The sequence below is a fragment of the Mytilus californianus genome, unplaced genomic scaffold (assembly GCF_021869535.1).
Source record: "Mytilus californianus isolate M0D057914Y unplaced genomic scaffold, xbMytCali1.0.p SCAF_14, whole genome shotgun sequence".
NCBI lineage: Eukaryota > Metazoa > Mollusca > Bivalvia > Mytilida > Mytilidae > Mytilus > Mytilus californianus.
Window position 1 is genome coordinate 24,336,699 of NW_026262626.1, and position 72,089 is coordinate 24,408,787.

A 72,089-nucleotide genomic window follows, 5' to 3' on the forward strand; every position below is an offset into this window, starting at 1 on the left:
AATCAGAACCTTTTTAAAATTATTCCATTGCTGTAGTTCTCTGGTAGCTAAAATTTTATCATAATTATATGTTTTGCATATGGTCCTTGTTGCAAACCTTCTTTTCACTATAATAGAACTTTTTAAATTTAATATATTATTTAAGCGCAGTATCTTCATCTATCCGTTTTGAAATTTCTAAAATGTTAACAAACACGTAACGAAAGTATACCGATACAGATTTATATTAGCAATGCGGTAACGGTGTGTCAAGTGAAGTTTCTGTAGTTATCCTTTGCAGGACTTGTTTGTCAAAAAAAAATTTGAAAGTTAAAAAAAATAATAGACGAAAGTTACCAGAGGGACATTCAAACTTATAAGTAGAAAATAAACTGATAACGCCATGGCTAAAAAAGAAAAATACCAACCGACAAACAAAAGTACAAAAAACACAACATCGGAAACTAAATCCTGAGCAACACCAACCCCAACAAAAACTGGGGTTGATCTCAGGTGATCCAGAAGGGTAAGCAGATCCTGTTCAATATATGGCACCCGTAGTGTTGCTTATGTTAGCACACACCTGGTAACAAGTCTAATTCGTAAGGTCATACTCGTGAATAACGAAGACGGGATTGTAGTTAATACACTATAATTCATATCCGTTATCATCTATGAAACGGATATACAATAATAATGGGCAACCAAATCGTGATGGCGTCCGTAAAATTTACGAAGGGATGATTGCAACGTCATCATTTGGAACTCTTAGTTTATTAGCTTTCTTGTGAGCAGTAATTCTCTGTCAAGGAAATTATGATAGAAAATACAAGCCCTTGAATTTCGTATCAATTGAGAGATATAAACTCCGTATGCATAGAAAAGAAAAAGTTCAAAATTGGGAAGCAGAAATAATCTCTTTTATTGTAAAGTTTTGTGTTCAACCGATCCTCATCACCAATTTCTAGATGTAAGTCAAGATTTAAGGCAGACTTAACTGTTTCTGTTTCATCCTTTATTTCATGTTTGATGGGATAGATGCGTTCAACATAGTCAATTAATTTTGAATAATTTAGTGAACATCATCTATATAGCGTAAAGTAAAGTAAAAGAATACTGCTTATTTCTTTTCTTTCTTCCTTAGAAGTCCCTGTATGAAGTCAGCCTTATAAGAACAAACGAACAAATATTACTAAAGTACATCTGTATGGGAAGATTAATATCACAGAAGTAACCTCAAATAGCCTATATGAACAACAATTTGATCTAGATCTTTTGTGGAGGGTTGTCTCATAGGCAATCTTACCAAACATTTTTTATATTCATACATGAAGTTGAATTCTTTTTTATAATAAATCTTATCTTTGATGTTTAGTTTTATTCAATTAAAACATGTACATCTGGTTAACGCCAGCTTCACGTGTAAAGACGTTAAAGGTAAGAAAAATTACTAATTACCGAATATTTGTCAAAATGTAAAGTTGTTCTTAGATTGATTTGAATTATTGTTTTTGCTTGCCCCTCTCTTGTAAGGCAAATTATTGGAGTATTTACTATATTTATAATATCATGAACCTGACGTGCTTCTTTTCCTTTGAAAATAACAGCATGATAACATGCTGGATATATCTATATTTAGCAAAAACCCTCAGAGGTGAACATATAAATGGCTGTTACAATTTACATCCTATGTAAATCCACATGTATCGTAACCTTTATGCAAACACGTGTTTTGAAATTTAAAAATCAATAACAGAACAATAGTATTTTAACTTATGTTTAGATTTACTGTTTCATGACTTCACAAATTCAATAGATGGTCTTCTAAATATCAATGAATAAGTATTCACATTAAGATTGGACAAGAAGTATAAAAATTGTAAACGTAAGTATTTAAAACTCCGCTAGTAGAATGGTGGTCATGATAACGTGTACCTTTTACACAAAAGTACATTATACCTATTTATAAGTTGACGATAATAAAGATGTATATGTAATATGATTTGGCCCTTTTTAGAAAGAAACGACAATAAAGGAACCTTATCCAGATACGAAAATAAAAACAATACATTGTTTATTGCTTTATCTGACTCACTCGCGACTACGATACACATATGAAAAGATGCATAGGAATTCGAATTATATGTGCTGGTTTGTTTTAAATACTCCTCATGTGGTTTTGTGTCGGCATTGTTGATCCTAAAATGTATAGCATTTTTTCAATATATAAGTAAACGTCTTAGATACACCCATGATGGTGTTATATCGATTAGGTATCATTAGTTACATAGTGTGCTAGTGACCTAATACAATATAAATGGGGTCAGTAAATTCCATATGGGATGAGAGCGAAGCTTAAATCCCCATATGGAATTTACTGACCCCATATATATCGTATTAGGTTACTAGCACACTGTATAATGAATTTATATTACCGACTATCTTAACATGTGGCATTTAGACTAATTGCCTATAAAAGAGGGACGAAAGATACCAAAGGGACAGTCAAACTCATAGATCGAAAACAAACGCCATGGCCAAAAATAAAAAGACAAACAGACAAATAATAGTTTGTCTTTCTATGTTGTGATGTTACACTATTGTTTCAGAAAAAGGGTAAAGGTTTGGTACCATTAATACGTTTAAACCCGCTGCATTTGTTTGCACCTGTCCTAAGTCAGGAATCTGATGTTCAGTAGTTGTCGTTTGTTGATGTGGTTCATAAGTGTTTCTCGTTTCTCGTTTTTTATATAGATTAGACCGTTGGTTTTCCTGTTTGAATGGTTTTACACTAGTAATTTTTGGGGGCCCTTTATAGCTTACTGTTCGGTGTGAGCCAAGGCTCCGTGTTGAAGACCGTACTGTGACCTATAATGGTTTACCTTTATAACTTTTGACCTGGATGGAGAGTTGTCTCATTGGCACTCATACCACATCTTCTTATATCTAAATAATAGTACAGATGACACAACATAGAAAACTAAAGACTAAGCAACACGACTACTACCAAAACTGGGGGTGATCTCAGGTGCTCCGGAAGGGTAAGCAGATCCTGCTTCACATGTGGCACCCGTCGTGTTATAAAAGTTATAAAAGTGATCAAGACTTCAATACCGTTTGTATTAGGAACCTATTTCCATTGGTCTAAACAAAAACAAATACCAACAAAAACAGCTTGTTAACTTTAAATTTGTTTTATGAATTTATTTCAATCGTTCATTATCAATTTCATCGTCTGTTGAAACCTTTCAGATTTTCCCTCAACACCATGTTGTTTGGATAAAGGGACATAACACCACTACTAACCATGTATTGAAATAAGCCCCGCCTACTAACCTAATATGGAATATACACGGTATCCACGAGGTTGCTTTTAACCAATCATATTCCTAGAAATGTTTAAGAGGTAAGATAAATCTAATATAAACTAATATATTATGTTAAATGCATCATTATTATCTTACTTCATATCCTCCTATAGGAGATTGGCATAAGAAAAAAAGTATATGGTATGTACAATTACAAAGATTTGAAGTCACATAATTAGAATTGTCACTTAATATTTTGGATGGTAAAGTATTTAAAGTCTACAATATTTTAGAAAAAAGATCCCTCGTTAAGGACTTCCAAACGATGCTCTGGTGTTTAAAAAAATTGTCACATAGATCTTCCTGATTGACAAGCAAAAGTTATAAAAAAACTCTCGTCCGATTTTAAAGACACGAAATCATCACTAGTCAATTCTGTTAATCAGTTATATAGAAAAAGTCTCTGTGTTTGAAGTTCTGTGCACAGACGTATTTGGTGGTTCGGTGTGTTTTGAACAAAGTGGCCACACAATTTGCCATTTCTGCTATTCGGGGGAGTAGTCCAGAGTTTAGCTACATGTTTCTCAGTTCAAAGTCTGCCAGTATTTTTTGCATATTTCAACAGGAAATCATAATGATTGTTCTCAAACAATCTTAGATTTTGACAAAATTGTTGTTCCTTCGCATTTGCTCTCTCTTTTGAAGTTTCTCATTTAGGTTAATATCACTATTGGCAATGTTTTCCCATTAAAACTTGGCCGGAATTCCTTGATAATCATAGGTCTGTTCTATGTTCCTTTGGAATTTTAACCAAAGATGCAGAACTGGATCTTTCATTACTGTATTGGATACATAAACTTCAAAAGTGTCCCTATAAACAACAGTATATTGCTGGGTTAACCAAGTGCTCCATGAAACCTCTTTTTAAATTATCCACATCAATTTTATCACCAATCAAAGCCAGTCTTCAATGTTACTGTGAAACTACATATTCTAGCTAAAGAGGTGGCGTGAATCAGATGTGGATTAAATTTCCAAAGATCTTTTAGAGTATATACAATCTAAGACTCTTCCCTTTTGCAATAGTATTAAAAAATGACTCTTCAATACCTTACATAAGTATTCCTCATTCCAGACTGAAAGACAAATTGAAAGAGTTTGTCCTCCTTTGCTTCATAACAAAAATAACAAACGTTTCTTGTCTTAGGGAGTGAAGAAAGAAAGAAAGTCAGCAGTATCCTTATATTTTACTTTCCGCTATAAATATGATATTCTGTCACTCAATAATTTAGAATTTGATAACTATGTTGAACACATCTATCCCATCAAAAATGATTTTTCTTTTTTAGCAATGGCATTGTCAGTTTTTTTTTATGACTTATGAGTTTGAGCGTCCATCTACTATCTTTCTTCTCTCTTTTATGATAATTTAGGAGGCTTCTTCAGCAAGTTGGTCTTAGTTTATTGCTAAAGGGACACTAGTTGTCAAATTCATGTTCACCGAATTGACTCAAATTCTCATATTTGACTTATAACATACTCAAACGAATATCCAAATAAAAAAAAATATAACATAAACAATTTACGATGCATCAACTCAAAATTATGTATCAGCATTTTGTGTGTAGTCTAGACGCCATCTAATTAACCATCCAGGTGATCTTCCATTGACTACCGATGGTTATATGACCCGTTGTAAATATCAACATAGATATAAATAGATAGCGAAATCGTGCAAATGAGTATTTCTAGTTCTGTTTGATTTCATATTATTGGTTAAAACAATATGATAGAAATCGTTTTTACCGGTTTAAGAATGAGTTATTGTAGATCAAGTCAGTCAATCAAATGGTTTATTCTTGTATCACTTTCAATAATGACATTCATTTTCCTGTAACTAGCTGAACACGCTATGTTCATAGGCAACCCATCTCTTGCTTAGAGGTTTAATTGAAGTTCACATGTTACGAATTTAATGAGGTCGAATTATTCACTTCCAAGTGAATGATTCATAAGCGATTTTTCTTTGCTTATTTTTTTAAAACTGAACCAAAACAACTGCTAAAAACGAATTTTTATGTCACTTTTTCACTCTCATTAATGATCGATATCTCTTTGCTAGTGTTCCTTTAGGTATACAACCAAATTGCATTTAATGCCATTTTATTGTAAAATATTAAATATCTAAGTTTCATCGTGGTATAATATAGCTATTTTTACAGACAATAATTTTCTAAATTGGTCTGAATATTCAAATAGTAACACATGTTTTGTCGATCCGATATTTGCTCAATCACAAGTGGATTGCAATATTTGATCACCTTGAGAAAAGTAATACACCTGTTATGCATTTTCATGAACATGTTAATACCTTGTTCCAAAAGAAACATGACTCGTGCAATGACCACGAACGTAAGTATATATATGTAATATGCATATGGTTGACTTTATACAAATTGAAAGTAACAAAATAATTAGTGAGTTCAAAGTAAATAGTCATTTAATCAACTGTAATGCCAGTCTTATGAGAAAAACAATTGCAAACTTGTTTATCGCTTATTAAGTATATTTAAAAAGTATTTTCTTATAGTATAGATAAAGGGAAATCCCTTACTCTAAAAATAGCTTAAGGATTCAATGAAAAATGCCAAAACGAAACATTTTTGTTTAAAGGTCAAACACGGAGAAATTATACTTTAATAGTATTCAGATAATACTATTTTAGAATATTAAACATAAAGACTTTGAAATTCAAATAAAACAAAATTGTCACTTATGCATAATTTAGTCAAACTTTGATTTCTTTCCTAACAAGAACGAACATTATAACCATTCATATGTGTGTGTAGTTCAGTGTTAACATATAATTATGATAAAAGTTGAACACAAATATGTCAGAAAATTTAGATGATGTTGTAGATAAAAATGTCATTCAAGACTAAAATGCATTGCTTACTATAAACCAAGTTTTACCCACCGTTTTCGTCGGAAAATGCCTATACGAAGTCAGGAATATGACAGTTGATATTTACTTGTTCCGTTGATCGACAGTGTTTAATTTTGTCATTTTTATGAACTTCCCATTTTAGCCTTTGCCTTTGGGCTTTGCATTTTTGTTGTAATGTTTTACTTGTATAATGATATGTGTTAACAAAATATATGTTAAGATTTTCAATTTGCCGATTACATGCAGTAATTTCTTTATGTCATTAAAGTTAAATAGCTATACGACAAATAACAGTGTTATCTACAGAATGTGTATTTTTAAATCGATAATTCTTGTTAAAATCTGATCAACTTTTGAAACGAATAGTGTATGTTTACCAAATCAGTGGGTCATTTTCCGAAATGCTGCAGGAGACCTTAGTGTCGATGTTGGAATAACGGGTTCCAATTGAAAAGGTAAATAGATTATAATAATGAGAAAAGTGAATATAACACCAAAACATTACGTAGAGAGAGAGAGAGAGAGAGAGAGAGAGAGAGAGAGAGAGAGAGAGAGAGAGAGAGAGCACTTTCTGTCTCAGTTGAGAATTCAATATGGAATAAATGACTACTGCTTGTAATATTTTTTTGGCTAAATCTACAATTGCCCTTTTTCTAAAATCCATATTTTAACTATGTCCCAAATGGAACTGATAGAACAGCAAAAGATAGATAAAAATGTAAATCGAAAACTGTCGTCACGAACAACAATATGTATTTTTTCAGAGATAAAAAACACATAAATTAAATTGGTACAAATATACTAAAAATCTTCAATTTTGCCTCAAAGGGGGTATGTAATTACAGCAATGTAGCTGATTAATGTCTTTGTAGAACAAAAGATCAAAAATAAAAAAAGTACGTTGCATAGTTTAAAGTTGTCTCATTTACAAATAAACCACGTCTCCTTATTTTTCTCACTGACAATCATATCACACATCATCATTTGTCTCATAAACAATCATACAACATCTCCTTATTTGTTTCATAAATAATCATACAGCATCTCCTCATTTGTCTCATAAACAATCAAACCACATCTCCTCATTTGTCTCATAAACAATCATACAACATCTCCTTATTTGTCTCATAAACAATCATACAGTATCTCCTCATTTGTCTCATAAACAATCACACAGCATCTCCTTATTTTTCTCATTGACAGCCATACCATGTATACCACACATCCTTATTTTCTCATAACAATCATACCACATCTACTTATTTGTCTCATTGACAATCATACAGCACATTCTTGTTTTCTCATGACAATCATACCACATCTACCTATTTGTCTCATTGACAATCATACCACATTGCCATTTTATATTTTCAACCATTTTCGTTGAAATATCAATCAGCATATACTATCATGTTTAAGAATGGTATAAACAGATTGAACTGTGATTTTTTTTCTCACTAATGATACTTCAGCTATTAGGATTCGGGAAACAGAAATATAAAGAGCAGTGGAAAATTACACGCTTCAAAAATTTAAGCATTAAAACATCTAAAAATGCTAATTTGAACTTTCACATGTTTCATGATACTCTGATGAGTAATTTCTGCGGAAAATGTGACCGATTGTCATTATATGTAAGCCTGTATAAATAAACGTTTAACAGAAAGTTGATGAGAGACCAATGTGAATGTTCACATGAACTCTGATAACAAATACCAGGCCGCTATATATATATCAGTAGTTATTGATGAAAATGACCAATATGCCATAATGTGCAAGAACATTTACGTAATCAGTTGAAGTGCAGGGAATCTGGTACCATGTTACACAGTCAAATATTCTCACATATAGCTTGGTAATAAAATTTCACATAGCTCTGATTTTTTTATCCTAAATGTGACAAAAATGTCTTTAACAGAAGAGAAGATATAGACGTGCGAATAGACGCATGAACGGAGAGACGGGGAGTAAAACAATGTATCTTCTGCTTCGGAATGAGGAGAGTATAACCAGCAAACAAATAACTAGAATACACCCGTTTTCAGCTTTCGTAAATTCATGATGTCCTTTTGCTTCAGAATGTTCATCGTTTATGCTTGTTTTATTTTGATATTTTCTAGAATAATGTTCAAACCTAAATGGATTCTGAACTAGTCCAAATTTTTGTATTAGGGGCCAACTGAAGTTCACATCTATTTTATTGCCTGTATACTGCTTTCAAACTATCTAGCTACCTATCAAGAACTATTAAATTATATGATTTCAAAATCACCAAAGGAACACTTTTGACAAAATCCTTTTTGTAATCGTAATTTTTGCTACAGACATTTTGTATTAGACTTGGCTAAAAATAGAATTGAAAAGTATTTCTTATCAAATGTTTACCTGTTCAAATGAATTAAGACATGCATAGATATTGTAATGAATGAGATTTAAAAATATTGATTTCTTCTCCTTGCAAACGACCTGCAAATCTTTATCATTCATTTATATATCTTTAACAAAATGACATCATATAGGAGAAGGTTTGCAAGTATATCAAATACATGATATGTAAAGTGTATTTGCAGTTCAAAGAGGTACGTTCAAGTTTCTACATCAGAAATCTAATATATATTCTTTGCATCCTGTTAACATAACTTGGTCTAGTTGGCAAGAATAAAGATATACAAGAAGGCCTGTGCAGGCAATGAATATTATTATTACATAATTAGAAATAATCTTCTGAAATTTGTATTATAGAAAGATGATCAAGATACAAAAGGCATAGATGTACAAACAAAATAACCATAGACATTAGTTTCAACAGTTATTTAACTATGAGTATTATTTTAAAAGAGGGGCGAAAGATACCAGAGGGACAGTCAAACTCATAAATCGATAATAAACTGAAAATGCCATTAAAAAATAGAAAAAACAAACAAACAATAGTACACATAATACAACATAGAAAAAAAAAAAGACTTACCAACACGAACCCCACCATAAACTGGGGTTGATCTCAGGTGCTCCAGAAAGGTAAGCAGATCCTGCTTAACATGTATGATAAATAACAGAAATAATGGAATAGAGAGATATTATTAAGGTTTCAAAGAAAACCTAGGAGAGAAAGAGGAAAGACGGGAACGACTTCATTTTATTAATGCTGCTTTTAAGTTATTTTATATTCAACAACATAGCTAGATTTATATATTTTTTTTAAAATTTGCATGCATGGTATTTTTGTATTTTTTTTACAATACCTCTATTATTTGCACTTTTAGCAGTTTAAATTGGACATTCAATTATAGAAAGATCTTTCACATTCGCCTGCGCGGGGATCGTGCGATGTGTTACTGCTCAACAACCTGTGTAATCCTCAATGTTAGACAAAGGAGTTTAAATCTCAATATATTCCAATCATTAACACTTCGACGTATTTATTGAATCTGGTCAAGACAATACGAAATTTTGATAGCGAGCACACCTGGTCTGGTAATATGTATAGACAAACAATTGTATTTCTTAATAATTACCAGACCAACACGAGTGATAATATAAATATATTCCGTTAAAAGGTAATGACATTACCCAAATGAATTGAATGTTCAGCTAGTTGTATAATATTCTCTTTATTTCTAATCTTTTTAGAAAATGAAAAGAAGAATTCTTCAGTAATGAATGTCATATTTATCTTCCTTGTTTTCGTTCAGGTATGAATACTTAAGATTTGATCCTTAAATTTGAGTTTGTGTTTTCCAATTCTAAATCTCAATATTTCGAAATATTTGGACCTTACAGAATTGTTTGGTACTTAAAGATATTATGTTTCTTTTTCGATTTGTACATTGCATTCGCTTATTCTATGAGTTTTCAGCTTTCTCAATTCAAAATGAGGTCTAGGTCAAAATTTCACAGATGCCAAATGCAGGTTTATGCTAGAAGAAAAAATGACCTCATAGCTCGTGTAGTTACAATTTAGTACTTAAAATTTGTGTAATTATAAGATGTTTAACAACAAAAAAGGGATCTGCTCTCATAAACGATATATAAATAATTTCATAGTACCATGGGGAAGATTTATCAGGTACAGATTTCAAACATATGCATGTTTCTAAACATCAGAAAAATTACATTTTTTAGATATTCCTAATTTGAATGGGCAATTGCTTACATGTAAAATTATTTTAACATTACGCTGTGTTCTTACAAATACTATATATACTACACACTGGTGCAGTAAAATTGGTACCGTTAATGTTATAACTATTACTTGGATCGATATATCGAGTATCGCTGAAGAGAACTATATGTCATATGTCGCAATGCACATCTGGTGCAGTAAAATGGTATCGTTGATGTTAATACTACCAATTGATCCATAAGTTTGTTGATGTTAATACTACTTAAAGATCGATACGTTTGATGATGCTTATAATACCAAAAGATCGATACGTTTGTTGATGTTAATACTACCAAAAGATCGATACGTTTGTTGATGTTAATAGTACCAAATGATCGACACCTTTGTTGATGTATTGTTTGTCCCCAAAGGGAATAAACAGTCCTTTGGTACAGCCATGAATATACGAAATTGGGTTGTGTTTTTAATTTTTATGTTATAAAGTTATCTGAATCAATTCAAATTATAGAATAAATCTCCCTCACACTTCTTGTTCCGTCTCTCGATTTTGCTCTACATTATATCGGCATTAGGTTTCATCATTATAATCTAGATTAAACTATTAATATATTTTAATTTATTTTTTTATAGGTATTGTCCTTGAATGGAGCATTCGAATTCTCTTGTCCAACGAAGGCACACTGGTGGTTCCGGGCCAAATCGATGTGCAAGTCTCCAAGTTCCTATATATGCTTATATGACGTGACTTTTCGAGTAAATGTATACAAAGATAAATGTTATAGACCTAGAATTCTAGCTCCTGGTATGTCATTTAAAACTTATCTATATTTGAACATTGTTAAACTTTCAGTAGAAACCTTTATATTCAGTGTTTTTCATCTACAACGGACTCGTTTCTTTCACCCCTCTTTTGAAACACTCTATAAAGAATAGTTAACAAATACAATCTTCTGTTTTCAGATAACAGCATTCTTATCAAAGATTAAAGAAAATAGTTTTTGGTTCAAAATATAGCAGTCATTCGTTACTATTACGCGTATTCATTATCTCTGGGATAAGTTAAATTTAATATACCCGATTTTTATAATGACAGATAAATTCAAATGATATTTTCCAATTTTCAATCATAGAGTCATGTATACTGATCACTAATTAAGTATTATTTGTAGGATATAAATACGTTTATCAGCCAAACTTGAATAGGGCATCATGCAATGTTACTCGATATCAGCCTTTTATTTTTGATACGATTGGGAGCAGCGATTGCACGTTTCTGAAATCTGTTTGCAACAGTGAAGGCCAATCGACGTATGACAACGGCACCACAAAATCCGACAGAACATGCAAGTGTAATACCGATAGAGGATATACATATGTGAAGGAGCCTAAAAACCATAACTACTGTAATCCCTCAAATGAAGATTGCTCTTGTCATATGGGCACTAATCCAAAGAAAAACACAATTGGCTCGATAGGTAAAATAAAACGTTTGTTTTCGAAATTTATTAATTTCAAAAGTGTAAAATACTGCAAAGCAATAGAAATCTCAATTATGGAAGGTAAACAGGATATTTTGGATTGTTTCCATATGTGGCAATGATGGGGCTTCTTTCTTAGATTTTAACTTATTTTCAAAATATTACCATGTGCATATTTCATTTTAAAAATTTTTTTAATCGATACATTGCAATATTTAAAAAAAGGTATATTACACGTTCACTTCATAGAAAAACGTCAAAGATATCATTGGCCAAGACTTGCTTCCTTTCATTTTTACAAAAGCCTTTCCGTGACTTGTGTGGAGCTATGAATTTCATTTGAGAAAAGAATGAGAAAATATGCATTTTGGCATAGTTTTTTTCATGTTGACCATGTGTTTAATTCTGTTTATTCAACGAGATGATATTGCTATTTTCATGAAATCTTAAATATAATCAATCGTGCAAAGATAACTCATTAATAAACATAATTTGGTAAATAAAGTGTTCGATAGTTTATCGGTGTCTTTTTGATAATCAATTCTGAATAATTCACAGCGTATGATTATGTTGATTGTATTTATCCAATTGAACTTTAAGTAACGAGTTCTTATCTAAAAACAATTACGACTGCCTCATACCATGAAATAAAAAAATACATCTTATGAAGGGGTTTTGTTGATATTTCAATTTTACCATCAAAGAGATAAATACACTCTTCCCGTTTTGAAGTTTCAACAATTATTAAGCAAAATCGATAATAAAAATCATATGGAGCTTTTAATATCTTTTAAGTGATTCGACATTCTAGATCTGGCATTTTTGTCAGTATTGCCCTAATAGAGGGTTTCTGTTTACAAGCTAGCTACCAAAAGGTAGATCTGAAATTACCCTTAAGATAATTTCTGCGATTTTGTAAAGATGACTTTGTTGACGTAACGAAATTCTTTTTCGCAGATTTTAAATACTATGAAGAAATAAACATAACACCAAGCCAGTCACGTGGAAATACGTAAGTTCAATTTTATTCAATCCTTAAATCATATCAATTTTCAGGTGTCGTCTATTTATGCTTATTCAATATTCGATATGTCTACTTCAGTTCACAAGTTAGACTACATGGCATTTCAAAAACATAGAAATACATACATGTCGTCATTATGCTCAAATGAACAAGTCCTTCTGTATCATTGGTATTCATATTTTATAAGTAAACCTATCTATAATAGTTATAGGGTGGTCGGAATTAAGGATTACTGGTTATAAACAGTCAAAAATAGTTAAAATATTAGCGTTCTTCTTGATTATCTTTCCTTCCACTTTGAATAACCACCATATGGAAAATGTAATACGAAGTATTGAATAAAATAACTTCCATCATGTATAGACATTGTCTTTTAAGAACACTATATCAACATATGATCTACAAGGTTGCCATAACATGACCGGCAATTTGAGTCCTCGATGCTCTTCAACTTTGTACTTTATTTGGCTTTTAAATTTTTTTTTTGATTCGAACGTCACGTCACGACACTGATGAGTCATTTGAAGACGAAATGTATGTCTGGCGTGCAAAATTTCAATCTTGGTATCTATGATGAGTTTATTTCACTACAAAATACTGAAACAAAACAAACGATAAACACCCTCGAAGTATATCGAGTAAAATAGTGTCTACAAATTGCAAGTAATTCGGTAGGTATGCATAGCAATTTAGACAAACAAACTAGCCGAAAGAGAAAAATGAAGAAGTATGTTTACTTTTTGTTCTAATATTGTAATTTACATATTTGACATACTGGGGAAAGTCGAACGCTTACAAATACATGAAATTAGATAACCTCTGCTAGATTCGTCACGTGTTTATCCCAAACCAGAAGCCTGTTATACAGTTGTTGTCATTGGTTCGTGTCTGTCAAATTTTTTTCTCGTTAAATGTAATGTTATAAATCTATATAAAAGAAGAATGTGGTATGATTGTCTTTGGGACAACTCTCAACAATAGACCAAATGATACAGAAATTTAAAACTATAGGCCACCGTAGGCCTTCTACAAAGAGCAACAACGAACGTTTGTATGCCATGTCGGGGTACTCTGTGACTGCCTTTACGTATAAGGTAGGCATTGATTATGCTCATTGTAAAAGGCCGTATGGAGAACAAAAGTTGTTTATATATATGTCATTTTAAATTAATTAGATATTACATGTGGCAACTATACCACATCACCTCTTATAAGTGCCATCTTAAAGTAATACATCATAACTGTGAAAATGTATAAGTAGCTGAAGCCTATATATGTAAACATATAATAATAATATCAGTCCGCAATTCACGAGAGTGAAAAAATACCCAGTGCGCTTGAGTTTAAGAATTTGAGAGTTTGAGACACCAAAGTCCGAAATAGATAATCTGCCGCCCTCTATTAATCGAAGTTTGAGTGGACGTAAATAAAAAATATATAGAACTTAAAGTCAAGTTTCTTATTTTTTTTCAACAAATTTAGCAAGTAACCTTATTAATATGTCTTTTTAGGTTTAATATGTCCAAAGAAATAAAGATTTTTGACTTCGACAATTACAAATACAATATAGCTTGTCCTACACGTAAGTTTAAACTTGATAAGGCAAACAAGCATATATAGTGGTGCAAAAAATATAAGCAGTATTAAAGCAGGATAAATACTGATAAGATCTTATATGGGTGTAAAGTGTACTTTGAGAATACAAATCACTTTTGGTTAGTCTACAAACATGACAAACATATAAACAAAGTCATATACGACTTTTTCCATTAATTTTCGATTTCTCAAATTTTCAAAAAACTTACATGTGTATAACAATTTCGATACTGTCAGGCCATTACAGATGGCATTTTGTGGAATTAACATTAATGCGCCCATAGGGTCTACGCATTGGAAATAAACACATTTTTTCTACAACAAATTGTGGACATGATACGGGTTATGTTCTTTTCGTAAATTTTGTAATGGTACGATATTAAACCCATAGCGGGAGGGATTGTGCTTGATTTTCAAACGATGAATACATAACCTTTCATTAAGGTTAATTGAGGTCTGGAGCTGGCATGTCAGTAACTGCTAATTGTCCTTTATTAACTTATGTTGATCATTATCAATTTGCCTAGGTTTTTCTTTTACCTATTTTAACATCGGACTCTAACTTCTTTTAAACTGAGTTTTACTGTGCGTATTGCTGTTTATTTGTTTATTCTACATTGGCTAGAAGTATATGCGGAGGGTTGAGATTTCATAAAACATGTTTAATCTCGCCACATGTTGGCGACTTTCAGTAACATCTGGCCTTTGTTAGTCTTGTGTGTTTTCTTTTAATTTTGGTTTATTTATATGTTTCGTGTGTTCATTTTCCCTGAACTAGTACACATTTTTTTCGGGAGTCAGCTGACGCCCGCCTGCGGTTGTAGAATGTTCTTTCTGTGTTGGTGGCCTAGGGCTGTTTTCTGCTCTTTGGTTGGGTTGTTGTCATATTGATACATTCCCCGATTTCATTCTCAATTAGATGCTTTGCTAGATTTTGAAATTCAGTAATCATGTTATAAATTTTATCGAAGTCCATTTATTGATAGCATGGAAAGGTTGACATGAATTCAAGAATTATGATAGATTTTTCAAAGAATGTAACAGTTTCAGCTATTCTGAAATATTTCCTTACATAGCCGTAGATGATTTGGATGGTCGTATGACTTTGCTGAGCCATGCCATAGAATGTTAAACAAACCTGATTTTTTTAAGTATTTTTCTAGAATCAATCTAATATCATATAATGCAAATTAATGAATTTTTACATCTATTTTCAATCTTACGAAAAATAAACCGAAACACCAATATACAACACTACAATAATTGATCACTCTGCTTGAAAATGTTGGTGGTCCTAAACATATTTTTTTTTCAGTTTATATGAAATAACTTATCAACTACTTATAGTTAGCAGCAATTATGCAAAATGGTTTTGGAAGAACATATCTTGCTTAATATTTCGATCTGCGGAAAATTTTAACGGTAAAAAAGGATATATTTCTATCATTTATTAGGAATGTTTTTTGATTTGTTAATTTCTGCCGTTAGTGTTGATTCATTGGTTATTATTGACAATATCGTCTTATACAACTGATTTTGATGCATTCTGGTAACTTTATATGCGCCAGATGAAGTGTGAAATACTATCTTTAGAACCCCTTCAGGTTGCTAATAAATCGGTAAGATGGCTGTATCATTTGCCATATTTGAATACATGCATATTTGAATATTTGAAAACATACATATTTGAATATTTGAACACATTCTTATTTGAATATTTGAACACATACATATTTGATTGACTAATTGAAAACATACATATTTGATTGACTAATTGAAAACATACATATATACATATTTGAATACATACACATATACATATATTTGAATACATACATATATTCATGTATTTGAATACATGCATATTTGAATATTTGAAAACATACATATTTGAATATTTGAACACATTCTTATTTGAATATTTGAACACATAAATATTTGATTGAATAATACATATTTGAATACATACATATCTACATATTTGAATACAAATATGGTGTGCACTAAACTATGTAAAATATATCAATTATAACATTGAATCTTTAAAAGTAGACCAATGCACTCAATTTCTATGTATTTTGTATTATTGCAGAACAATATCGTACCAAAGCAATCGTATGTGTTTTAATATCAGTTGCATTGTCCCTCGGTAAGTTAATTGAAATAAATATATATCAATTATGATTTTGAATCACTTATACGTTTTTTCTTTCACCTAAAAGAAAAGTTTCATCGAATGATCTCAACGTAACGTATATTTTCAATTCAACCCTAAAATTTGATTCAGATAAATTTTTAAATACAGTGTAAGTGTAAACCGATCTGTTAGATTGATTGATCTATAACAAAATATGTGTATTATCGGTGGAAAAAACACCTCACTAAAATAAATATTTTTTTCTTTAACAATGAACTCAAGGTTCCATAAAAACTGTAATATTTCTGTTCTTGCAGTGTATTGTTTATTGTATGCCTTTATATTGTTATTTTTATTAAAAAAGTACTACATTCTTAACCATTTCAACATCATATGAATTTTTCTCAACATATGTATTTTTCTCAACATATGAATAACATTCTTTATGCATTATTCACAGTCGAAACCTAATTACCATGGTCTTTACCAAATATAGAAATATTACGATCATCCTTTTGATTCGAATTCAAGAATTGAATGACAATTTAATTGTTGTTTTAATTCTGTAAATTATGATTATATAGCATAAGCTAGTATATAAACAAATAAGGAACATAAATGTCAATCTTACCCGGTTGTGAATCTTTAGCTCTTCATGTAATGAAATTATTATACATTCTTGGCTTTTAAAAATTCCAGTTTGAGCTTTCCCGATAGAGGTAAATACAGAAAAGCGCTTCGGATGCATGAAATTTATAACTTGTTGTTTTAATTTTTTTAGCCGTTAAAATCCAATTCTTTCTTTTATTGTTTAAGCTTTTAACCTTCTGATATAATGTGTTTTGATTTTTAAGCTTCATTTCTTGATGAATGTAATGAATAAAAAACCATGTTTTTTTTTCTGTCTCGTTTCCTCATTCCAGTAAACTAAATATCTACATTTGTCTATATCAATTATAATATTAAATCTTTTTATCACTTACATATGAATAAGAAGATGTGGCACGAATGCCAATGAGACAATTATCCATCCAAGTCACAATATATAAAAAGTAAGCAATTATTGATCAAAGTATGGCCTTCAACACAGAGCCATGACTCACAAAGAACAGCCAGCTATAAAGGGCCACAAAAGAACTAATGTGAACAATTCAAACAGGAAAAACCAACAGTCTAACCTATATAAAAACGAGAAACACGTATGAACCACACCAAAAAAAAAAAAACGACAACCACTGAACAACAGGCTCCTAATCTATTTTATGTTTATGATCTTTAACTATGTTTATCACTCATAGTCTAAACTATGATTATTATCTAATCATTGATAACATCCTGCTTATAACCTATTCCAATTGCATATCCGCATAACTCTCATGTTCATATAATAAATCATATCGTCTGTCCCTTTGCCTTTATCATCCTGTTGTGTTGCTCAAAACTTTTCGTATCAAGACTTTCAGAAGTGAGCTCAACGTATCAGCGATGTCGTATCGTTTGAGGAGGCCTTATCAACAACGTCACAGTGTGTTGGATAGCACGATAAACAGAGAATCGGTAGATACATGTTTTGAAAAATATCAGCCGCTCGACATAATATGACGCTTTTTTGTTCGTTCGTTGTGCCCAGTTTAAAAAGTTTCATTTTGTGCTTGTGGCTGATATTTAACGATATCAATGTGTAGAACACCTGATAACATGTATAACATTTAAATTTTACACACATATATTGTATTACAAAAACACAATAAAGATATGAACCAATATTTTATAAGCAATTTTTTTTATCAATTGCTTTTTAAATTAATTGAAAAAAAAAATAATAGTTTTTTGGGTTGCTTTTATTTCCATATGTAGCAATCTAATGTTAAATACCACGTTAACATGTTTAATAAAAGATTTTATTTTCCAGTCGGTGTTGTTGGAACTTATATTCTAGAGAGAAATATACGACAACATTTTCCAATCCATAGTAAGTGCATAATATATTGATACTCTTATTAGTATATTTCTTTTAATGGTTTAAAGTCATACTTTTCGGGGGTTTTCTGGATCATGAATGACTATACGCTAGTCTTTTGTCATAGTGTTCATCATGTAATATACCTTAACATATAACTAGTGCAAAGATATCCAGCAATTCTCTTTATGAAAAGCTATCCTGCAATTCATTATACTGCAAATGCGTTCGAAAAACTACTTGAGCGACACTTTTATTTTTTTTTCAAAATCATGTTTTTTGACGTTTTTGGTTCAAAAAAAAATTTCTATAGAAAATCAAAATCGTGTTGAGGATTTCAATAAATTGCAATATATTTAATCCCAGACATTATTCATATTTCCGTCTATTCATTCCAGATTTGCGAGTTTCCTACTCATATTAACAACTGAAAAATGTAAAATTTTGGTTTAAATTAATTTTCACGTGCAATACAGACTAATTAGCTTTAGAACCCTTTTTGCAAATGTTTTACTTTTCTTTTGCCTTACTTTGATAACAAAAAATGCACCCATCATCTAATGAAAATAAAGCGAAAGCCACTGATACAAACAGGGCGTATTACAATCATACAACTTTGTTTTACAAAACATTTGTTAAAATATAGATAACAGCATTTACTCACTTAACATAGACATATTGTAATTTTAAGAAACTACTTCAAAGAATGCTGAGAGTATGGAAAGTCATTTCACAGTATGATTGGGACAATTATTTCTAGTGAAAAATAATGTTAGAAACTACTACATAAGATATAATTTGGATTTCAGGCGTAAACATTACTAAGGTTCGAACAATGGAATCTTTGAAAATATAAGATGAGTCTGCTGTTTTCGGCCTTTAGAATGCATATCCCAGAAATTCTTTGCTATCACGTTGTAAAACTATCCAATAGCTATTCATTAAAGTAGTCTATTATCCCTAGCCATTAAGAACTCCCGGGACAACGAGTTAGAAAGTGGGTACACCCAATATGTATTTTATAGAATTTTGGCCTTTTTTAATGTTTCGGACGCATTTCTACACCTTTAAGAATGCTTACCCTAGAAATTCTTTACAATCCTATTTAAAAACTACTTTCCAACAGCTGTTCATTAAGAAAGAGTCTTTATTTACCTAGCCATAAAGAAATTCCGAGACAATGAGTTTGAAAATGGGTACACCCCATGCATCTTTTATAGAATTTTGGCTTTTTCTGTGTTTCGGACGATTTTTTTCGGCCTTTAAGAATGTTTACCACAGACATTCTTTGGTATCCCGTTGTAGGACTATGCTAATGGACTTTCATTAAAGCAGATTCTATAATCCCTAGAAATAAATGACACCGGGGACAATGATGTTGAAAGTGGGTACACTCAATGCGTATTTTATAGAATTACGACGGGTGCCACATGTGGAGCAGGATCTGCTTACCCTTCCGGAGCACCTGAGATAACCCCTCTAGTTTTTGGTAGGGTTCGTGTTGCTTAGTCTTTAGTTTTCTATGTTGTGTCATCTGTGCTATTGTTTGTCTGTTTGTCTTTTTGTTTTTGGCAATGGCGTTGTCAGTTTGTTTTCGATCTATGAGTTTGACTGGTATCTTTCGTCTCTCTTGTATGGCTTTTTCAATGTTTCGAACGAAATTTTTACCCCTTTAAGAATGCTTAACCCGGAAATTCTTTACTATCCCAATTTAGTAAAATTCAACAGCTATTCATTAAAGCAGAGTCTATAATCCTTAGCCATAAAGAACTGCCGAGAAAAGTAGTTGGAGAGTACGTATTTCATGGAATTTTGACTTTTTTTCTATGATCCGGACGAAATTTTTCGGCCTTTAAGAATTAGTGCCCGAGAAATTTTTTGCTATCCCGTTGCAGTACTATCCAAGAGCTATTGATCAAAGCAGGGTTTATAACAAATAGTCATACAGAACTCCCTAGACAATGAGTTGGAAAGCTGATACACCCAACGCGTATTTTATGGAATTTTGGCTTTTTTACTATGTTTTGAACGAAAAATTTTGGCTTTTGGCTTTTAAAAATGCTTACCACAGAAACTCTTTGCTATCTTGTTGTAGAACTATCCAATAGCTATTCATTTTACGCAAATTCTTAATCCCTAGCCAGAAAGAACTCCCGCGACAAGCAGTTTGAATGTTCGTAATTTATGGAATTTAGGCTTTTTTTAATGTTTCGGACGAAATTTTTCGGCCTTTAAGAATACTTACACCTGAAATTCTATGCTCTCCCATTTTAGTACCATTCAAAAGCTATTCATTAAAGCAGAGTCCCTAGCCATGCATAAAAGAACGGCAAAGTTAACGAGTTGGAAATTGGGTACCTCTAATTCGTTTTTTAAAGAATTTTGTATTTTGAAATTTTACAGACATTTTAAATGTATGAAATTGTCTTCTGTCAGTTTCATTAGAATGGAGATAACGCGTCGCCAGTAAACTTAATTAGCGACCATCAAATCAGCATTTGGTGCCGTCGGCGCTTAAAATACAATACATTTATCTCATAATTGCATTTCTTGGTAATAAACGCAAAACGGAATAGAATAATTCAGTTGGCCGCTAAACGCACTGTAACACTCGTTCAAAAGACGTCAAAGTACGATGACAGAATTAATTATTGCTAACCTCTAGTTGTTTTTCCTTACTTTTATTCTATGGTTGTTGTTGTAATTACATTTACCTCAGCAGTTCTTAATTTATGAGAAAAATATATCATATGATGATTCAATTGATTTCATACTTTTATCATGTTTTATTGAACTTTCAAAAAAACAGTTGACGGATTTGTGTGAAATTGTTATAACATTTCAACTAAATTTGATATTTACTACTTGGTAACTTTTATTTCCATTTCTATTTTTCGACGACAGCTTCCCCATGATGACTAAACTGTAATTCGGTTAAATCATATAAAAGCAATTAGATAATTCAAAACGGTTCCTTATTCTTTCAAGGCTCTTGACACATGTGGCTTGTATGTTATTTATAAATCATTTGTTTACAAAACTTTGAATTGTTCGAAATACTAAGGATGTTCTATACTAGAAATAGATAAAACGGAAATATAACCTGTTTTTTGACAAAACCTTTCGAATTGTTGATACCTGAAGGCTATTACGTTTATACATGTTTTGGCCTTTCAACCTTTAAGACTTAGCGTCCCGAACGACTCTTTTCATTTGTAGGCAAATGTTCGATTTGCGTTCATCATAATACGCCTGATATCTTTGATAAATATTTTTGGCGCTCGATTTTCTACCACCAAATTACATTTAGTTTGGTTGCTTTCATTCTGCAGAGTTATTCGAATTCATATTTATGAATACAATGTGTCATATCAATAAAGTTACGGTTAGAATAAAAAAATGTTTATTACTATCTCTTTTCGGTGTTACATTTTTGTACATTGAGATAGTCCTAGAGTGAAATTGACATGAAATTAATTTTGAAGTACGTTATTTGTATATCATGTATATTGTAATTATCTTGTTTTAATTGTAGAAAACCCGAAGACAGATATAGACATACAAACACAAGATGACCAGCTAATTCCAAATGATATTCGAGGTACAAATATTTTAAGTTGAAGATGAATTTCAATGAAGACTTTATTTTTTTTTTAATTTTTCCATTAATATAACTATGAAGCAACACTTTACAATTGTGATATAGTAAATATAATTAGAATTTGGCTAGTAGATTTTTGATATGATAATAGTTGTTAGTGTTTACTGTTTCCAACATAATCCATAATTCGTCTTGACGAGTCCAGAGTAATGACTATCTATTTTATCAATTGTTAAAAGATATGGAGATGAAGTATGATTGACAATGCAATACAACCAACCTTCAGAGATTAACGAAGGTTGATGTAAGCAAGTCACGTGTCTCGTGCGGCCTTCAACAACTGCCAAATCCATGTCGTAAAGTAAATTATTAAAGGCCCCGACATTACTAAAACTATTCTAACGAGAAACCGAAAATGATATAATAATTAATTGAAAAGAAAATTTTCAAAGAAATTCATGTTTCATATCCTTTTTCCATTTTCGGATACTGAGTGGCAACTCACAGGTAACTACCAACAATCATATAATTGGACATTAGGAGGCATACAGGTCCGTGTATATGTGCGTCCATTAGTTTTTTCATTTTGAAATATCAAAAACATCGTTTTTGATTTCTCAAAAATCAAAATGAAAATCAAAAGTCTTTCCGTTTTTCGTTTTTGATTTCACTAATAATGAATTTTGAATGTAATTTTAATTATTCTCGTTTTATAATTTACAATGTTTTCCATTCTTGTTTCACAGTCATTGATAGTAAATAATGTCAATGTAAACACATCGGTGTTCTTTCAACATATTGTAAATATAATAGACCGCCTGACTTATGAATTGAACTACGGTGATAAATGAATCAAAGCCTTTCAAATTACCTTGTTTATATCTTTACTAAAAAAAATATTATATTTAAATATTAAACGAATTATAAATTTAAATTGTACAATATAATATTATAAAAAGATGGTACAAATAGATAGATTGGTTACAACATCACATTAACAAGGGAGGTTACTTCTTTTAAAACTGATAAGAAAACTAGCCCAGTCGTTAAAGTATACATGCACAGCGGTTATCAGATCTATAGTATTTAAATCGCAGTTAATGTCGACGGATGCAAAAGTCTTTATCAATCTGAACAATAAGGGTGCGTGATCTTTACTTTTAAGTTTAGAAAGGTTGATCTAAGATGATAAGACAGGGCCGTAACTAGCCTCTATTACAAGTGAAGCAAAATATATTTTGGACGAGGGGTCTAGGGCTCAAGGCCCCCAAAAGATCTGGAAAAAATGACGCAAAATCGTGCATTCTGAACGTTTCTTTTGGACCCTTTCTTAATCTAAAACGCAAGTTTTGTTTTATATATTTTTTCGACAATATATCAAAATATATAGATTCAGTGTAAGACTTTTAGTATTTAGGGACAACACCAAAAGAAATATGTAGGATAAAGCAAAACATTGTAATCCACATAGTCAGGTGTCAGGCTGTTGTTTTTAGGGTATGAATGGTTCGTTGCCTCGTTGAAGACTCTCCGGCTACTTTCAAGATGAAGAACTGGAATAAAAGCCCTGTTCATTGATAATTTTCATTTTTTCTATGTATTGTGTGCGATGTTGTCCCATGCACATTTACTCCACATCTCTATTTTCTATTTAGGGCCTAAACAAGGCTCAATGCAAGTTTAGCCCTTCAATGTTAAATTCTAAGGTCATATGTAACACTATTGTTTCGGGTAAGGGTGAATTTGGTACCTATTAAAACGTTTAAACCCGCTGCATTTGTTTGCACCTGTCCTAAGTCGGGAACCTGATGTTCAGTAGTTGTCGTTTGTTGATGTGGTTCATAAGTGTTCTCGTTTCTCGTTTAGTATATAGATTAGACCGTTGGTTTTCCCGTTTGAATGGTTTTGCACTGGTCATTTTAGGGCCCTTCGTAGTTTGCTGTTCGGTGTGAGCCAAGGCTTCCTGTTGAAGACCGTACTTTGACCTTGAATGGTTTTTCTTTTACAAATTGTGACTTGGATGGAGAGTTGTCTCGTTGGCACTCATACTACATCTTCTTATATCTATATATGGTCTTTTTAGGTAGCACTCCACAGTTAGGTGTGTAGTTTCGCATTTTGGCCCCTGTGAATTTTTCAAATATGAGAGCTATTGTGCAATAAAATTCATTTTTGGATAGCTGAAGATTACTATAGCCTTCGTAGTGGGTTTATAGGAACATCTAGTTTGTGTAATGCATGTATTATGGGTTGTTTTCTGTATGAGTATTTTCATATCCATAATGCCCGGCAATTATTGCAGTTTTTTTTTTTAACTTTTTGTCGCACGAACTTTGTGATTAAATTTTACGAAAAAAATGAGGCGAAAGACACCCAATTTTTATTTGATCATTTGTTAGATTAATGGCAACAGTTTCAGAAAAGGTATTACTCATAGACATTTTAATTCTAGTTTAAACCAAATTTAGGGGAATATGTGACATTTTCATGCCCCTTTTTGCAATATTTTACGATAAATAAATGCAGAATGTTGCCATGAATACACAAAAAAGGAATTATTTTTCACCATTTTAGCTCTGAAAATCAAATTTATGGAAGATACTGATTACATACATATGCACATGTATGACACAAACAGTTGGCTTAATGTATTAGAAAGCCAGGAATAGGAGATGATTAAACATTTTGTGGTTCAATTTTAATTTTATTTTCTAACTGTGGAGTGCTACCTTAAATAAATTGATGTCGGGAGATTGGGATTTCTAGCTTTAGTTTAACCCATGTCCGCTTTTTATTTGTATTTACAGAAAAGAGAGCCAGTTTTGTATTCTTTAATATACTGTAACAGTTTAAATTTCCATGAAAAAGGGACAGTTTTTTCTATGTCCGGTAGCATCGTATCATATCTAGACATCGGTAGGCATATAAAATTGCAAAACCACACATGACCGTTCATTATTCTTCGTAAATTCATTCCAAGTCTTATTAAGTCTACGCAAAGCAGAAAATGAACTTTTACAACAAGGAATATTACACAACTGAAGCCTTAGTCATAAAGATCGATTGACTGATTGGTGTTCCTTTAACGTCGCCTCAGAACAAAAAAATATTATCTGATATTCATTCTCAACATCTGCAATCTCTATTGTTCCCAAGGAAGCAATCATTTGATTCTCTGGGGGTGGGGCAGGGATTTGTATCCTAAGTTAATACTTTTTTTTTTAACCCAGACCATAAAACATGCCTTTATCCACGGCCACTCTCAAACACAGCTAGATATCATTGAGATGGGAGCCATCTCTGTGGGCCCCGCTGTGAATAATGTGCATTAAAAAGTTTTTATCTTTACCATAGGACATGGGGTTGTCAACTGAAACCAATGTTTTTGATCTTGACCTTTGACCTAGGAAGTTGTACATAAATTATGACACACCCTCTGGTGTTGGTTTATATACATGTCAAGTATAAACTTTGAAATCGTAACGGTTTTCAAGATATAGAGCGGACACGATCTTTACCATAGGACATGGGGTTCTCAACTGAAACCCAGGTGTTTGACCTTGACCTTTGACCTAGGAATTTGTACATACATTATGACACACCCTCTGGTGTTGGTTAGTATACTTGTCAAGTATAAACTTTGAAATCGTAACGGTTCTCTAGATGTAGAGTGTACACAATTTGTTACGGACGGACGAACAGACAGACGGACGGACGGACTGATCACTATAGGGCGCCGCCATTCGGCGGGGCCCTAATAATATTTTCAACATTTGTTAAAAACATTTTTTTTTACACTTTTATATTTTTTGTTGTCTTAAAATATTAATTTGACTTGAATTTATACGAGTTTACTAAATATACATGTTTATAACAAGCCAAATCAGTTTATATCTTGTTTCTCGCCTGACTATACAAAAGCCCAGTAGAGCTTTGGTCATCATTTGTCGTCTTTTATAAATAAGGTTGACTTATAAGCTGTCTATACAAAGTAATGGGACAATGGCATGAAGACATCACCAAATCACCATATGCAATACACAAAAAGACACCTAGAGCTCACAATAGGTCGTCAACTTCCCATCAACAGGCAGTAAGCTCTGGTTGGCTCGAAACACAAATCCAAGGGTACAACAAAATGTGAAAATATCCAATTAAAACTGGGTGACCTGGGAGGACAACATTGGAACTTTCCTAAGAAATACAAATTTCAACCACCTCAACATTTTATAATAAGGAGATGTGGTATAATTGCCAATGTGACAACTATCCCCAAAGTTCAAATGAAGTGGATGTAAGCAGTTATATATACAATGTAGGCAACCGTACCGCCTTCAACAATGAAAAAAAAACCATACAGTATAGTCAGGTATAATAGGCCCTCACATGAAAAATATGAAAAAGTTCAATTGAGAAAAATAACGGCCTAATTTATAACAAAATAAAACAAAAAACAAATATGACGGACATCAAAAAATGATGAAGTTGAAGTCCAATCAACTTGAAACTCAGTACACATGTTTCATATGATATGTTCTTTCTAATTTTGATGCCAAGTTAAAGTTCTGACCGCAAATTCACGGTTCACTGGACATAGAAAATGATAGTGCGAGTGGGGCATTCATATACTATGGACACATTCTTGTTCAAATCCTTTATTAAAGAAGTTAGTAATTTTATTTCTGATAAAAATACTTAATTAGACGAACCAATCTAATTACAAGATATATCTTTGATTTCGTTATACTTATATGTATGAGCACATTAATATATGTATAAATTTTAATAAGATTACTGGACAAACGTGTTTAATCTTTGGATTTAATTGTTAACAATTTTTCCGAGCGGAGCGAGGCGAAAAACATTGACGTCTTTCAAGCCAAATTTTATATGTTCGCTATACACACAAATTTATTTTTTAAACTTGGTAATTAATTAATCTAAAATACAGTCCTAGATAATCAAATAATCATGAAATATTTGGTCTAGTAATCAAATAATCACACAAAAAAACCAGCCAAGTAATCACATAATCAAAACCTCCATGAGGAGGCTCATTAAAGATGACATATTTTGGTATTAATATTGATTCACTTATATGGTTTTTGCATCGGTAATAACCACATTAATTCTAAAACCGGTTGTTGGCATTATACGAGTCATTTTCTTCTCATATATTTTATGACGGTATGATACTAAACCCCTCACAGGAGGGGTTGTGCTTGATTTTCATGTGATGAAGACATAATCTTTCAATCGGTTTAATTGAGGTCTGGAGCTGGCATGTCAGTTACTGCTAGTAATCCTTTGTTAAGTTATAAATCATTGTCATTTTGCTTAGTTTATTTTGTTACCTATTGTGACATCGGACTCGGACTTCTTTTAAACTGAGTTTTACTGTGGGTATTGCTGTGTGTTTATTTACTCTACATTGGCTAGCTATAGTGGTATAGGGGAGGGTTGAGATCTCACAAAACATGTTTAACCCAGCCGCACTTTTGCGCCTGTCCCAAGTCAGGAGCCTCTGGCCTTTGTTAGTCTTGTATGTTTTTTTTTAATTTTTAGTTTAGTGTGACGTCCATTTTTACTGAACTAGTATACATTTTTATTTAGGGGCCAGCTGAAGCCCGCCTCTGGTTGCAGGATTTTCCCGTTGTGTTGAAGACCCCTCGGCTGTTTTCTGTTCTTTGGTTGGGTTGTAGTCTCTTTGCCACATTCTTTATTTCCATTCTCAGTCTTAATTTCACCAATGAAACTTTACATTATTTTTTGCCTTTGTATTAAATAAATTTGTAATCTTCTTGGAACTCAATTACCGTCTGATTACAATTAGACACGCAAGAATGTGAAATATGAAAACTTATTTGGCCTTCAATGCCTCAACTTTTTTCAATGTGAGTAACTTCATTGTTCAGTAAGATTTCGATTTTGACAATTATTTTGCAAACTACCATAGATTTCCGGTAATTATTCTGCATAAAACCCCATGGGAAAGCACATTGGCATTATTTGCTAAACGTTTATTGGAACCCAATAATCTGGCAAGGTGTTGCAACCTGTAATGTGAAGACGTGAATGAAAATGCTGAGTTTGTAAGACCAGGCTAAAGCAAGCAGCCACTCGCTAGCAGCCACTTCACTAGCAGCCAGTTTTCAGATATTTATATAAACCCAAATGTTGCATAAGATTCAAACGTTCTTCAGATGTTTTTATTAATATATAACCACTATATTATCATTTTTCAATATATAATTAAGCAGTCAAAGACATTATTTAATAAATTTTAAAATTTCATTTCTTGTTTATTAATTATATAAATGCAATAGAAATCGCTTTCAATATATCACACAGCGTGCTGCACGCTTTACATTTTAAATAGTCAAAACCTTTGAGTGTATATAGAATCGTTAATAATTATGAAATTATTTTAAATGTTGGCAAAATTGCACTATTGTGTGAAACAGCTTTCCATATTCTCGGCATCCTGTCAAATAGTTCATGAAAAGTAATTATTGTTCTGCATTAGAAGAAAATAAAGTTTCACTCGTGCTTTAACTTTTTTTTTGCCACACAAAACTGTTTTGACAAAACATTCTACTTCTGAACCAGTGAATTTCGCTTACTTAGGATTGGACGAAAGGTTTCTTTTTGGACTTAAAGTATGGTGGACAAGGAAATTGTTTATTAGTTTTAAATAAAATAATCCGTGCTATACCTTAACTAGGAATTTTGATCAAGTAGGCGCTAGATCTTTAGCTTACGTTTGCACCTAGTGCGGACAAGAGTATTGCCGTAGAATGTTTTTTATTATCTTTTCGGGAAGGGTTGGGTAGGGTATCCGACCTCAACTTTGGACCTACTTTAGAAAAAAAAACTAAGCCGAACAACACCATGGATTTTGTCTACTGTAAACCTCATCTACCCAGCTTCGCTTTGCACCTAGTGCGGACAAAAGTATTGCCGTAGAAATTTATTTATCAACTTTTCGGTAATGGTGTGGTAGGGTGGGTAGCTGAGGTCTACTTGAGAAAAAATCCAGGGAGTTGTTCGGTTTAGTCATTTTTTATAATGTAAAGCTCACGTCTTAATTGATAGGCATAGAAATAAAAAGAATACGTATGATAACCAATAACAATCTACCGGAGACAAAATAACGTTGGTTTAGGCAACTAGTACGATGGTCTGGATGCGGGGTTCTTCATTTCTGTATTCCATGTTATACCATTTTTCTCTATTCTTTACTTAGTGTTTTAGGCCATTTATCTCTATTCTTTATTTCTTTTTACTTTTTACCAATTATTTTGTTCTATTCAAATTTATACACCTCATTATTCTATTTTTTTATGTCTTGGTTCATTGTCTCTTTTATTTATATTTTTTGCCCACTATTCTCTATTCCGTAAACCCCCATCCACACCCTCCAGTTAAGGTCACCATATAGCTTTCACAAATAAGCAAAACTACTACCGAATAGGCTCCGAATGGCAAAATGATTAAATGCTAATCCCGGTTTGAATTGTGAAATTGCGCAAATTTGTTTTTCAATCAATTGATCAAGCAAAACACATTATCGTCCTGAATGTTCGTATAATACTGGCAGAAGGACCTTGGTCATCAATTCTAATTATCTTAGATCATCAACCTTTCTAAACTTAAAAGTAAAGATCACACACCCTTATTGTTCAGATTGATAAAGACTTTTGCATCCGTCGACATTAACTTCGATTTAAATATTATAGATCTGATAACCGCTGTGCATGTATACTTTAACGACTGGGCTAGTCTTCTTATCAGTTTTAAAAGTAGTAACCTCCCTTGTTAATGTGATGTTGTAATCTATCTATCTATCTGTACCATCTTTATATAATATATTATATTGTACAATTTAAATTTATGATTCGTTTAATATTTAAATAGAGTAATTTTTTTTTAGTAAAGATATAAACAAGGTAATTTGAAAGGCTTTGATTCATTTATCACCGTAGTTCAATTCATAAGTCAGGCGGTCTATTTGATCTACATTATGTTGAAAGAACACCAGGGTGTTTACATTGGCATTATTTACTATCAATGACTGTGAAACAAGAAAGGAAAACATTGAACATTATAAAACGAGAAATAATTAAAATTACATACAAAATTCATTATTAGTGAAATCAAAAACGAAAAACGGAAACACTTTTGATTTTCGTTTTGGTTTTATAGAAATCAAAAACAAAAAATGAAAACACTTTTGTTTTTCATTTTGGTTTTTGAGAAATCAAAAACGAAAAATGAAAACACTCTCGTTCTTTGTTTTTTATTTTTGATATTTCAAAATGAAAAACGAATGGACGCAAATATACACGGACGCATACACCTTAAATGTCATTCTGACTAACATTTAATGCGTCTTTGGTTTTATATACATTTTACCTACATGTAATAAGATATCAAGTGACTTTAACCCTCATATGTTTAAATGCAGTGAAACAGCCTCTCGCTTTCACCTACATCTTTTTACTCTAACCGTGTCGTGTACACAAAAATGTTTAATTCATCCAGGCCAATTTAGTTGACCTTCCGTGGTTCTGTCTGTTTTTTAATCCGAGAAACAGGTGAATACGAAAATACATGTTATGTCATTTGTGTTTTCACTAAGTATAAAAATACAAATATGATGAAAGCTCTTCACTGGAGTCCAAAGAACGTAGAGTTAAAACTATAGGTCTCTTTTCGGCCTTAAAAAAGTTTAGTTGTTCAATTTGTATTGTTTTATTTTTAACTTACTTAATGTATACTGATAGGAAGCATTCGTCTACCAACTAAAATAGACTTCTGTTCATCGAATTCCTTCTGATTTGTCCGAACGGTTAAATTATCGCATAATTGTTTTCCATGTTTCTTTTTATAATAATTATTATTCTTTCCATGAATGTTGTCACTCAATTCGCAAGTAATTATGTCGTGAAACGTGACAAAAAATTACCTGTCATACATGTATGTAGTTGTATGATTTAAAAACGTTTGACGATTTAATGCACTCAATGCTGAACAATTTCCGAAAATATTTTACACTGATCCTTTTTGTGTTATTGCCGTTATTCTAAGTCGACTAAGATTTACTTAATAGCTTTACATTACTTGGAATGTGCAGATTATAAACAAAAATGATTTATTTTTTTTGTCATTTGTTTTGATTAAGTATCAAGAAGTACTCTTTGATTGGTATTTTGTGTAATTTGTCTTTATGTAAGTAGTGTTTGTGATTTGTGTTAATATGATGAATGAAGCTATTACAAACTAATTTACATGGTTGTAATGTGCAAAAAACTTTATCCAAAGTTATGTGGTTGGTATAGTGCCCACAAACATGTTGACACCAATATATTCTAAATGTGCCTGTACTAAGTCTGTAATTCAGTTGATGTCTGACATGTTTTTCTAGTTTTAGATTACGGTCTGCTGCAAGAAGACGCAAAAGAGAAAAACTCCAATGACGCTGGATTTAACAAAAATGGAGAGCCTACACTTTACGTTGCTTGTAGAGAAGGACACATAGAAACAGTTAGTGTGTTATTGCAGAACAATGCTGACTTCTCTCAGTGTAACCATGATGGAGAGTCACTGTTATATCTTGCCTGTGCAGGAGGACACAAAGATATAGTGAATCTGCTACTAAAAAGCAACGCTTGTGTTTCTCAATGTAACAGAAGTGGACAGTTTCCATTGCACGTGGCCTGTAGAGGAGGACATACCGATACAATGCAGTTGTTACTGAAAAGCAATGCTAATGCCTCTCAATGTAACAGATTTGGAGAGTCTCCATTGTATGTAGCCAGTAAACTTGGACACACAAAAACAGTGAATGTGCTACTACAAAACAATTCTAATATATTTCGTTGTACGAGTAGGGGAGAGTCTCCATTGTATACTGCGTGTAAAGGAGGACATACAATTATAGTGGAACGGCTACTGCAGAACAATGCTGCTGTTTTGCAGAGTAGACGGAATGGAGACTTTCCATTATATGTCGCCTGTAGATATGGCCACACAGAAACAGTGGAACTTTTACTGAAAAATCATGCTGACCTTTCTCAGTATAATAGTACCGGACAGTATGCATTGGGTGTGGCCTGTTTACAGGGACACAAAGACACAGTCATACTTTTACTGCATTGGAAGGCCGATGTCTCACAATGTAACCGTGATGGAAAGTCGCCATTGTATTTGGCATGTGCAGGTGGGCATATAGATATAGTGCACGTGCTGTTGCTAAACAATGCTAATGTATCTAAGTCCGACCTAAGGGGAATTTCTCCGCTGTATTTGGCATGCGAAAAAGGTCATACAGGTACAGTGGAATTGTTACTGCAGAACAAAGCTGATTTGTTTCAGAATAACAAATGGTCAGAGTCTTCATTGTATGCGGCTTGTAGAGGAGGACATACAGAGCCAGTGAAACTTTTACTGCAGAAAGATGCCGATGTCTCTCAGTCTAATCGTGACGGGCAGTCTCCTTTATTCATTGCATCCGCAGAAGGATATACTGATATAGTAGAACAGTTACTGACAAAAAATGCTGATGTCCATCAATGTGACACGTGGGAAATGTCCCCATTGTATATAGCCTGTAAAGGAGGATATAAGGGTACAGTTCAACTGTTACTAATGAACCATGCCGATGTCAATAAGTGTAATCAATGGTTAGAGTCTCCATTGTATGTGGCCTGTAGAAAAGGACATACAGATATAGTTGAAGTTTTACTTGAGAACAAAGCTGATGTTTCTCAGTGTGACCATTGGTCAGAATCTCCGTTGTACGTGGCCTGTAAAGGAGGAAATCCAAACATAGTTAAACAGTTACTTCAGAAAAATGCTGATGTCTGTCAATGTGAACAACCAGGAGGACAGTCACCTTTACATGCGGCTTGCAAAATTGACCCTTTCGATGAGTTTGGATCAAATGAAGATGCGTATGAAAAAAAATATAAAGACTGTATTGAAATTGTGAAACTATTAATTGCAAGGAATGCAGATGTAAGAATGTGTAATAAAAGAGGTTTCACACCATTAGATATAGCCCGTACCTTGCACTGCTTGGAAATTGTCAATCTTCTTACAGAAAGTCTAAAATTGAAAAACAATTAAAAATAAAAACTAATTGTTCAGAAAAAAATTGAAGGTCTTTCCATTCGTTTGGTGTGTTTGAGCTTATGATTTTGCCATTTGCTTCGGGACTTTCCGCTTAGAATTTTCCTCAGTCAAGTAATAGCTTATTTTATGCTGATTCTCAAAATATATAGTTTTTATAAATTTTTGTATTTAGTAAGAGATTTATGTTGTTAATTCCGGTTTAAGAAAAGGTCAACTTTCGATGATATTTTTTCAAGGTCATGTTTCTACCATCCTGATGCAAAAGACCAAATAACTTTGTCATATATAATATGAATCATTAGCAAAGGTCAAAATCTAGAATATCAAATTTACCTTTGACCTTCAGCTTAATTTCAGTAATAACCGTTGCTGTAAGAATATTCATATAGTGTTAAATTAGGAAATCATTTCAAATTACGGATTGTATTTCACTCTCATGGAAAGGTCTGATTCCGCGTCAGTTTAAATATTGAACGGCATAACTTAATAAACAGAGTTGCTAAATGCCTTTTTAATTGAATATTGCTTATAAAGAATATAAATATGTTAAGTGTATGGAATACTATCAATAAAAGAAATTGAAGATTACCAAGACAAAGCTTTATGAACATTTCAAACGGTAAGACAAAAACGTAATATCGAAATTCTTTTGATGTACTTCAAAATATTATCTAACATTCCAATATATATTTAAAAAAAATATTTTTTTATGCATTTTCTAAAAAAAAATCATGAAAAATAAACATTTAGAATTTGTGTACTGCGGTCTTGTAGATGAAATGAGATTTTATTTTCAAATTGGAGGGAGTGGCAATTAATGAAATCTTAGAATGGTCTAAGTATTTTTGTATTCTGAAAAATAGTGAAGAGATCAATAAATATATACTAAGTATATTAAAAAAAAAACGGTATAAAGGATATATAGTTTTACCTTCAGATACATTTTAAATATCACTAAGCAGAAGGAAATAAGTCTATCTACCTTATGTCTTTTGCTTATGAGTCTAATGTTATCAAATTTTTTAGTTGTTATTGGTAAAGGAAATTTAATTATATGATTATCAATTCAGCATCAGTAAGAAAGAGATTATGTTAGGATTTAGAATTAGAGTTTGGTTAGCTCCTAGTGTAATAGTAAAAGTAATCAAGAATAAAACAATAACAATCTACTGAATTTTAAATTGCAAACAAAAAACTTGAGCAAGTGTTTTCACTTCACACAATATTGTTTGTGATCTATTATCATTCAGTCGATTTTAAATTATATGTAGCAAACAGCTGATATTTGCATTTTACCTAGTTTGTAAAGACATGCATGCATACTAATGCATTTATGATAAAATTGCAATGACTGGGTGTTGTAAGTCTTTTTTCAGTGAGAATATTCTTGTAAAACCAAAATTGATAGTCTTGACTATATAATTCAATGTTTACCAAAAAAAGTAGTCAGTTGGTGATTGTAATGCTATTGTAAAATCCTGACTACTGACAAAAAAGGAAAGAAAAAAATATAAAACAAAAATACTAAAGTTTGTATTTTTTCCTGAAAATCTTTACCTGGCAAAGTGGAAATTACTACAATTCAAAAGATGACATCTTTAAGTATGAAAAATTCATAATGACAGAACACTTATGTCGTGTTTGAAATGAAGTTAGTTTATTTTCAGAGAAATATTTTACTATCAAAATAATGTTGAGGTAAAGGCTTCTGTGCGATTACGTTTTATTTACTTTCAATTCTGCCTGGTTTCGAACATCTGGCCTAGTAATATCCTGTTATAAATTTTAACATATATTGGTGATAACTGTATGTTTACTTCATGATGACTATTTTGTCATGGTATTATTTTTTTTTGTGACTATTTTACCTATTATGTCTGTTTTGTTCATGCATCGTTGTAAATATAATGGAATTTGATGCGACTGTCATACAAGTACGAGGTTAAGCGCTATAAAACCAGGTTCAATCCACCATTTTCTACATTTGAAAATGCCTGTACCATGTCAGGAATATTACAATTGTTGTCCATTCTTTTGATGTGTTTTATCATTTGATTTTGTCATTTGATTAGGGACTTTCCGTTTTGAATTTTCCTCGGAGTTCGGTATTTTTGTGATTTTACTTTTTTTATTGTAATTATTTGTTGAAACAATTTAGAGTATAACATAATTGATTATATTTCAGATGTAAGGGAGCGTAAATAAGTATTCATATTATTGGTCAGTGTATATTGTAAGTATGAAATCTATTGGAATATTTTTTATCGGAAGATATCAAGACTTTTTTCAGGATCAAGTACACAATTTATCCATGATAGTATAGAAGTATAGATTATAGGTTGTTTATCATTTTAATTACGTCTTATATTCTTCTTATTAATTGTCTTTTTTTTTTAGACTTTTACTGTGTTGCCATTTTTGGTAACATACTTTTGACGCGGTATGAAACTTATACATCCCGCCATTTCGGTATGTGCTATTGTCATTTTAAACTCTTGTCTTTCATTTTTGTTTATGTTCTTTGACAATAGAGTGTATATATGCCATTTTGTTTTCTTTGTTGTAATAGTTAGTTGTTTTTATAGTGATTAAGATTATGACACAATGTTGGCTGCTGTGTCACAATTTTTGACATTTGTTTCAAGTTGTCGTATTTGATGAAATCTTTTTTTGACGTTCGCGCTAAAGGTATGTAGATTGAGGAACACCGATACCAGCAAATTATAAACAATATTTTTATTAGAAAGGTTTTGACATTTTTACCTATTTTTTCCCTCACAAATTGTTGTCAATATTGTGCAATCTATGCGACTTTCGAACAAGTGAGAGATTTATCTAGCTTTAAAACCAGGGTTCATTCATTATTTTCTATACAAGGAAAATGTCTGTACCAAGTTAGGAGTATGACATTTGTTTTCCATTCTTTGTATGTGTATGAGCTTTTAATTTTGCCATTTGATAAAGGATTATCAATGTTCAATGTACTTCGTTATTCCTGTTATTCTAATTTTTGATCAACATTATTAATTTAACATGTATTTTAACGGTGTAATTTTTTATTGATGGATTTTCATTTTTACAGCACAGCTTATTGCTTTCAATAAATGCTTTAAAATGATTTTATTATATTTGTGATTGAGATAAAACAATCATGTGGTGTTTGAAATTGAGGTTTAATGTCAAAATCAAATATAACACCCAACTATAACATACGTTACTGCACGTGGTATTCACGACAATTAACAACAATATGAAAATAACTTTTAAGTTTAAATCAAACCTAAAAAAATATTTGATATAGCCCACATTGAGTTTAAATGTAATTGTGTTATAACGAGATTAATATCACTTTACATTAAACATGTTTCGGTGAATGTTTTTACATCTTAATAGAATCCGGCGTCAATGAAAAAACATTGTCTGGTGCAGATGATCTAGTACCGTTAATGTTATTTAAAGCATAATACATTAATGCCCAGTCAAACACATGTAAGAGGTTAATCACGCAGCTTTTAAAAATTATAAAAGAATACAACTCTTATTGTTATCTGAGAACAGTTCTGGCCGTGGAACCAACTATTTCTTGGGTACCAACATTCATTGTAACGATGTAAATGTCAAAGAATGTTTGTCAGCAATTGAAAATATAATTAATGCCATTGTTTCGGAAACAGTCATCTAGGTGTCAAAATACCGTCGTCTGCTACATGAAATTAGTTTTACTTCCATGTTAATGTTAATTTTCGATTGTTTTCAGGATTAGGTAAAAACAAAATATGTTTGATTAGTGTAAAATGTGTTAAAATTTGTAAACATTTGAAAGACAATGATGAGTTAATATCCTTCAACGTTTTGAATCAAAACATTTGTGTACATATCAACATAATTTCTCCATCAATTGGCTTGTGTAGATATGATGTGATTAATACTTGTACCCAGATTTCGGTCTGAAACCGCAATTTTCGTCTAATCAATTTTTTATCGACATAATTTTTCTCAAGAGAAACACATTAAATGATTAAGACGTTTTCTGATTTCCAGTCCCGGTTCGATTGATAGTGACTGCATGCATTTGAGACCTGATAAGACTGTCAAAATTTCCAATACAGATTATGCTTTTGATTAAAACTTGATCAACCGTTCAAGGTGAATTCGTAAAAAGGATTAATGAAAAAAGATTTGCAAACTCATGTTTGGTCATTTCAAGTTGATTCATTTGATGTTTTTTTATTGATTTTATTTTTTCATGTGCATTTAAATATCAACCTGTTATCAATTAAAAGTTTGTGCAAAAGATGCTAAAATAAACAAATCCTGTAGATACTTTTATTTTGGCATTGCAAAAGTCATGTCTTCTTTGACTGTCCATGACGTTAAAACACTAAATCCCTGAGATGTGTTTTAGTTGATTTAAGTCTCTGATGATGCATGATTTTTTATTATCAATTGTTTTTGGCTTTTACCTAGCTTTCAGTAATTGCGAGAACTCTCAAATCGTACTTTCGTGTTTATTTGACCTGTTGAATCAATTTGTAATGCTTTTTGGTCATTTAATAATTACTTATTTATAGTTATATTTCGTCTCTCTATTTTTGATATATAACAGCTTTGGCATGACTATAAATGTTCTTGTACTATGAACAACAAAATTATTCATTTTGTAAAAAATATTTCCGTTCAAAATTATTTTCAGTTACCTGTGTACATTATTCTATTGAGCGGCATTTTGTTCAAGGTTTGTTCAAGGTTTGTTCAAGGTTTACATGGTTACTTTGCGTCATTTTGTTAAAGGTTATGGTTGACTGTCTGAAATTGTTTATTATCTCACCCCTTATTTTCTTGATTTTGTATTTACATTGTGCCTTCAGATCAAATTTATTCGTTCAGTGTATATTCACTTGTTTGTGTTCATATGTCTTTTGATTGAGTTAAGTCATTTTAATTGATGTTTTATATTGCGTCTTTCTATGTTGTGATGTAACACTAATGTTTCAGGTGAGTGTGAAGGTTGGTTCCTATTAAAACGTTTAGGGACCCGATGTTCAGTGGTTGTCGTTTGTTGATGTAGTTTATAAATGTTTCTCGTTTCTCGTTTTCTATATAGATTAGACCGTTGGTTTTTCTGTTTGAATGGTTTTACACTAGCTATTTTTAGAGCATATTTAGCTAACTGTTCAGTGTGAGCCAAGGCTCCGTGATGAAGACCGTACTTTGACCTATTTGTTTACTTTTACAAATTGTGACTTGGATGGAGAGTTGTCTCATTGGCACTCATACCACATCTTCTTATATCTTAATACATGAATTTAACTTGAAGCGGTATATAATTATTTTAACAATTTGAATCACCTTTTTGTTGTGCTGATATTGTGTCCATACATTGTTGGTAGCTATAAAGTGAATATATGCTTGATATTTATAAAGTTAAGATAGCCACAGATAGTTTATATAAAAATATACCGTAAATTGGGAAATTTTGGCGTCGGGAATTTTGGCGGTTTTCTCCCGAAAGGCATGTGTTTTATTTTGGTGTGTGTAATTTTGGTGCTTCGTCCAACTGATATTTTTAAATTTTGGAACAACAGTAGTGAGCAAGCTCATTCAAATTTGCTTTAATCTACCCGTTTATTGACAACATATCATTGAACTTCGAAACACGACAAAGTTGACTTAATGAAGGAATCGGATACGGATGCAATTGCAAATAAATCCGTATATCCTGGTTCAAAGCTGAAAAAAAAAATATGAAATAAAGTCTTTAACATTAAAATCACTTTTCAAATAGATTATTTATTTTTTTACAAATATCATATGAAATAAATTCTAATCATCTCTATTGCAGTACATGTTAATCTATTGACAATCAAGGATTTACATTTTAATCCTGATGCCTCTGGCAGTACATGTTAATTAATTAAAGCAAGCAGTTTTGAAATTCAAATTACCATTAACGGCGTCTAATCAGCAATAGTCTGGCATATTTATGACATGTGTGAATAAAAAATTATAACGTGTTTTCTTAACAATTTCTGAAAATTGACAATTAAGTAAAATTGTATATTGTTGTTGTCAAATTATATCAATTACTTATTTTCAGATTTGGCTATGTATAGAATTGTAGGAAATATACGGAAGATATGATAACATACAATATTTCCCCCAACAATTAACATAACGATATTGTCGTACCGGTTCTCGATTTTGGCGTTTCAGTTTTCAGTAATTGCTGTATATTGTATGTTTAATTTTGGCACTTTCATTACAGACACAAAATAAACCAAAATAAAACTACAACCAAAATAACCCAATTTACGGTATAAGAAGTTTTGCAGTCACAGTAATATTTAATTCATCCTTTTGAATCCTTGCTTTCGTTTGATTGTAGTTCAGTTTTGACTTCATTTTTTTCAAGCGGAAGGCTGCTTCAAGAAAGAGTTCATCCCCGTTTGTACAATTCTTTGCCGATATCTCATTAATTGAGTACTTTTATTTTGACCTCCTTTAGCGGTAACAATCAAATTGTCTGTGTCGTCATATTTATATTCGACAAGGATAAATTCCTTACGAGCATCAGATTTAACGTCAACTATTGCACTAGTGTCGTCTATTCAATCAGAACTGGCTCTATAAGTTTTGTCATAAACTAAAACAATGACGGAGCATTTCGTTACTTCCAGTCTTCGTTCCTAAGTCCCTGTTAAACGGATTTATGTTTCATGGAACCTTGACGCATACTAGGACTTTACTTCCTGGTATTTTGTAAACCTTTTTGTGAAAGAATGATAGTACATAGATAAAGATCTATTGTAGGAATAACCGCAATACATAAAAAGTTCTGTTTGCTGAATTAAAAGCTTTTGACTAAGGACAGGCACATACAAAAATGTGAAGTGGTAAAACATGTTTCTCTGTGCGCAACCTTCCCCGAATTTAGGACAGTGTTTTGATACATGATGACATAAGAACTAACTATAAAAATCAATTGAAACATGCTTGACTTAACAGATCGACGCAAAGCACACAAAACACCAACTGACATATCGACTTTCGACACAATATACCAATCATAGAGTACAAGTAATAAAGCTAGTTAAAGCCAATAGGATCTAATACAAAATCCTGTATTCTAGACTTTTATTTCAAACAGTGCATATACAATGAATTAAGTGTAAAGATGTTATACAAAGTCAGAGAAAAACATGATATTGTGCAATGCCAAAATTGAAGTATCCGCATAATCAAGTTAAATCTATAAATAACAAAATTAATATTTGTGCTTATAAAAACGAAAATTGGAGAACGCATTACAATGAAGTTCGTTGTACAATGTTACAATAAGAAAAATTGATATGTTGCCAACAACATATTTTGCAAACTGATATTAATTTTTCAATAATAACACTTAGCTTATTGATTCAAATCTTAATACTTCGAAACCTCGGGTACTCTCTCTGTACGTTTATGCAACTTTGACTTCCTTCCAGTAGTTCGAAACTCAAAGCATAACAACTTAAACCGACTAAAATAGTTAAATAAAACAGTATGAAAATGATAACTAGCTTAGTAAAACCAATACAAAAGTGGAATATATATAAACTTACTTACAACAAGGAAATCATCATTTAGAAATTTGTTTTGTAGACGAACGGTATATATTAACAGCATGTACATACAGAATTTAGAAATTCTTCTAAATTGCGTTTAATTTTATTTCTTTACCCGGTCGGAAATCTATTGAAAAGCATGGCGCATGATATGTTCGTTTTCTGGCATCGCTAACATAAACAATTATTTGTAAAACGTGATTCTTTGCTTGCTACATGTCATAGATGAGTACGTAACTTGTAATAACTATACATATGATTTGCGTATCTTAGAATGCTGTAGATTGTTTATCTCAATCACACGATTGAAATTTAAAAAAACCTTGCTTACTTGCTCAAGTAAATGCAAAAATGGAAAAAAAAACATTCTTATGTTTTATGAATTGTTTTTATAAATATTTCACACTATGAAAATTAACATATTGCATAATATTTATTTTTTCCTTTAGAAAGAAATTTTTCATTTGAAGGTTAATTAAATATCAGTCTAAATAAAATAAAAGTGGTAACACTATACCCACAATACATAATGAGTACAAAAATATAAGATAACGAAATTTTGATGTTGTGAAACAACAGCATCTACAGCTGTTGCAACGACAAGAACAACGGCAACACCCATCAAATATTACACTAGCTACTAATGAAAGGAAATATCTAAAGAAAAGACTACCGATAAAAGTGAAAAGAGAGAAATATAAAGCTGGTGGAGATAGGAGAGCTTGTCCTACTGATCCCAAAATAATGCTTAATGGTATTGATATATATCCTGCTACCAACCTCACAAAAATCATTCTCACTAGTGTTCTTCTGGGAAGAATATTGTACAGTGGTGGATATACAAAGAAAAATTTTGTAATGACAAAAATTGTTTCAACGGACATTGATACAAACAACGAAACAAGAAATGTCTTACAGAGAGCTTCCCAAGCAAGCTTTTCAGAAATTTTGCATATCAAGGGATTATTCAATGATGCTTTTATTTCACTTATAATTTGTTCTCCTGAAGGAATTTCTGAAAAACTTGGAATGTCATTGTACTTGTCCAACACATTATCTGCTTCGAGTATAATATTGTTTCCGAAACGATTAGAACATGTTTCATTGCCTCCGATGTTGGAAATGTGGGCGGCTACACCTGCAATCATTAACCTGACATAAGAGTATCGTGTTAGTGAACCTTCCATTGAAATAACAAGTGCGATTATTAATGCTACTTTTAGTCCAACTTCTTTGAATTCTCCTAATACAAATGTACAGATATCGGCACAACTTTGTCTTGAATTTGCATCATAACTTAAGGCATTTCCAGTTAATATTTGATTTACTGCGTGTTCACAATTGTTGACTCCAAAATCGTAATTTTTTTCTCCTAATCGCTGATAAAATCTTTGTCGTATTTCAAATGTGTCTGGAGAGGATGGGCGATGTGCGACAAGAAAAAGTCCTGATTTGAAATCGAACAGTTCATTTCTTGTATCTCTCTCAATAACTATTATTTCACTTATGAATTTTCCTATTCCAAATCTACTGTTATTCGTCAAAATTTCTCTCGATGATGTATAATGAGCAACTATGACTTTAATTTTATTCCTTCCTTGATGGACGACTTCAATCAGTATAAAGTGATGATGATAACTGCAGCATGACGAGGGTCCTTTTCTTTTAACTTTCAGATGTACGTATTTCGTTCTGTCTGTATTTCTAATTATCTCAGAAAATGCTGTGAAATCCCTTATGGCTTGGTTCTGTTGATAAACATAAGTACTGGTATAAGTATTATTTTAATAATTTTTTTTCAAATATCAAAACTAATGGGGCCTTGTTTGGTATACTCAAGTAAGATTACTGACTCAATTTATATAAAATTGATATCAAACATTGCTACTTTGTTTGCATAAGCATATTCAATACTGAAATATACTTAAGAAACCATACTTCCTTATCTAAATGAACAGTGCAGGTGCTTTATTTTTTATTTTTTATTTTTTTTATTTTTCCTTCAATTTTGGACAAAAGAGTTTTTTTTATGAAGATAAATCCAGGAAAGCACTTTGGACGCACTAAATTTAATGAATTGGTTTTATTCCTTTCAAGGATTTAGGCAACACCGCATTGGTTAACTGAAAAGAAATCATCAGCATCTGGTATCATCATATTGGATTTATATCTCTCAATTAGTTTGATTCGCTAGTGTATGTAATAACGTATTTGATTTTACGAAAAGAAATATCTGTATTACTGAAAATTATTACACCAGGGTTTTCGATATCACAAACATGTCAAAACTTGTATTCAATTTTATTATCACTACAAGGACATCATTTGTAAATATAGATAAACGTGCAGACATATTATACGTTCAGGTATTTCACATTCCATCTGTTATGGTAATAATTTCTACAAAGCACAAAATTTGCGTCATTCACCTCAAAAGCTAACCAAACCTTTAAACAGACCTTTTCACAAGGGATATAGTTACCATCATAACCATACTATTGTCAGGTCATTAAAGATTCATGTTTAAAAAGGTAATATTGATTCACTCAAAGGGTCTTTGAATCGGAAATAAACACACTTATTCTAAAGGCAGTTATTGGTATGAGACGGGTTATGTTCTTCTCATAAAATTTATGATTAAATGATACTAAACCCCTAACGGAAGGGATTGTGGTTAATTTTTATGAGACGAAGACATCCATTGTACTCTTTCAATCAGTCTGCTAGTAGTTCTTTTTTAATTTATGTTTATTATTGTCATTTTTCTTTTGTAACTTTTTGCAACATCGGACTCGCACTTTTTTGAAACTAAAATTTACTTTGCGTTTTTCTTTGTATTTGTTTGTTCCACGTTGGCTTAAGGTATAAATGGGGATTTAGATCTCACAAAACATGTTCAACCCCGCCGAAGTTTTGCCCCTGTCACAAGTCAGGAACCACTAGCTACAAATGTAATCTTATGCGTTGTTATTTTTTGGTTCATTTGTATGTTTCATAGTTTAGTATGGCGTCCATTTTGCTGAACAGTATACATTATTGATTAGACACCAGCTAAAGCCCGCCTCCGGGTTGGGGGTTTTCGGGGTCGCTTGAAGACGCATTGATGGTCTTGGACTGGTTTTTGGTCTTTAGTCAGGTTATTGTCTCTTTGACACATTCCCGGTATCCATTCTCTATTCTATCTCGCAGGTATAATTACCTTTATTGGATTTGGCTATTATTTTTCTGCCCATTTCTGTCAAAAGCGCCTAGTGTATTCAATTACACATGTGGTCATACAATTTTGGATTTGTTTTGTGTTCTTAATGAAGGTAACTCCAACAAATTCAAATTACAATATTGAAAAGGCATTCGAAACGTTTACTTTGAATTTGTTGAAACAATCTTGTAGTGTAAAATAGACTATCATCTTAGTATAACTTGGAATATGAATGATGAGAGTCATTCTAGTAATTGAGCCTGAGGCTCGAGAAGATGTAACATATAACATTCATTTCCCGATGTGCAACGAGGCATCTCAATTAAAAGAGGTCAAAATCCTGACCTATGGGTATGACGTAGCAATACCTTTCTATAAAACCGCGGCTGTTACATGCGCTAATAATATTATTTTCCGAGCACCGAGGTGGCTAACTTGTTTTAATCTGTGACGACGTCCAGAATGTTTAGATTTTGTAAAACTGTGAATGTTGTTTCAGTAAAAATTGTTTTTTAAACATAAAACGTTGCACATCGGGAAATGAATGCTATATGTAACATCTTCGAAGCCGAAGAGCGTAATTATAAAAATAACAGTACTAGGATATAGTGTGTAAACATTGTCTCAATGGGTTGTCTGTGTTTTGCAGTGAGGTGAGAGGGTTTTTTATTGCTCCGTGTTGTCATTTACTTTTCAACTTCGTGTTCGGCTTTAAAGATTATGCCCTTTAGCTGAATATCCGTGAATTTAATCTTTGGTGTTTATGTTGACAGCACCTATTGCACTCAGTGCTCAGCACCCAGTCAACTTGCAAAAATTTTTATAGTCAATTTCAAAATTTTTATCTGAAAATAGAAATTCACAACAAGGGTCTGTAAAGAAATACACTTTTCGACAAAAGAGATGCTTTAAATTTTCCAATAGTGAACTTTTTATTTTTGTATAACTACAAACATGCGGCGTCTTCATTTAAAAAAATATAATCTGAAAATATTCCCAAACTAGCGTTTACCATATTGATTTCCTTGGTAGAGGAATACCACAACTAGAGGAGCTATTTCATCAAGGTATCAAGATGGTGGAAGTTTCAAAACATCTGCGAATGTTTTAGTTACGTTATTGTTATGCGTTCGACCATGATGGAACATTTGTGTCGACTATAACTACTGATATGCTCCACTTGTCTAGCCACAATACTTTTCATTTTCCCCTTGATGGTTATATAAATAAATGCAACTTATTACCATATTTTATATTTGCAAGCTAGTAGGACCTGATACCCTTATGGTTTTACCTAGAGTTTTTAGTGGTTCGTGTTGGTCAATCTTTAATGGAGTATCTGCTAATGCGTTTGTCTATCGTTCTGTTCGGCAATAGTTTATGTGAATTTTCCGTTTGAATCTTCATACTCAGATGCTATGATTTAGTTGACAGACAATAACTCAAAATTATTATCCATAACTACCATAATGAAGATATTTTTAAACCGTAATAATAAAATTCATATATCTTTGGTAAAAATCATGTGAATAGGAAAAAAACATGCAAAATGCATGATTGTCATGCATGTTTCGCTCGCACGCTCTTCTATTCCCAGATATACAGTATTGTATGATACATTGAAGTTAACACTGTAAGTTTTCGATCATTTCCATGTGACTTGAACTTACGAAATAAAAGCATTACATGTATTATACTATGAATTTTGCTTACAAATGATGAATTAAAGATTTTTTTTTCGAAAACTTGAGCACTTATACAAAAAGATTTGATCTAATAATATGTTTATTTAAGACATTCTCAACTATTGCATTTAATAAGCAGAAAGCGTAACGTTTGTATATGAGTAAAACAAGAACAAGTAGGCAAGTTGCGTTTGGTTTTCATAGAAATACCGATTGTTTGTTCTCGTCCTCCAAACGTCCTTCAAGTATCTTGATAATGTCATGGTGATGTGGTTATCTACATCTCATAGTGTTTTTTTTTAATATATATGTTTTTTTTTCTCTTTCATATAACAAGATATAACTTTTAATTAATAGACATAAAAAAAGTCAATAAACTTTTGAAAATCAAAACTATTCTTGAAGATTTAGTTCAATTTTTCTATCCTTTTAAGTACAAAGAGTACATTTTAAATGTCCAAAATGATTTATTCATGTGTGTATCCTATGATTTTTTTCCTCTTTGTGCAGATTCGTACATTTATTATATGTTTTTGTTATTGTTGCAAATACAAAGAAGGTGTTAGACAAAATGAGCAAAATCTGACTAATTATAAAAGTTCCACTTACTTTATTGTCTGATGTAGATACCGGAGAGTCAATGCGTCCTTCATTCACATCCTCTATGTCAGAATCAATTTGAACAAGTGTCTGATTTTGATCATCAGACATATTTGTTCTTCCGATATATCTACAATCAAAATATATTCACAGAGTCAAACTTCGAAAAATAGAATTGAAACCCTTTAACTTTTAAAGGGATAATAGTTTAATAGGTTGTTTTCATTAACTATATTGCTTAAACTTCAATTCAAACACAAAGGTAGAATGAATAACATTTATAATAAATCACTTTTTTCTTAAGAATATTTTTCATCAATTCAATTCAATTTTATTGCCATCAAACATTTACAGTGATTGTGGCAATACAAGTTTAAAAAAAAAAATAAACAACAAAATAAATACAAAACAGTATACCCCCCCCCCCCCCCCCAAAAAAAAAAAAATCATCATCAATAACTTCACTAAATAAATCATTACAATGAATGTTTTCAATTAGGTTTTCACAGGTTAAAGTATACTTTTGTACTATTATCATGATTATATTGACAGTAGTTAAAAGAATTATGTTCATATAGTTTTTTTTTCAATGATAATTGTTACATTTTTACCAAGTGAATTCATAAATCAATTAACCAATTTCTTGTGTCCAATGACGTATTTTAACATTTGTATAAAAGTTCATTATTATGCTCAAAACGAATGCATGTGAATTGTTAAAGTATTCAACGAAATTGAAATAAAATCTTTAAACATGCGGAATACTGTGTGTTTTTCAATAACAAATAAAAATCATCCGCGCCTATAACAAGACTCCGGTATTTTTTTTTTTTTTTTGCATGCCGATATTTATTTAAACCTTAACATGCTATATTAGGGGAATGTTTTAAAAATTGATAATTATTTGCAAACAAACAATAGTTATTCTTTTTAAGTTATATTTTATTTCCAATTTTGAAAGAATCTACATTTAATAGAAGATCAAATCACAGAGACAATAATCTCCGACTATTACTAAATTGATGTTTAACGAAGCCCAATGTCGAGCTCTGTTTAGACGACACATTTAAGCATTTTATAGTGTTAAGCTTTGGATTGTGTACAGCACAGTTCTCAGTAAAAGAGAGGCGAAAGATAACAAATGGACATTCAAACTCATAAGTCGAAAATATACTGATAACGCCATGGCATTTGCAAAGGCTTTTCCTTGTATCATAGCAGGTTTTGTTGTTACGTTTTAATTGCATTAGGTTTGAATTCATACTCATTGAGAGATGACAAGATGAATTCGTTACGGAGATAGCAACATACAAGACAGAAATAACATTTGATCATTGTATAAAACATTGTAAAATTAATGGTCAGAGTGGTACTTTTGTATGTAATTCTAATACATATCTCGTTTAACCCTGTTTAAAAAGTATTCTGGATTAAACATGTGAAAGTAACGACAAATGAAAAGGAAAGTGATACTATCTTCAAATTTCACAGCCAGATTTTTGTATTGTCACTATTTCATCCTACGCCTATCACAATAGATATTTGATACTTAACCTTTGGAAGAAAGTTTTTAATCAAACACGATACTTTTATATCCCTGTACTCAGGTATAAGCCGTTTCATTTAAGAAACAGGTACATTTTCGTATGTATCAAACATGTCTTTAGATGAACATACAAAGGCTCATTTCTATATATCATGATAAGAAAAGTATCATCAAGACTATTTATCATTTAAATTAGCAATTGAGTAAATAGAAACGTAAAATCATATGTTGTTAGTTTATCTGTTTTTATGGTGTATAATATAATTTCAAAAAGAATTGTTAGGGTAGATTATTATTGGGTTAGAATCCAAGATTAGATTTACGTTAAATCTTTTTTTGATAGTTTTACTTTAATACGCTTATGTTGCATTTATAAAAGTAAGAAGATTTGGTATGATTTCCAATAAGACTACTCTCCACCAGAAACAAGTTAACTTAAACTATACTGGACATCACATGTAAGCCAATGACTTTACGTGTTAAGTCTTAAGAAATAAACATTTTAACATTCTACAATAATATTAACGATACCAAGATTACCAAACACATTTCGTTAATTATAGGTCTTTAGGCCACAATGAAATAAAGATAATAAAGAGCTTATAAAACTGAACAGATTACCTAAAGAAAAGCCAAACATGAACACGGTATCAAAGTTATGAATCCGGGATACAATTTTGTTGATGGTCTTTTATATAGATTAGACCGTTGGTTTTCCTGTTTGGATGGTGTTTCACTTTTCATTTGTGGGGCCCTTTATAGCTTTTTGTTTGGTGTGAGCCAAGGCTCCGTGTTGAAGGCCGTACTTTGATTTATAATGGTTTACTTTTTACAAATTGTGACTTGGATGGAGAGTTGTTTCATTGGCACTCGTACCACATCTTCTTATATCTTTTTTCTTGAGTGTTAATGACATCAATTATAGTAAATTAAGAAATGTTTGTGTTCTCAATTATTATGAGATTGCTGAAAAAAGGAAAAATGCAAGATTGATGATATAGATTCTGGAAATTTTGAATTAGAATGAAGCAATCAAAATTAAAGTTTTTATTTTTTGAAACATTTCCTGGCACAATTTTTGTTTTTATAAAAACATCACAGAACATTTTTAGGAATTCGACTGGTGAAACTCACGACGACTAACAGACATCCAGTACATTAATCGATTCACCAGTAGTGATTTAACATAAAATCACTAAAATAAATGATAAAGTTAAATAAACATAAGCTGTGCTGCTACACCACTGTTCCAGGTTACGGTAGGTGTGTCGCCCACACACATGTTTCTAAACCCAACACATGTCTTTGTAGAGTCCAAACCTTAGATGGAAGTCTAATAGCAAACAACTTAGCGATGAAGCTACAAAGGCAAATGTACTTGATAAGGATAGCGCGACTAAATTTCTTGGAATGCGTTGGCATGCAAAGTCAAACAGATTGACATTTGCGAAAAAAATATAGATATTGACAACTCATGATCACAAGCGACAAAGAGAGAATTTTTTCGAAAATCGTCGTCAATTAACGACCCATTCGGAATTTTTGGACCAGTGACTGTAAGAGCTAAGTTACTTATTCAAACATTATGGAAAGGGGATTCGACTGGGACCAGGTGTTACCTAGCAACATAGTTAAATCATGGTGTGAAATCCTAGATGACATTAGAGATGTTACCGTCAATACGAAAATCGCACGCCATTATATTACCGATCAAAATGAGAACGAAAGCAACGAGAACATAACCCTGCATGTTTTCGTTGATGCCAGCCAACGTGCTTATGGAGCCAGTTCCTACTTGTGTAAAGAAAACACTTCTTCTCTCGTAATTGCAAAAAACCGGATTGCTCCGCTCGCCGGAATAACATTACCAAAGCTAGAATTGATGGCCGCAGTGATAGGAGCTCGAATGGCTAAACAACTCACAAAAACCATAGAACCACAACGCACAGTACTATGGAGTGACAGTCAGATCGTACTGCATTGGATATCATCTTCAATAACATTTGGAAGATTTGTTCAAAATCGTGTGCTTGATTTTAAAGAAACGACACAAAACTATGACTGGAAATACGTACCAACTGAATCATATCCATCCAATCTTCAAACTCGAGGAATATCATCAACGCAATTCAAAGATTCAACTTTGTGGATGCAAGCACCGTCATGGATATCGGATGAGAACATTTGGCCTACATGGACCCTTAAAGTGAAACAAGAGACGCATTTGTTGACGACAACAGATGACAGCGAAAAAAAGAAACCGTGTGTATTGAATGGAATTTCGAAAATAATCGATTTATCAAGATTCTCGTCATTGAAGAAGTTACTACGAGTTACATGCTACGTGTTGAAATTTGTGAATCAATGTAAAAGTAAGCAACCGTATAATCTGAGGAAAAATTCTAGACACAAAAAATATATTACGAAAGATGAAATCGAGTGCGCAACTCGTACGTGGATTATAGACAGTCAGAATGAAAAATTCAGTAGTGAAAAGTAGCAACTCGCGAACCAGTCACAGGGCAAGAATCTACCTTTAGTAAGACAATTGCACTTGTTCATAGAAATAGAAGGTGTCATTCGATGTGCCGGGCGCATACACAATTCACCGCTAGACGACTCTGCGAAATTTCCAGTGTTGTTACCGAAGAAAATTTAATTTACGGACTTAATTATATTGAACGCGCTCCTGCAGATGTTACATTCAGAAGCTGGACAGACAATTACGCAAATCCGCCAATCATATTGAATATCGTCTATTTAACAGTGCGTGAACCACATCGTACAGAAATGTGTAACGTGTCAAAAAGTGACCGGAAAAGTGTTTCCACAGCAAATTTCACCTCCGCTACCGAAGGATAGTGTCACCGACATGAATCCGTTTACGAAAACTGGTGTTGATTTCGCTGGACCACTCTTCGTTAAGCATGTTAAGGAAAATGGACTAATGACGAAAATGTATTATTGCCTATTCACATGTGCGTGTACATCTTGAACTTGTTACAGATATGACAATCGAGTCATTCAAATTGGCATTTAGACGATTCGTTAGTAGAAGAGGAATTCCTAGTACTGTGTATTCCGACAACACGCCAACCTTCGTTTCCGCTTCACATGACATTGCGAAGGAAATGAACATTCGAATTAATTCAAAAGTTATTCCGAAAGCAGCACCGTGATACGGTGGTTGGTGGGAGAGACTAGTTAGAATTACAAAAACGGCATTGAAAAAAGTGCTCGGAAAATCACAAGTCAATTCTGACGTATTACGAACAATTTTAATAGAACAAGAACGTGTAAACAACGATCGTCCGATTACGTGTGTGTCATCCGACATCCGAGATCCAGAGCTGCAAACGCCGTCATATCTACTACAGGGAAGAAGATTATCACAAGAGAACAATTCCGATGCAGAGGACAATAATTCGAATTTAGATTCCACAGAAGCAAACAAACGTTTGAACCATAAAGTAACTTTAATTGAATACTTTGCAAAACGATGGAGGATGGAATAACTCACCGGATTAAGAGAATTTCATCGCGTCGCCGGAGACCAAAGCTCACATGTGAAAGTCCGTTCCGTCGTACAAATCATAGACAATTCACCGTGGATGATGTGGAAACTAGCAGTAATAGAAGATGTGATCACCGAGAATGATGGAGTAGTGAGAGTAGTGAGAACAGTCAAATTTCGTACATCAACATGAACTGATTACAACGAGGCCAATTGTGAAACTTGTGCCACTGTAAATATGAACTGTAAATGGTTAATAAAATTGAGAATGGAAATGGGGAATGTGTCAAAGAGACAACAACCCGACCATAGAACAGACAACAGCAGAAGGTCACCAACAGGTCTTCAATGCAGCGAGAAATTCCCGCACCCGGAGGCGTCATTCAGCTGGCCCCTAAACAAATATATATACTAGTTCATTGATAATGAACGCCATACTAAACTCCAAATTGTACACAAGAAACTAAAATTAAAAATAATACAAGACTAACAAAGGCTCCTGACTTTGGACAGGCGCACAAATGCGGCTGGGTTAAACATGTTTATGAGATCTCAACCCTCCCCCTATACCTCTAGCCAATGTAGAAACATAAACACATAACAATACGCACATTAAAATTCAGTTCAAGAGAAGTCCGAGTCTGATGTCAGAAGATGTAACCAAAGAAAATAAACAAAATGACAATAATACATAAATAACAACAGACTACTAGCAGTTAACTGACATGCCAGCTCCAGACTTCAATTAAACTGATTGAAAGATTATGTCTTCATCATATGAATATCAGGCACAATCCTTCCCGTTAAGCGTTTTTCAATACCCCTTTTAGAACCATACATGAACAGTTAATGCATTTTGCAATTAGTTAAGTTTCAGTTCAGTCTATTTTATACTCTTTTATTTGGTTAACGTTTTAGCGCCATTTTACGTAACAATAAGCCCGCAACGTCGTCACTTGCCGACGTCTCTGTATTAGCAATGACTCCAAGTAAAGCATACTAAACTTTGAAGACGTTCTTGAGTTTATAGCCATTACTCGCCTTTATTATCAACACGTTCAAATCATACACAAAAGAGGTCTATGTGTCAAATAAAGACAACTCTCCTTTGTATAAAAAAAAATATATGCAGAGAAATGTACCAGTTATTTCTATACAGGCAATACCATTATTGATGGCTCTCTCTCGGTAAAAAAAACACGTTATATTTTCGTTGCAATTTATATATAAAAATCACAATTTCATTTATTGGTCAAGCTCTTAAATGTCATATATTGTACATATTGTCTCGACTATTTTCCAGTTGTGATGAAGACTTATATAGTCTATATAAATATTATATATCATATAACAATGTGAAAATCATTATGAAATCATCTTCAATACCCATAAAATTTTGACACTCATCCCTCAAGACAAAAAAATCCTTTGTTGACATCTGTTTATTACCTATAGTATGTATACTTTAATTCCAGATTATTACAAATACAATGTTATAATATGAAAATAGGGAGATGTGGTATGATTACCAACTGAGACAACTATGCACCAAAATTCAAATGAAGTGAATGTAAGAAACTATAGGCAACCGTACAGCCTTCAACAATGAGAAAAACACATACCGTAAAATCGGCTATAAAAGGCTCCGACATGAACAATATGAAACCTAACGGTCTAATTGATAACAAAATAATTTACGAAAAAAAAAAAAATATATAACTGACATAAACCAACAACAAAAGCTGAACTATAGACACCTGACTTGGGAGAGGCACAAAAAGAATTTTGACGAGGTTAAACATGTTTGAAGGTGTTAACCATCCCCTAACTTGCAGGGACACTTGTGTAACAATACAGCATAATAACAAACACACAAAATCAGTTGAAAATGGCTTAACTCATCGGATCGGTACAAAGCAGAAAAACATCTAACAAATACACAGACCGGACGTGGCAGGATATTTACACATCTCTCATAATAAAAAAGACTCATCAAACATATTTGAGAGCACTCGCAGTTACTAACAGCTAGTTCAAAGCCAATAACAAATAATAAAGAAACCATGTATCTAAGACTAAAATATCAAGTACAGATCCAACATCCACTGAATTTAGCGTAAAGACTCTATTAACAGTCAGAGAAACACATGACCTTGTGCAATGCCAACATTTAAGTATCGACAGATTGTAGTCCCGTAAATGTGAATATGTGTATAACCATAACATGTATGGTATAAGTTTAGTGAGAACAAATTAAATATTTATACCAATAAAACAATGTTCAAAGATATAATTACAGTGTTGAATTGTAAGCTTGCAGAATAATCTTACATATTATCTTTTCTAATTTCACATCTACATGTACATGGTCATGAGTTCATATTCAATACATATATTATTTATCATGTTTATGTTATAAATGTATTCTTGATATCAAAATATATTTTAGAAACAAATTTACTTTAAAAAATTATTCTGAAACAGACACTGTATTAGCTTATTTTCTAGATAGTTATGAATTGTACCGACTTTGCATAACATTTCGCTATTGTCGAGTCCGATTTTTAGTGCGGAATTAAACATATACTATTTCTTTTAAGGTTTCTTTATATAAAGTTTAATGAAAAGTTTAATGATTATTAAAAGGTTAACTTGGAATTGAAAAGCAATGATTGCAAAATATCATTGAATTTCTTACGTACCTTTAATGATTAATGACACACTACAAGCAGTCTTCAACTGTTTTTTTTTATGTTTGCTATTTGTTTTGTCCCCATTTCGCACCAGAAACCTTATATTTAACCGTTTATGTGTTCCCTGTGCATATATTACCTTCCTTAACGATATAATAAATCAGTGGCACTTTCTGCGACATAACAAATATTTGGCATGTATATTTCTCTTACTACTTCCCCGAAGTGGCAGGTGATGACTCTACATGAGTGTTTATTTAAGCGATATCAAATATTCAACGGATAAAGTTTTCATACATAACATAATGTAAATTAATGATACACTACAAGCAGTCTTCAACTGGTTTTTTTTATGTTTGCTATTTGTTTTGTCCCCATTTCGCACCAGAAACCTCATATTTAACCGTTAATGTGTTCCCTGTGAATATATTGCCCTCCTTAACGATATACTTAATCAGTGGCCCTTTCCGCGACCTAACAAATATTTGGCATGTATATTTCCCTCACTACTTCCCCGTAGTGGCAGACGATGACTCTATATGAGTGTTTATTTAAGCGATATCAAATATTCGACGGAATAAGTTTTCATACAAAACAACATGTGAATAATACTATTGATAAAAAATGGATAAAATTTGATCAAATATTCTTTTGTTTCCGTATGAATTGTTAAAAAAAATGTTAAAAAAACTTGAGAGATAGAAGTACATTCATTATGTTGTTCAAGATTTTCATATCTATTGCCACCTAACATTATTGAAACAAAATATATTACTATAATGGCTAAAAAGGAGGCGAAAGATACGGAAAGGGATATTCAAGCTCATAAGTCGAAAATAAACTGACAACTCCATAGATAAAAAAGAAAACGACCAACAGAATATATACATTTTACATTTCAAACTAATATATACACTGGTATACTGTCTTTTAAATTGTTTTTGTGAAATTCGGGCATAGGCCGCTGTAGACAATTGTTACCTTAACATGTTAACTTAAAAACAGTTTTCTTTAATACCTCAGATAATTTTGCATTGTACTTCCATACTATATTTTATTTTCAATTTTCCTAAAGCTGTCAGTTTACTGCTGATATAACCAATAAACAATGCATTTAAATATCGAGTCATGCTCTTATTATTGTTTTTTGGGTTTCAATCTTGGAATTGTCTGGATATTAATTATTCCAAAATTAGCAGTTATAAAACAAAGCAAATTATGTTCATATGATTAACATTCCACCTGACAATTGTTTACAGTTTTACAGAGGGATTAATTTTTGAAACAAATAATCAATTTCAGAATTGAGTTACAGTACAACCTGTGACATTCTCTGAATTTGATGTTGAACATAGCAGATGGTGACCATTTATTGGGGGTAATAAAACCAGGGATTTCGGCCATTTATTGGGGTCATAATCCATGGGCTGCTGGTCAGTTTAATTATGTTACCTGGATAGATGCACTGATTTGATGTGTGGAAATGACATCCTGCATTAAAAGTTTTATCTGTTCAGGTAAATTGTTCTTGTCCCTTTTCAATTACTTACATGTGAATAAGTTTTGTTTAAAGATTGATTTTTTTATTTATTAATTTCCAAAGTTTAGAAATTATCTGCATGTATACGTAACAATGTAATATTTTTTTTCATTTTTTTATATGTGATTCTAATTTTCTCATCCTATTTTTTTATGGGATGCAAATTAATTCCTTTTTTCATGCAATTTTAAGTATTTATATTGTAGAAAATTCATTTGAATCTTTTCATAATCATGTTTATGCCATAGGAAGTAACGTGCTTTTAATTATTTTTTTTATTTTTTTACAACTTGTAAACAAAACTTCTTCTAGAAATACAAAAATGATTAATTATTAAACATTGAAACTATCTGTCAATATGGTTTATTTTAAGTTTTTACTTGACTGGCTGCGTGGTGTTAAGAAATACATGTAAACAGACAGAAAGCCACAAAGTAGTTACGGTATTAAGTCAAAGATAAGTTATTGACTGGCATTTGAAAACATAACAGAGAATCCTTGAAATAATATATATTTTTTAAGAAAAAAAGTTATTGTACATGATGAACATTGTTCTCACTTGTTCATTTTCATTATTAAATTGATATAAATTAATAATTATTATTAATTTCTTATCATGCAAATGAAATGTTTATATGCACCATGAAGTAAGTAATTTAACAAGCCTGCTTTCTATGTAATATAATGATCATTATAAATTCTTTTACAAAAAGAATTGATTACAAAGGTGTACAATGTATTATTATTCAAGAAAACTACCGGTGCTAATATGATTTTGGAAAAAAAAACAATGATTGTTTTTTCATTTTTTTTTTCAAATATCAAAACTAGAGTTGTGCCTGTAGCATCACTGACGAGACTTTATTTTCCAAATGCCCATCTGGTGCAGATAAGTTAGTACCATACTTTTTATTCAGTAAAGTTCTGTCCTATATTCAGAATATACTGGTAGATCATGAAAATTTGATAAATCTTCTTTAAAAATGCAAATGAAGAATTTTCTGATTTCTGAATGAAGAGAAATTATCAAAAAAACAATTGTCTTGTTTATTACAACATTTCTAAACTAATCAAATACAACATCTTAATTTTGGCCAGTTTTGGTCAGATAGCAGCCATTTTTTATTATAACAGGAAAAATAAAGTACACATCTATTGACATTTTTATGGACTATTAAATTAAAACATTTTTTGTTTTGTGTATTGAATTATCCTCATGTATTATCAATGGTATTCTGATTCTAAATTAGATATCAACTTTTCACCCCCTTGCCCAATAATTTTCTGATTTTTTGTCCTATAAATAATATACAATTAAGGATTATTGAATTATTTATTTGATAACATTATTTATTTGATTATCCTGTATTATATAGCAAGCGATTTCAATTTAAAAACATTAATATTATACATGTTATATATGTGGATATATTTTCTGATAATACATTATATACATCCATTGTACATGAACAAGTTATAAAATACAAAAATCTTGAACCTGAACTCTGAATTCTGGAAAAATAAATCCTTTACTTAAAAAAGCATTTATATTGTGAAATTGCTGGACTTGCATGGTACATATCCTTGATATACATATGCCAAGAATATTTAAAACAAAACAGACCTATAAGTATAAGATAAAGTTAATAATTGTAGGGACTTGAATGAAGTAAACTCTTCAAAGCTTGATTAAAAATAAATTTGAAAAAATAGAATAAAAAGTGACGATGAAATAGTAAACTGATACTTTATAAAAATTTAAAACTGAACTTAGATACAGAGTATTATTTAGCATCCAATGCCTTTTCTATAAGAAAATGCTTCACTAAGGTAAGAATAAGTGACAACAATTTAGAAAAAGAAAAAAAGTCGCTATTATATTCCATGTGTTCATTTCTTATGGAATTGTTATTTCTTTGCGTTATTATTTTTTTTGTTTCTTTTTTTTTGTATATGTCACAAACTTATTATGTTTATTTGACAACACAAATATTATTAACTTTTGCTTTAATGAATATTTTGAAATGTCAATAGAGAAAGAATGAATTGCCTAAACATTATTTAAACAAAGTCATAAGATAATCTTATACATTTATTATAGTGTGTGATAACATTTTGTGAGGGAATACGATGTTTGCTATACCACGTTTCATTTGAACGCACTTAATGACAATACCATTAAAACAATTAGAATGAAATTTTTTGCAGTGTTTTAAGAAATGATTTTACTTTGTATCCATGTATTATTTGTGAAACAATACATGTTTTAAAAGGGCGAATTTTCTGTATAAAGTCAATAATTATGTAGACTTTTGAAGCTCAAACTTTCTAATGCTTAAATACGCAAATGAAAGATCCGAAAACTATACCAATACAAAACGACATGTTTTTGAAATTATAGCAAATCTTTTGGATGACAAATTTTTATTCGTTATTGTAAAAAAAGGAACTTAAAATATCTGTCATTTTCTCCCTAACCAGTTTACCCCTATTACTTATTATGATGTGGACTGGTCATTGTTTTTAAATCTTACGCAATTTGATTGGATTAAGTTTATATTAGTTTACCTTGAAACTGTTTATTTTTTTCGTACACGTGTTTATTTGACCGTGTATTGATTAAATAAAACATTCATGAATGTGTACAGTTACTTAAATGACCTTCAAACTGGACACTAGAAGAGTCCATATTATTTTTTAACAATGAAACTAAAGGTATGAAAGGTAAGAATTGCCACTTCTTCTGTTTTCACAAAATATTCTACATATGGAGTAGATACACTATTTTGTAATAGCCTATTCCGGAGAAAAAAGAGAAAATTTACAAATCAGACGTTTTATTCCATTGAACAGGTCATTTTTCGACGTGAAATACCGAAATACATTTTATGGTTTATCTTAATAAAAAAAAAACATTTTTCAGTCTCATTATAATATCATGATTACAATTAACCCAAACAAAAATAGTCAGTAAATAATTCAAAATATGTCCGATCTGCTTATTTTTGGACTCCAAAATCAAATATGATCGTTTAAAGGTCAATTTCGTCTACCTCACAAAATCTTGTTAGGCACTATAATCAATGTTGAATGGAGATAAGTATCTTTACATCTGAACGTTTTTTATTTTAGAAAAAAAGTTGAGAAACACATTTTCAATATAAAAAAGCAGACATTATAAGATCCATAGAAATGGTTGTCTGTGCAAGTGTGCAATACATTAGAAGATGAGATTCATTTATTCTTTATTTGCCAAAAAATACATGCAAGAAATAAGTTAAATTGAGAGAATTATTTAAAAAGTATAACAGCGAAACCAACAGTCATGGCAGTATACGCTACATATAAAAAATGATGTCATAAGACATTTTTTTTAAATATGATATTGAGATATATGTGTAACTAGTTTGATCATTTTATTTTATTTTGTAATTTTCTTGTCATTATCACAGTAATTAAATTTCACAAACACATATTGTTAACCTGAGACACATCATATACATGAACATCTACAATATACCTGAGACACTTAACCTGTAAGCTATTTAATTTTATCACTTAAATGCAATCATGATTTCCCTTTACCCTTGACAAGCTTTTGAGTAATACCTTGTGTATTAATTAAGCAACAGGGGGTATAATGATGAACATATAGGGCCATCCTGGTGGACATAGTTTTTATGACCACCATTGATCAGAGAATGTCAAAGGTAGTACTATCAGCAGAAGCATATTCAATATACAGAATGAATTACAATATCTACAAGGCTACGAACAGAAACAGACAGATTTCTGTCAGAAATAGGAATAATTTGCGTATGGTATATTTTTTTGTATTATTAAATGTATGTATCTTTCTGTTTAAAACTATGTGTGTACCTTTTTTTGCTAAAGTGTTAAAATTATTTCATTGGCCTTGGTTTTACTTTGAGCCAACACAAAAGTGATCGATCATTCGTGCTAATCAGAAGACAACGACATTGTATTTTTATGAAAAATCGTATTCAAACCCTACAATCATAAATTACTTTGAATGTTTTCATAACTCATAATCATTAAATACGAATAAAGATTGACAATTCTTTACTTTCTCATTCAGACTTCATATAATGCATTTTCTTGCAAAGAATAATTGCTTTCAAATCAGAGGTTCTGACGGATAAACACGATAATGAACGACTGATATCGATCATTTTTTTTGGAAGCTTTCTAAAATTTGAAAAAAAGGATTGATCGCCTGACAGTTTTTAATCTAATTTAGCATTTATTTAGCTTCAGTTTTCTTGCATTTTACGAGATGGTTAATTTGTTAAATAAAGCATAAAAGACCTTCAAACTGTTGAGCGTGTTAAATCGTTATTCATAAATTGGTGCATCGTATCAAAAACTTCCCATTGCACATTTCGACATATCGCAATATTTTTACTTGCATTGAGTAACACAACGGCTGTCATTAGTGTAACAATGTAACAGAAGCACTTATGTTTCTGTTTCTCTCCCCTTTCTGGTTTGACCTGTAGTCTAAAAATGTTATGCTGACAAGTGCCGAACTTTGAAACTTATTATAACGACATTTATACTTAACAAAAAATATTGTTTCTTTACTGGATACAATTACCGAAATTTCTATTATATATTTAGTAGCTGATTGTATTGGTAGTTTTTTAATGACGAAAAAAGGTCTTACTGGTTTTATAGAATTGACCTTTTTTATTGTTTTTTATTATGGTCAACCTGGAATTTTCGGTATGAAATGCCTGGAATCACTGAACTCTACAGTTCATAGAACTTTGAATATTTTAACATGTCTGCCTGTAAGTCATTTTTTTTGTGTGTTAATTTGTAAATAAAATTCATGACTCCTGTTCAATTGAATAATAACAATCTAACGATTGCGTTGTCAGGGTTTTCCCCCATGAAAGGTCTCGGAGGTTAAAATGCAGACACCGTGACATTCGACCTTTAAAACGGTTTTGTATCAAGACAACTAATGCAGACCTAAAGACTGATTGATTGATTCATTGGTGTTTGGCGCCACTTTTAAAACTTTTGTGCTATGTTATGGAAATCAGTTTTTATTTTTGGTGGAGGAAGCCGGAGTGCCAGGATAGAAGCAACTTTGGCAGGCAAACTGACAATCTTGGAAAATCAAGATTGGAGTCGCGTGCACCTGCCGCGTGGGGTATTCGAACTCACAAGCTCAGTGTTGACAGGCTAGTAATACAGTAGTTATAGTACTAAGACCACGCGGCAAGAGAGGCTCTTGCAGACCTTAATTGTTGCCTTCTTAAAGTTTGAGAGTTTAGACTCTAAAAAGAATGAGTTCAGATTTTGTGCGGAGTAATCACCCATAAGAACTATTTGTTCTTGTTAATCATTATAAACTTCTTCTTCACCCAAGAAAAATAAATCACCCTTCAGCTGCCCTGTACCGTGTATGTGTGTTTGTTCAAGCCAAAAGCAGTCTGTTTTTGTTTTTCTAGAGATAATTCAAAGGAAAAAATTAATTTCAAATAGTTAATTTTGAAAAGAAGCTGAAATACAAAAACCGCTGAAGCCAATCTAAATGTCAAATTGAAATTTGCAAATATTCTTCGTCAATGGTAAACAACCATTGAGCAATTTCTGTGTTTACACAAATGATATGGAATTGTTGTATAATATCTACATGCACGAAAACATAATCTGGTGAATTGAAGGTCAATAACAGTAAACTTTTTTTTTAATTCATGTGTATTATTTTTACAGGAAACGCGAATTTGCGTTTTGGGTGGCACTAATTATTAGTTCCTCAAAAACTACACGTTTGTCTTTATTATTTTATTCCTAACTCCCACGTAATACCATTTATTCCGGAATTTTTCCACTTTCTCTTTTTGCAAAAAAATCTTTTCCGACACTAAAAAGTGTTGAAATGTAAATTATATTGAATTACTTTAATAGTTTATTTTTCCAACACTGTGAAAGTCTCATATATCTTGGAGCGTTGATTTCAACGCAGCTGTAAATATACTAAACATTCATGTCGTATGACGTAAGTATCTTTTCTAAAAGAGTCTTTAATTGTCGCCTTTTTGCGGGCATATTTGAAACAATCAGAATAAGCTATAAAAAATTAAAAAAATCGTTTGTCGAATAAATCGTTAAGCTGCAAAGTACATTAAATTTGTAATAAATAGATGTGCAACTGAATGGCTCACTTACCTCTTTTGATAACAGTTGTGATTGAAAGTGAGAGCCTAAATGAGTCAAAATTGTGCGATGTGTGCCTTAAATTGTACATAATGAGTCACATGATGACGTTTTTATTTACTTTATATTACCACAGATACATATACTTTTTGATAAGAAATGATAAATTTGCAATAATATAACGGGATGCAAATGTTCCAGGTTTTGTGATTGGATAACTACACAGCGATGTCTGAACATACATGTATTCCTGAAACGTTGGGATGTACGAGACTTGTTTAACACCTATTGGCACTTCAATAACGTCAATCATTACAAACTTTACTATGTGATGTAATCTTAATCGACATAACAGCAGGTCACAAAGGATGAATACTGATAAGTATCTTTCAATGATAGGTTTCTAATATAAAACTCTGTATTTACAATTCACAAATTGAATCAATGGCTGAACATATTTTTGTAATATATTGCATGCAGGAGAAAATTATTTTCACTGCAAAATTATAAATTTGTTAAATGTATGCGGAATATGTATCAGATTGAGTAAACAAATTGCTGGTTGTTTAAAGGCATAAGAAACACATTGTATGCAAGTTAATCATTTATATATGTAGTATCAAAACAATCATATTTGTCAAGATTATAAAAAGTTAAACTGAAGTTCTATACACAAATATAAAGAAGGGTTAATCAATAATATAACTGTAATTCGGGTTTCATAAGGGAATATATAGTGACATAATGTCACATAACATACCCTATCTGAAAACTTGACAACATAGGATACAAGAAATGGTTTAAAGACACATGTTACTATGATTAATACTAACAAATGAACTATACAGTTTAAAGCATCAATTATTCATATTTTTCTTTCAGTTTCATTTGCGTTTAAAAACCAGATGATGACAAACTACCTTTTAGTGCATTTCTTATGTTGGTAAATGTATCCGTGTCAGAAGTAAATGACATCAGGATACAATATATAGTGATTAAAGAGAAAACATGTTTAATATGTCAATTTCTAGACTAAAAAGGTAAACTTTACATACTGGAGCAAAACAAGTTTTATCGGACAAAAATGAATTTCTTAAAAAAATATTTTTCGACAAGCTTCTCCTGTTTGAATGGTTTTACACTAGTCATGTGTGTCGGTGATTTAGAGACAATTTAACTTACGTCAAACGTTAACGCTACTTTTAACGCCGTTTTCATTTATCAATTGTTAACGTCACTATATCTTCTGTTAACGTTGTTCTATTGTTATGTAATATGTTATTATAGATAGTTGAAATTACACAATCAAACGAAATAAACGTTGTTTACTGACTGTCCAGACATTGAGTTTACCCATCCGTCACAATTTGTGGGACCCTTTATAGCTTGCTGTTCGGAGTGAGCCGAGACTCCGTGTTGAAGGCCGTACTTTGACCTATAACGGTCTACTTTTACAAATTGTGACTTGGAGTTGTCTTATTGGCACTCATACCACATCTTCTTATATCTTTTTACAGATTATTTTGCTGATGACAAAGTACAAAACGGGAAGGTAACATTTTTACCGGACTTTTATTGTACATACAATGTTCTTTATGCTCATGATGTAAAACATCAGGTTAAGGTTAATTAATTACAGTGCCACGCTTTTTTTGGTTAGAATACCGTTGAGTGCCATGGGATAGGCCCTAGATTTGAAATTTGAAAGAAGCGTAACAATGCACAACGTCATGCAATTGTTTTCGTATAGAAGCAGTTATGTTTCGACATTCGGCGTATTTCAGTTAGATTTCTTTAGGTAACGGGTACGTAAATGGGCAATCAAACGGATTTTTATGAATTTTTGCAGGCAAGTTGATCCATTAGAGCCGCAAATATAAATTCAAATAGTATGCAAGTTTATTTTAGACTTTCGGAAATAAAGCAATCTGAATATTCTACAAAACGAAGTACATATATATACATGTATATATATATGTATTAGGATACACGTAAATACCACAAATCTAAGATAATTAGATAATTTGACTTTAAATGGACTTTTCTCAAAAACGTTCAACTTTAAAAATTATATTTTATTTTCAATAAAATTTCCGTTTTATTGATATAAAATTTACAGGGCTATCGAATTTATTTTAGTTGTACAAATCCTTCAAATGTATACGTTTTTTTGCCATACCGCTGTCCGTTTCTCTTTGACTTATATGTTTTGGTTGTCCTTTTGATATCTTCTGCATCTTTTTCAAAGTTGCTGAACTTCTTTTGCGATATTTACATGTATTCTATTCTTTCGTGTACCTCAGATTTCTGGATATTTAATTTGCTATACATATCGGAGAGTAAAAAAGCTGCCTATATCATTTTTCGATACTGATTGTTATCTCTGCAAGTTGACTCAGACCTTGTGCATCTTATCAACATTTTACCTTACTGAATAAAGTATTTGCCGCTGGACACTTAGTTATAAATAAAGTAGTTAGTCCATAATTTCACAAACGTGTGTACCTTGTTTAGACTTTTAATTATGCACTTTCGTCAAATGTTTAATTTTTCCGTTCTTTTGTTTCCGATTGATTTTGTGTAGTTTGATTTATTGTTTATTTTTAAACGCTAGACACCGATATTAGAATTAGATTTGCAACTTTAAGTTTTAATAATACTTTTTTCAAGGTTTGATCGAACATCATTGCAGTCAAGTCGTCGTTATGTTTGTTTAGCCCACACGGTTGTCACATTTTTTTTTAGGTTCAGTCTTTTACAATAATTATTCGTAAAATCTTTCAACTGATAAACCATTAAAAACATATTATTTTGAACGCATGTATGGTTGGATTTTAACAAACTATGAGTTGAAAAAAAAAGAATTGTTTGAATGTATTTGTCTATTTGATCTTTGTCTTCTTTTGTTTCTTGTTTTATTTTATCCTGATTTTATCATGTATACTTATTTTTTACAATTCAATTTGGTTGAAATATATAGCAAATTTTCTGACAAAAGTATTAGAAATATTTGTGTTTATATCATAAGAAGAGAAAAACGCTTCTCATAAAGAATTTGAACAAATAATAAAATAAAATAAAAAACTATGACAATTATGTTTCTATTGGTACCAAGTTGATTAGAATTCCAGTCTGAATTGATCTCACAATATGTTTTTTGAAAATACGTAGCTTTATGGGAAATATATGACAAAAAAAGGGGGACGAATATTCATTGCATAATTCTGTAAAAGTTGTCGAAATATGATTTTACTTCTATTTGTCTTTGTGTTACATTTTTTGTACTTTGTCTGTAAGGACATTGTTATGTTTAGCTGATGAGAGTTTTTATATAACATATGCATTCAATAAAGGTGCAGTGAAAAAAGAAACACCGAAGAAATTTATCATGTTTATCGAATTCAAGTTAAGTCATTGAACACACTTTTTCAATAGTTGATACTGGTAAATTTTCAAAAGTTACTAATGTTTATTTTAGTATGAATTTGAAAAAAAAAATCCTCAAAAAATATAAATAGGACATTATATTTTTTTATTACCTGAACATAAAGAATTTCATATATACATGTACCAAGCTATCAGGTGCCCTCGCTCGTCAAAATCAAACTAAAAAAAAAACAGAGAAGTTCTTCTTAAAGTGTAGGACTAAAGGGACTTCCTTTTTCGTTTTATTCTTCGTTAGAATAACCTTTTGAATACAGATAAAGTAGTTTATTTAATGATGAACATAAGTAATATTAGAACAAAGTTGCAACATGTTTGTTCGTTGCGGAAATACTTTCATCATATCTAAAGAGAACAGTAAATAAAAATAAACTATTGGCGACGAGTGTATATCTAGCATTCTTATTGGTCCCCTCTGATTGATATTTAATTATGGTTCTTCTTCATTTTCTAGTTTCAAAACCAAAAACCACGGAGTTGGAATAGATTTAACGCCGGCCTTCTTCCAAATCCCGCAATCTAGCATTATGACGTATTGTTTATTATTACGTAACGTCAAAGTACCGTTGGCCTTTGGGCCTATGCCGTGGCACTCAAAGGTAGTGTTTTTGAATAGGCCGGATAGGCCGTATGGCAGAGAAAAGGTTAAATGTTCATTTTTGTTTACTTGTTTAGTTTGTTCCGATGTATGTTGGGTATCTGTGGTTCAACGGGTCATTTTACAATTTCCTGTGGGTAAAAATTAGGAGATATGGTGTGATTTCCTATAAGACAAGTATCCAGCAGAGACCAACTTACGTTGATGTAATTCAATAATATTTGACTTTACTGCAAACAGCAAAGCACGTACCGTAAAAGATTCATTTCTATCAAATAAAAACGTAACATGTTTACCTTATTGTTGTGTTGAAATAACAGAAAAGAAAGAGAAATGATCAATTGAATATATTGCAGAATTTTATACTTCACACTGATTTCCTTTTATTAATAACATAAAAATATTCTACCTCAAATTTTTTTAACTAGTCCTAACTGCATGACACCCTTATATTACAGACTGCATTTACGTCTCAACCATGGGTAAAATACTGATATCTCAACAACAAAAATTAAGTAATCCAACTATTTGTTTATTGCTCTCTGTCAGGTTTTACTGTATAATCTATATTAATACATATCATTCACTATGAATAAAAGGGTTTGCTTCAATAATTAAGTACCAAAGTCAAATCATAGTGCAATAATTCATATTTTTTTATGTTAACCAAATACGCTTTTGCATACATACATATAAATGCATACAGTTAAATATATTTATTAATGAATGATTTTTTTTTTAGTCATTCAAGTACCAAACGTGATCTCTGTGTCATTTAGTCAGTCATTTATGCGTTAAAAAAGAAGATGATGAATTAAACCTTTCCAAAAAGATAAGAAGTGCTTCGCGATATGTTTAATTAACCCCAGATTTTGTTTTTGTGTTTTTTTTTTTTAATTTTAGATAAATTGTCACAACTTTATCTTTTGTATTTCAAAAAGTATTAGTTTATTTCAGGCATGGAACGAATTATATAGCAATGTAATGCATTACATTACAATTAATTTCACAAAACCAGCATTATATTACAATTATAAATATATGTATTTTTGGAAAGTAATGCATTACATTACTATTACTTTATCAAAGTAATGCATTATATTACACATTACATTTTATTATCAAAAGAAACATATATACAACATTCTATACTAAAATCTTGATGACTATTAAATAGGTATTTTGAAATTCCTTTCAATGCCTTATTGGACCGAATGTCAACAATCAAACAAATGTAATCAGCTTCCTGAAGGTTATCATACAATATTTGACGTACATCCTTTACCTAATTTATCAATTCAGAAGAGACATGCTTCTGGTATGGGATATGAAATTTTAGGTTAATTAGGTCTTTCCACTTTTCCGTGGAAAGACCTAGTGATTTTGTTCTGATTATTATTTTTTTTTCTTCCGCCACTTTTATTTCTTTTCAGAAGATTATGTTTCATATGATGTCGCTTGGATATTTGGTATACGATATCGCACAATTTTTACGCTTTTGAAACTGACACCGTTGAACCGAACACTTTTTGTGTAAGAGTAATCTCCCCAAAACACTGTTTTTCCTGTGATTGATTCTCCTTTGCAACCGTAAAAGAAACCGACAAATTTATTTTTCCAAATTGCTCGTTTTATCCTCAGGTTGTCAAAAAAAAATTTGACCGAAGCGATCTGGAGACTCTGTATGAGAGTTATTTCCCCTTGTGTAGAAAAACTAGAGATATGTATTTGTAACTGGTAAACCTTTATACTTGAGTGATGGGTCAAAGTACCCTTTTCGAGTGACGACATAGCTTCGCTATGTCGTAGATGTAGATGCAGATGTAGATGAAACCATAAGTGATAGAGACCTAGATATTTTTGATTCGAGGTTCAGGGTCCCCCAAGAAGAAAATGAGGCCAAGGTCAAAGGTCAAGGTCATGTTTTGAATTTTGATTTTTGCTTATTATACCTTTTCATCAGAAACCGAAAAGATAGTGACAAAATATTTGTACTTAATTGTTAGTCACGATATGTCGCAACACCAATACTTTGGTTGAAAGGGTACGTTGACATTTAATGGGAATTTTATCCACTGGTATATTTAAACTTAGCTGTATGGTGATATAACTCACTAACCAAACATAGGAGAGACATGAGGTCTTTTGATTTGAGGTCCTTGCTTTATGACCTTGACATTAAGATCAAGGTCAAAGGTATATTTGACGTTCTAGATTTTGACCTAAGTTATAAATTCATATTCTAATATAACGTGCTTCTTTCGCTTTGTAAACAACAGCGTGATAAAATTATCGATATATCTATACTAAGCGCAGACTCAGAGATGACATTTAAATGGCTGTTACTATCTACCTCCCACGTAAATCCATATGTATCGTAACGTATGTGCAAACACTATGTCGATTTCGTTGTGAACTACAAAGAAACTACAGAACTGTTGTTCCTAGCCTAATGCATATAAAAAAACATTAATGCAAAAGAGCTTAAAAAATGTATAAAATCAAAATAAAATAAAATTCCCCGAAATTTCATGAATGATCTTGGCCCATTCACGTCATGTCATTATGACATGACGTCATACGAATGAAAACTCTCAAGCTGAAGGTTTTCCGTTACGTTTACGCCCTAAGTTCTGATAAATCGCATTAAAATGGAGTTTTGAGGTAGGGATGTTTCATTTTCTATTCTATTGCATTATTCGCACATTTGTGGATTTCAGCAAGTCAACATGATGGATCAATCCTTAGTTACGACATGTCAATTGTGGATTTGACAGTAAATAGTAGCCAACGAAAAAAAAATGTTTGGGTTAAGATTTATAAGGATTAAACACATTTTTTTCTAGTGGTTATTCTGAGATTACTATAACACAGAGATTGGTCACTTCCCAAAATTATTGACAAGAAGGATTCGATCTGTCATTGTTGATAACGGAAGAGAAAATAATATCTAATTTTTTAACTAAGGTGGCTGATTAGTGAGTGTTATATTTCGGTAAGTATGAAAATAAGACTTGAAATGTTCATAAATGTTTGTTTATAAGAACTATAAATAAAGTGAGTGCAGTTATAGACTTGAATTTACTGACCAAACCGGAAAGTAACCGCGAGTTATTACTAGTAGTCCGTTAGACAGGGTCAATGAGCTAGTTGCTTATTAATTAAATTCAGATGAACAATTTTTTTTCCGGATAATATTACTGCATTCCTTAGTAATAATCCTATGCAGTGATGTAAAATTTGTAATTATATGAAGTACCAATTTTGTCTGTATCAGTAAGCCCTGAAGCAGATGTACACCAGACAAGGTGCATATTACACAACATGAGGTCTGATAGGTCAATTTGTATTGCTTATTAGTTAAATTCAGATGAACAATTTGTTTTCCGGATAATATTACTGCATTCCTTAGTAATAATCCTTTGCAGTGATATAAATTTTGTAATTATATGAAATACCAATTTTGTCTGTATCAGTAAGCCCTGAAGCAGATGTACACCAGACAAGGTGCATATTACACAATATGAGGTCTGATAGGTCAATTTGTATTGCTTATTCGTTAAATTCAGATGAACAATTTGTTTTCCGGATAATAGTACTGCATTCCCTGGTAATAATCCTATGCAGTGATGTAAAATTTGTAATTATATGAAATACAAATTTTGTCTGTATTAGAACACAGACAAGATGAATACATGGGGTCTTACAGGTCACTTTGTATTGTTAATGGAAGAAATTCAGACTAATATTTGGTTTCCCTGATAACATTTATGCAGTCTGTACATGCTATAATAATAATCTTACGCAGTGAAAATTTGTAACCATGTGAAATACCAATTTGTCTACATTAGAGTTTTAAAATAGACATAAAATTGTTTAAAATACTTGACCAAAACATGATAAACTCAGTACATGTACCTTTAGTCTGTTTCCTTTGTCAGTTTAACTGTTCTGATCCATACTGACATGATTGGTCAATTATTGTCTTAAAAATTAATGAATTGCCTATAAACATAAGTAAGGGTAATTTTTTTTAAAAATTAATCATATTTTTTTTTCTTTATTGTAGGAATGCTTCTCCGAAAGAAAACACGTATTTGAAGAAAGGAGAAGTGTATTGATTGACAACAAGTTTTAAACTAATGCTGCGTTCACACGTAATTCGAATCGCATCAACTAATTCGAATTAGTTTAATTCGCATTCGAAACGTTTTACGTCCAAACGTAAATTCTAATTCGAATTGCAATGTGCGTCAAATTCGCTTTACTGTCCGAACGACGTTAACTTTTAATTCGTATTAACAAAAACGCATTTCTAATTTCATTCACCTCAAAGCTAATCAAACCTTTAAACAAACTTATTCGGAAAGGATATAGTTACGATGCCGTTGTCAAGTCATTAAGGATTGCATATTTCGGTATTGATATTGATTCACTCATAGGGTCTTTGCATCGGAAATAAACACATTTATTCCAAAACCAGTTGTTGGCATAATACGGGTTATGTTCTTCTCATATATTTTATGATGGTATGATATTGAACCCCTAACGGGAGGGATTGTACTTGATTTTCATATAATGAAGTTATAATCTTTCAATCAGTTTAAATGAGGAATGGAGCTGGCATGTCAGTAACTGCTAGTAGTCCTTTGTTCATTTATGTATCATTGTCATTTTGCTTAGTTTCTTTAGTTACCTATTCTGACATCGGACTCGGACTTCTTTTAAACTGAGTTTTACTGTGCGTATTGCTATGTGTTTCTTTATTCTACATTGGCTAGAGGTAAAGGGGGAGGGTTGAGATCTCACAAAACATGTTTAACCCCGCCGCATTTTTGCGCCTGTCCCAAGTCAGGAGCCTCTGGCCTTTGTTAGTCTTGTATGTTTTTTAAATTTTAGTTCATTTATATGTTTTGGAGTTTAGTGTTACGTCCATTTTCACTGAACTAGTACACAATTTTATTTAGGGGCCAGGTGAGGACCACCTCCGAGTGCGGGATTTTCTCGCTGTGTTGAAGACCCATTGGAGGCCTTCGGCTGTTGTGTGCTCTTTGGTCGGGTTGTTGTCTCTTTGACATATTCCCCATTCCCATTCTCAATTTTATTCATTGTCTTGCTTGTTTTATAATGAGAAATAAATATTTAAGTATCGCCAATTAGACAACTGTCCACCTTAGTTCAATGAAGTTCAAATAAAGTGGATGTAAGCTATTGGAGTCCATCATAATTACCTTCAACAATGAGAAAAAATCATACCGTACAGTCAGCTTCAAAAGTCCCCGACATGAAAAATATAAAACAGTTCAATTGAGAAAACTAACAGCCTAAATCAACAAAGCAATTTACGAAAATCAAATATGACAGACAAGAACCAACGGCAACCACTGAACTTCAGGCTTCTGACTTGAGACAGGCACATAAAGAATGTGACAGGGTTAAATATTTTGTGGGCGCTCAACACTACCACTAACCTGGGACATTGGTGTAACGGCACAACATAAGAACAAACTTTAAACATTAGTTGAAAAGGGCTTAACTCGTGTTTTCAATTCGGATTAATCAGGCTGACTGTACATGAAATATACGCCAATGACAAGCAGCTGTGAATCAATGTTGAATTTGCAGAAAGGGTGACATCATCATATCCTATCAGATTAAACGTTCTTGTTTAGATAAGACATTGCTACGTATTTATACATTCCGCACGGCTAAACAGACGACTCGGTGACGCTAAATGTTTTTTAGCTTTTCAGAATTTTCACATGCAAAACTGTCAGCAGTTACCCAACGAAAAATGTTATAGGGAACCTATAGGGCATCATATCGTCAACAATAAACATGTTAAGTCATCTGACATGGAACAGGCACATTAATATTTGCCGTGGTTAAAAAACTAAAGCAGACCACAACTCTTTTCATCTTAGTGACTCGATTATTTGGGTTACAAAAAATATACGAAGAACATAGCGATATAATTAAAACATACGACACTTTAACAATAGACAATATTCTAATTTTCAAAAATTTTATGGCTCTGTATTGATACACAAATTACCTTGTCTGGGTTTCTGAAAGAGGGCACATATTTCTGGTGTTGAAAAAATGTTATCGAAATTTACACTATCGTTGTTCTATTTATGTTAACACAGAGATAATTTGTGAGATAATTTGTTTTGTTTAGTCAA

The 72,089-nt window shown here is 31.7% G+C and overlaps 2 protein-coding genes across 2 annotated transcripts; both read left to right on the plus strand.

The window, feature by feature from the left end:
* The first annotated feature begins 10,993 nt into the window (after positions 1-10,993).
* Positions 10,994-14,479, plus strand: LOC127724933 (uncharacterized). The gene is made up of 4 exons (XM_052231935.1): positions 10,994-11,159; positions 11,527-11,832; positions 12,793-12,847; positions 14,371-14,479. Exons 1-4 carry the CDS (start codon positions 11,060-11,062, stop codon positions 14,477-14,479), a joined length of 570 nt encoding a protein of 189 aa, XP_052087895.1. The 5' UTR covers positions 10,994-11,059.
* A 2,071-nt stretch (positions 14,480-16,550) lies between these two features.
* LOC127724595 (ankyrin-3-like) lies at positions 16,551-34,064 on the plus strand. The gene is made up of 4 exons (XM_052231615.1): positions 16,551-16,604; positions 18,505-18,564; positions 22,088-22,153; positions 31,581-34,064. Exon 4 carries the CDS (start codon positions 31,898-31,900, stop codon positions 33,281-33,283), a length of 1,386 nt encoding a protein of 461 aa, XP_052087575.1. The 5' UTR covers positions 16,551-16,604; positions 18,505-18,564; positions 22,088-22,153; positions 31,581-31,897; the 3' UTR covers positions 33,284-34,064.
* The last annotated feature ends 38,025 nt before the right edge of the window (positions 34,065-72,089 follow it).

Coding starts and splice junctions, on each gene's coding strand:
- LOC127724933 (XM_052231935.1), top strand. CDS start 11,060: ATGTGCAAGTCTCCAAGTTCCTATATATGCTTATATGACGTGACTTTT. Junction 11,833..12,792: donor AAACACAATTGGCTCGATAG/GTAAAATAAAAC, acceptor TCTTTTTCGCAG/ATTTTAAATACTATGAAGAA. Junction 12,848..14,370: donor AGCCAGTCACGTGGAAATAC/GTAAGTTCAATT, acceptor ATGTCTTTTTAG/GTTTAATATGTCCAAAGAAA.
- LOC127724595 (XM_052231615.1), top strand. CDS start 31,898: ATGCAGTTGTTACTGAAAAGCAATGCTAATGCCTCTCAATGTAACAGA.